Source organism: Scyliorhinus canicula, chromosome 7 (assembly GCF_902713615.1).
Source record: "Scyliorhinus canicula chromosome 7, sScyCan1.1, whole genome shotgun sequence".
Classification (NCBI taxonomy): Eukaryota; Metazoa; Chordata; class Chondrichthyes; order Carcharhiniformes; family Scyliorhinidae; genus Scyliorhinus; species Scyliorhinus canicula.
In genome coordinates, this window is record NC_052152.1 from 166,688,291 (window position 1) to 166,760,379 (window position 72,089).

At 46.6% G+C, this 72,089-nt stretch overlaps 1 protein-coding gene across 1 annotated transcript; it reads right to left on the minus strand.

Moving 5' to 3' along the window:
* Positions 1 to 306: 306 nt before the first annotated feature.
* On the minus strand, positions 307 to 39,090 carry ttpal (tocopherol (alpha) transfer protein-like). The gene is made up of 5 exons (XM_038803211.1): positions 38,630 to 39,090; positions 26,576 to 27,053; positions 23,234 to 23,427; positions 11,166 to 11,276; positions 307 to 2,116 (listed from the first exon to the last, which is right to left on the minus strand). Exons 2-5 carry the CDS (start codon positions 27,042 to 27,044, stop codon positions 1,838 to 1,840), a joined length of 1,053 nt encoding a protein of 350 aa, XP_038659139.1. The 5' UTR covers positions 27,045 to 27,053; positions 38,630 to 39,090; the 3' UTR covers positions 307 to 1,837.
* Between the last annotated feature and the right edge of the window lie 32,999 nt (positions 39,091 to 72,089).

The following is a 72,089-nucleotide window of genomic DNA, read 5'->3' on the forward strand; positions in this document are numbered from 1 at the left end:
AAAAAAATTGGGTATTCTAAATGTACAAAAAAACAATCAGATGTTTATGATGGTGACAATATTATTGGAACTGGTGCTTATATCTCAAATTTTTACAAATGGTACACAGCAGAGGCTGGTTTAGCACACTGGGCTAAATCGCTGGCTTTTAAAGCAGACCAAGGCAGGCCAGCAGCACGGTTCAATTCCCGTACCAGCCTCCCTGAACAGGCGCTGGAATGTGGCGACTAGGGGCTTTTCACAGTAACTTCATTGAAGCCTACTTGTGACAATAAGCGATTTTCATTCCATTTTTCATTTTTTTCATTAGGTATTAAAAACGGTGTATTGACCAGATATGGTGTTACACAAGTCATCCTTTGATCCTGCTCCTTTTCTTCAGTCAGTGGTGCTCTTTAAATAAAAGGGGAGAGACAGAGGTGCACCATTTTGACCCAGTTGATATCCTGTCATACTTCACTGCATATACGCTAATATCATACAATGCATTATATTCTAACATGCTCTTGTCTGTAACATTTGCCAAATTGTACAAGCTGCGCTTTGTATGTGTTTTCTTTGAGTAATATGGATCAAATTATTTCTGCAATATGTTTCTGCAAATTCAGGGGAACAAACTAAAGCACTTCTGTTACAGTACCATATAAATGAACAGAGGTATGTGAATATGACTTTATTTTTTATTAATCTCATTCCTTATTAATCCAATTCAGTGTATAAAAACGTATACTGCCTGTACGATATATTGCTAAAGCCTGGTGTTGAAATATTCAACCAGCTCTGGACACCTTCAGGTTGGACTGGACAATACTAAATATACTGGACAATCAAATCAGGATGAATGTACGGAACTCTACCTTTTATTGTTTTATTGAACAATCCTGTCCTAATATCTTTGATACAAGAGAAAGCTCTCTTCGCATTATTTCATCTTCAGAGCAGTTTATAAAAAAAGCAGGTGGATTACACACTGCTGAATTTTTCATTTTAATCTAATCCTGAAAGACTTTAATTAAATAAAACTTTTGGGTTATTGCAGATGGGATATAATAACTTTTTTTCAGTTAAACTCTTTATATACTGTTTGCATTATACTCCAGATGGTCAGCTGTTAATAAATACTTTTCTTTTCTTCATCTCTTTGAGGCCCACTGCAACATTACGGTATCAAATTGTGTAGTTACTTTGCAAATGCTTCAAGAATTATAACATTTCCTTTGGCTCTGTTATCCTCTAATACTTAGCAGTTTCAGGTGGTGACCATTGCAGATACTGGACGATGGAAATTATGTGACTATATATCAATATTCGAAAGATTTAAGTTGAGACTGGTATTTTCAGTTAAAAATCTGGCCTCAATCTCCATAAGGTTGAGACACGTGTGTAGCTTCCAACCAAATGTTCCTGTTTGAGGCATCATCAATACAAGGCCAGTAGCATGGCAGCAGACAGATTAACACTGCTCAAATTTGTGCATTTTGGTCGATCTAACAGCTGAGATTTTCTACAAACAAGTTATCAAAACATGTTGAGATGTCTGCCACCATCAAGAAGTTTTACAACACCAGGTTAAAGTCCAACAGGTTTGTTTTGAATCACTAGCTTTCGGAGCACTGCTCCTTCCTCAGGTGAATGAATGATTTAAAATTGCGGCCATAGATCAAAATTATAATATGTTAAATTTCCATAAATTGGAAAGCTCAAGTCAGACATTTCTGACAGCATTATTTTAGACACTGAAGGGACTGTAAAGTACTTTAAGTGACCGCACCGTCATTTTGAACAAACACCCCAGCACCAAAACAAAATTCTTCAGAAGTGTCAAACAAGAATCTTATTAATAGCAGTAGTACAGTGGTGATCTCACGCCTCTAAAGGAATCATCGCATTGTTGGCCTGATTGATCGTTCGCTCCCACTGCATACTGTGCAAGTGAATTTTCCATCGGTGAATGCGTCTGACAAAATTCTGTTACAAATTCATCCTCAAATGCGAGCAAAGATTCGGCCCAGTCCGTCGTGTTGAGCTTTCCCATCGTACCTCCATACTCTTGAGGAAGGGTATTTGGTGGAATATCCTTGTGAAGTGAGCTAAGATCCGAACCATGAAGAACAAACTTAAAAAAAAAACGGGAAAAGACATTCAGAACTTTAATGCAAATAAAAATTGCTGGAACATCAAAAGATTAAGTGTGGTGACTTAACCACAAAAAGATTGTCGAAACATGTATTTAATAAAGTTAATAAATAAAGCAAATCTTCTTTAATATATAAAAGTAACAAAGTTTAAAATACAGTACGGATTCAAAAACTCAAGAGCAACTAGCTAAACATTGAAATAACTAACAGAATCGAATTTAAACTAACGGTAGTTAAATACAAATATACAAAGTTAACAACAATTAATGACATCATAGCACTTACCGATAACATCACCAAAGGATTTAAATAAGAAGGTGCATAATAATAACTCTATAATACTTCTCACCCATTAAATTTTAATCCCCCTTAAAGACAGAAGTACAATGAAATGAATGCCTTAATTATACGTCAGTCTTTCAGAAGCTTTGGGACTACGCTGTGGTCTATGCAGTACCACTTGTGACTCCGTCAACTCTGGTGATGCTTGACTTAGTTCAACTAAACTTGTCGGCACAGGAGTAGGTTGAGTATCTGTGCATGAGTGTCCCTCTGCTGAAGTAGAGTCCACTGGAAGTCCTGGTATGACAGGAATGACTTGTTGAATTTCCATAGCCACATTTCCTTCTATTCTGTTATCTGGAAACTTTGCTATCTCCAAGTCACGGAGTACATGACATGATATGATCTTGGCACCTGTGAACAACTTTCCCATTATTCAACTTCACTACCAAAGATACTGGATCACTTCAGTTAAGAATAACTCCAGGTAGCCAACGCTGATTACTGCCAAAATTTCTGATAAAAACACTATCATGCAGGTTAAAATGTCTCTTCTTAGCATGATAATCATGTCTCTCTTTCCGCTTTTCTTGTCTCCTTCACACTTTAGTTTTGACATCTCGATGTAGCAGATTCAGGTGAGACTTCGGTCTTGTACCATCAATAATTCAGCTGGTGAGAGTTCTGTAGTTGTTTGTGGTGTGATACGATATTGAATAAGAACCTCAAGAGCTTGGCCAAAAAGTATCACCTGCCATCCTCTTCAATCCTCTCTTCACTGTCTGAGCAGCTAGTTCTGCCAAAGCATTTGAAGCTGTATAAAAAGGCATAGTACGCACATGGCATATTCCGATCCTTTGCATAAACATTTGGAACTTCTTGCTTGTAAATGTTGCATCAAAAATGCGAGAACCGGTAATCTATGAGTTGCACAGACTTGCCGTATCTTCTCTATGGTACTGGGAACTGTAATGTTGCTCATGGTGTATGCTTCTAACGATGATGTCTAAAAACATGTGACCCATGAAAGGACCTGCAAAATCCAATGCATTCTCGACCAATGACGATCAGGCCACCTGCCAAGGATAAAATGGTGCTAGTGGCACCATCTTCTGGTTAGACTGACATGCGGAACAGGATTTCACTTTGTTCTCCAAATCCTGGGCCATACCTGGCTAGATGCTTCACTCGAGAGAAACCTGGATGAGCCTCATGAATTTCATCCATTACTTGTGAACGACCAGGGAGTGAAATAACTACGCTCGACCCACACAGTATGCAACCATTCTGCACACAACACGTCTTTGTGCCTCATACATATGGCCTCAACCCACCATTTTTTATGATAGATGGCCATCCCTACATCAGAAATCTTTTTTTGGAAAATATTTTTATTCAATAAATTTTCCATTTTACAACATACACAAAATAAACAATCAACTTTATACCATTTTTATGAAAATATCCCCACCAACCAGTCCCATATTTCCCTCTTTTATTCAACCCCCCATTCTGCCCTCCCCCCAATTGCTGACGACCACCCATTCTTAAAGAAGGAAATAAACAGCCTCCACCTTGAATAGAACTCCTCCTTGGACCCCCGAATGGAGTACTTGATTTTTTTCCAGGTTCAGAAGCTCTGATAGATCCCCCAACCAAATCTTTGCTTTAGGTGGCTCCGATGCCCACCACCCAAGAGGAAACTTCGTCTGGGCCGTCAGAAAGGCAAGGGCCAAGACATCAGCCTTCTTCCCCTCCTGCAGCCCTGGCTCATCCGATACCTCAAAGATAGCCACCCACAGGCACGGCACCACCGTTACCTCCAAAATCTCTGACATCATTTCAAAAAAGGAAGCCCAGAACTTGACCAACTTAGGCCAGGAACAAAACATATGTGAGTGATTCACCGGCCCTCTTGAGCAACAGTCACATCTATCCTCCACCCCCGGAAAGAACGGACTCATGCACGTCCTAGTCATGTGCGCTCTGTCCGCCACTTTAAACTGAATCAAACTCAAGTCTTGCACATAAGGAGGTATAATTTACCATGTGCAAAGCGGCACTCCACATCCCCCTCAAATGTGTAATCCAACTCTTCTTCCCATTTTCTCTTTATCTCCTCCAGCGAAGCTCTCTCCATCAACTTCCCATAGATAGCAGAAATTCTCCCTTCCCCCATCTCATCCAAAGACACTACCTTATCCATCAGAGAAGGGGGTGGCAACTAAGGAAACATAGACAGTTCCTTCCAAAAGAAGTGCTGAACCAGCTGATATCTGGATGCCCCACCCCACCGGAAACTGAACTGCTCCACAGTTCAAGCCTTGCAAAACTATCCTCCACTAACAAGTCCCTAAACCCACCCATTCCCAAACCCTGTAAGACAAATCCGCTGGAATAAATCTGTGCTTCCCATATATTGGTGCCATTAGCAACTTAGATTCCAGCTTAAAATGTTATCTAAATTGGTTCCTTACTCTCAGAAAAGCTGTAACCACTGGACTCATGGTGTACCTGGCTGGTGGGAACGGAAGAGGAGCAGTCACAAGTGTCCTCAAACTTGAACTTATATAGGAAGCCTCCTCTATCCGTCCCTAGCCAACCCCTCATCCATAACCCATTTCGGTATTGTCTCAATATTCGCCGCCCAGTAGTAATTCATCAGGTTATAAAAGGCCAACCCTCATGATTGTCTATCTGTCTGTAAAAACTCCCTCCAAACCCGAGGGGTCTTACCTGCCTAAAAGGTTGAAACCAGCTTGTTAATCCTACAAAAAAAAGACATAGGCAGATAGATGGGAAGACTCTGAAATACAAAAAGAACCTTGGCAGGACATTCATTTTCACCGTCGGGACCCTCCCTGCCAAGGATAACAAGAGAACTTTCCATCATTTCAAATCCGTCTTCATCCCTCTACCAGATTGGCCAGATTAGAACTGTGCAGCACATTAGCGAGAGGGTTTGTGATATACAACAGCAAGTCGTCCACATAAAGAGACACCCGATGCTCCATAGCTCCCCTCTCTATATCCTTCCACCTGGCCGACGACCTCAGTACATTAGAAACCAAACGACTGTACTTGAACAAGCCATTATGCATGTTGATGGTCACATACTACTTCGAATCTTCCTCTAGCGAGAGTTGTGCTTGGTGTGGTGATATGCATATGGCAATTCAATTATCGTTACTAGTTTATTATGTTACTTATCCTGGTTATCTTTATCACGCAGTTGTTTCATAATAAATTATTTAAACTGGATGTTTTGTAGTTCACCATTCACTTTGGCTAGTCTACACAACATGACATCTGGCTCACGTCTAGTTTAGAAAGTGTCTTGCCTCCTGCAAAGGTTGAAAACAGGTCTGCCCTTGGCAACGGTTAAGCATCCAGCTTTGAAACCTGATTAATGGTAAGCTTGTAATCTCTACAAACGCGCACAGTACCATCACCTTTAAGAACGTGAACAATTGTAGCTGCCCAATGTGAAAACCGGATGGGTTCAATGACTCCTCGCCTTTGCAGCTGCTCCAACTCCTCCACTTTGCCTTTCACGGTCACTGTCCTTGGTTTGAAAAAGTGAGGAGTAGCTGAAGGATATCTGAACAATTTAACGGCTATGCCCCACAATGTACCCAGTTCATCTTTGAAAACCTCAGGATATTTCTGAATGCATCCTCTGTCACTTATGTGTGTTTTATCTCCTTTGAATTTTCCTGAGTCAGTCATGCCCCAGTAGACTAGGCCCATGTCCTTCCACTACTAGGAGCCATGCTTTTGCTTCTTGGCAATTATATGCAATGTCTACCTCTAATGCTCCAAGCAATGGTCTAGTCTCACCAGTGTACGTACGAAGATTGATTCCTGCCCGAGTAAGGGCTGGTTCCTCCTTAGAGCTCCAAATCGTCCTGAAGGACTCAATGATTAGCGGTGTAGAGGCCTCTGTGTCCACTTCTACATTGATTTTCTGTCCATCAACCTCCAGTGTAGCATAAATATGCTCTGCATGCCCCTCACTTATCAAACATGCCATAATAGTGCCCCTCTGCTGGTCTGAGCTTTCCAGCGATGCACCTTGTACTGAGCCTGCCTTGAATTTGAATTTCCCTGCTTAGCCTTCGACTTCTCTTAGCACCCGGCACTTATTCGCTAAATGTCCCTTCTTGTTGCACTGGTGACAAACAGCATCCGTAAACCTACAGTTATTCGATCCGCCACACCTAAAACACTCCACTCTTTAACCTTTTTACTTGCAACTTCTTCCTTTACTTGATGCAGGGCACCTGCCTTTGGCCTTCAGAATATCTTTTGCATTATTGGCAACCTTTTCCATGTCCTGAGAAATTTCTAGATTCTTCTGAAAAGCAATTGTGACTTCTCAAAAGACCACTGAATGCTATCCTCATTAATGCCGCAAACTAGTCTGTACCCAAGCATGTCTTCCAAAACCACCCCAAATTCATAATGTTTAGAGTTGGCACAATTCAACAACAAATCTAGCGACAGACTGTCCCATCTTCAAAAATTCACTATGGAATTCGAAACGTACAATTATTGAGGGTTTAGGATTGTGGCGAGTCTGACGAGTATAACCAAATCCACAAATGAAATGTCCCCCAGTTTCCACAGTAAAGCTATGTTTCTCGCTGGCTTGTAAGTTTTCGCTCCACACACACTCAAGAACTGAGCGCTTTCCAGCCTCATCAGCGATCCCAATTGCCATATATTCAGTCCACTTCTCGTTCTCCTCCAGAAACTCACTGATAGAACCAAACATAGCTAAATATTACTAACTTGTCTTCCATTGGTAAACTTAATAAAAATTCATTTTGAATCTGCTGAAACTCAAATTTCTTTTATTCACGTCACCAAAAAGATGCAGTGACTTAAAATATATTGCCAAATTAAATACTACCTTTTAAAATGACGGGACTTCCTCCACTAAGTGTACTCTTTTGCTTATTTGATCATCCTAGGGAGACTTTTGCCCTCATTCTCAGCATAACTGGCCCATTAAAAAAAAAATGATTAGTGAACAGGCCAGCCAAGAAATTACTCAAGTTACCATAAACAATAATTAAATAGCGCAGTGGAATCTGCTCAAATGAAAAAGCTAATTTGTTTACTCTGATTATTTTACTTTTCCCATTACAGCATTTAGGCAGACCTAGACCTAATCAGAGACTGGAGCATGTGGCCGAGACAGAATAGAGCTCTGGAGCCAAAACTCATATTCTAGCTAATGTAAATGATGGGTTTGGTACGTTTCGGTGTAGCCCATTTGGCGTAGCTGATTCGGCGTGGCCGATTCGGCATCAGGGAAATAATTGGACTATTTGGCGCAGCCGTTTAGGCGCCAGGACATTTCGACGTCATCAGCATCTCTATATTTAAAATATTTAAACTGTCTTTAAAATTTTGCAAATACTGTATTATAAAAAACAATTAATTAAAAAGCTATTTAATCTTAGAAATTACTTCTTCATTTCGGAATTATGAGCAATACCCCTCAGGAATTCAATAGGATCTAATGATTCAACTTCCAATATGACTTTTTTGATCCGTTCATCAGCATCTCTATATTTTTTTAGCTTTTTGGGGGGCGGATATCCAGCTGTCAACTTTTCGAGAAATGCATCACGTCCTTTCTGAACTTTCCGTAAGGCATCAATAAATTTCCAGATTGAAGGATGATGCATTCCTAGCTCATATTGCAAACGTCGATTGGCAGCTTCGGCGTGATTGTTGGTGCGATCTTCATTATTTAGAGTTCGCTCATAAAGGTTCCATACCTCGGGAGCGAAAAGAGGGGTCATCCTTGCATTTCGACGCCTATTCAGTCGTCCAATATAAGTATCCTCAAACCAATGGAACAAGACTATTAGTTCATCAGGAAGAACTGCTGCTAATGTATCCATGTATTCATCCATCTTTTCTAATGGAACAATGGCGAGTGCTATAATCATTTTAGCCCATAACGCAAAGTCAGAATCGGTTTTATAGCGATTAGATAAACCCCATGAAATAAGGTGTCTGCATGTTTTGGGCTAGATGGAAAAAGCATCCCTTAATGCGAACGGTGGGAAATGCATCTTGCAGAGCATGAATGGCAGCTTGTTCAAAGTCACAAATTATAGAAGTCGGTCTCAAATTAGCCAAACATTCATTTACCACAACGGTTGGTGGCTCGAGAGTTTCAACACTTCTTTGTTTAACAGTTGTTTTTATCTTTTCAACCTCTATTTTTGCGGCAGATGCTTCATGGGTGTGTTCATTCAACTGGCGAATAACTTTTCCATCCTTCATATGCAATCTCACTTTACATCGATCTTTCTGTTCACATCGCCAAAACTTTAATTCAGGATCACCTTTGCTCGTTGCGTCAAAAATAAAAAGGTATCCATCGTGTATCACTTTGTTTCTTCCACGTTTTGATAAAATATTTGCTTCCATTTGGAATAAAAGGGTTTAGACGACTGAAAAATATTAAGCTGCAACGAAGGAAATCACTGAAGGAAGCTGCACTGAAGCTTATAATTGGACTATTTGGACTCATATGAGAGCTAATTGGACTATTTGGCAATTAGAACTATTACGACTAGAATAGCTCATTTGAATGAGAGAGAGAGAGAGAGAAGCTGCACTGAAGAAAATCACTGAAGGAAGCTGCACTGAAGCTTATAATTGGACAATTTGGCAATTAGAATAGCTCATTTGAACGAGAGAGAGAGAGCTAATTAGAACTGGACTATTTGGCAGAAAACGACTATAACGACTAATTTGATGCCAAAACGTCCCTCCGCCGAAAAATTCCTCCGTCGAATCGGCTACGCCAAATGGGCCACGCCGAATCAGCCACGCCGAACTGGCCACGCCGAAACGTCCCATTCCCGTAAATGATCTGCAAGTCTTTCGAAAATAATTGGAGGAGCAATCTCTTCATTGATTCAGAAAATTTATTTTCGAGTTCAAGTGGGATTCACCATACTTGTTAGCTGGTACTACGATAACCTAAGCTGATAATCTTACAATCACTGACCTATTGACCAGGAATTCTCTTATTCTTCCAAAAGGACTAATAAATCAATTATAAATGCTAAACAATGGAATGCAGGATATGAGCTCCATGCTCATATCAACTTCTCCACTTAACCAGGATATAAAATGAATTGGAGGGCAGAATTTTCCCACAATTTGTCGGAGTATCAGGCTATGACTGAAAACTGGCACGTATCTCTCTAGATACACGGCCGAGTTTTCAAAACACATCTTGAGCCATTATGACAAATAAAATTTGTGGCGTGGTTTACGCTGTGTCTGGCAGGGCAGTGCCTGAAAGTGCCAGCAAGGTCGGTGCCACACGGAGGGGGGCATCTTTAAAGGGCGTCCCAATTAGAGTTGACGTTCAACTTCCCCCATTCCCCCTCCCCACCACGAAGGTATCGGGCACTCTCCCTAACACCCTGCCGCACACTTATCGGGAAATTCTCCCCTCAATGCTTGTTCTCCCCTCCTCTGAATGCAAGGTCTCCACCTCAATGTCCCCTCTTGACGGCCATGTCACTTCCTACAAAGGCCTCTTTCTCTCTCCCCCACCACACATAACAGACACCAACCCCCCCCCCCCAACTGGGATCCCCAAAGGGCCCACCCTGGCATCGCCCAAGTCACAGGATGGCAGTGCCAATGTGTGCAACGGGCAGGGAAGGGGGCAGTGCTCAGGTATGCCTCTCTCCCCCTCGGGGCTATACTCATTTTCATGCCCCCAACGTGATCACGTCGATTGTTTCCCGTCTTGGTAAGGCTCTTGTGAGCCTCGCTGATGTAACATCACATCAGTGAGATTTGACTATTCAGTGAGGGGGAAATTATGTGGTGTGTAGGCCCTTTGATAATATGGAAATATGTCACCGTAAGGGGCAAAGGAAATCAGGAAACGAGGTCTCGCTGGCGAGAATTCTGTTCCCCGACTCTCATGAGATTATGTGCCCGCCTCGCCGTTCTCGCTGACGCCGAACACGGGTGTAAAATTGCCCCCAGAATGTCTGTCAATGTTAGTGCAGATGAGACAAATCAAAGAAAGATCTGGAAAAATGGATGAAATAGTTCAACGTGGTTCAAAGGGCTGATAATTAGCTTGGAAATCATTCCACCACTTCCCCTGCTATCACCCAAAGGGGTGTGAAGATATGCCAGCAACAACAACATCTTACAATTTAGTTGAAAGCAAATTTGATATTCTACAGTTTACCTCCTTTACTGGAGATGAAGATGAATTTAGTTACTGCTTTAAAATCTCAGAGTCTGATATGCATGTCCTCTGCCTTCCCTCACCCCAAGCAGTTTAGAAGAACAATATAGTATGGGAAAAAATCCATTGGATTATTGTAAGGCAACACTACCCCTCGTTGCATTATCCAGAAGTCAGAAAATCTAGTAAAATATAACAAGTCTGGATCCAGTGCCATCTTGATTTACAAAATGCCAGAAATATGTTTCAAAATTTAGTGGATAAAATGCACAACAATGTACCACACTGTATATCTGATGAGTTTAAAATGTAATATGGGAGGTTTGGAGTAAAGATCTAACAGCCATTTAAAAGCAGCAGTACAACTAAAAGCTTCTTAATGACAGAAACACTCAGCATTCAACAGCTGTACAAGTAACAATTCCATATTCATATATTGAGGAGTGTGTTCAATTGAGCAACTGTACAGCACAAAATATATATGAAGTACATACCCTTTCCGTCATCTTCTCCTTTAGAAAAGGTTTAATGATAGCAAAAATACCCTTAAAGATAATGGGTTCATTGATGACATTGACCGTTTTTATTCTCATCGGAAATCCATCCTGTGAAGAAAATGAATTTTTGAAGTAGGGCAGTACCAGAATTGAATAAAGCAGACATAATATACGCTAGATAACAAAAACAGGAAATGAAAGTTATTTCTCCAGTAGTGACTCAAATATCACATTCAACACCAAATGCGCAACCTAAAAATATCCCATAGCACCAGATGGCCTTCCACGGAGTTCACATATAATAAACATTTAGCATTTATTTTTATTTTTTTGAACTTGTTTTTAAAAGTTAGAGTACCCAATTAGTTTTTTTTCCAATAAAGGGAAAATTATGCGTGGCCAATCTACCTAACTTGCACATCATTTTGGGTTGTGGGGGTGAAACCCACGCAGACACGGGGAGAATATGCAAACTCCACACAGACAGTGACCCGGGGCCAGGATCGAACCTGGGTTTTCAGTGGCGTAGGCAGCAGTGCTAACCACTGTGCCACTGTGCTGCCCAACATTTAACATTTAAGTATATATTTGTACTTTCCATCTACATTTCCTGCTTGTTCATGCTCATCTGCTGTGCTGCCTATCTATTATAATGAATAAGAAGGCATATTGGATGTTGATTTATATTTATTTAAAAAAAAAATATTTTTATTCTCCTTCTTTTTCACATTTTCTCCCGAATTTACTCCCACCAACAATAAACAATAATCAACAACAGATATGTCAATCCCCATAATAATAACAACGATCCCATCCTCCCACCAGCCCCCAAACATCAGCCCACATGTTTACATAAACAAATGACAAAAAGGAATCCGGGATTACCCATAGTCACCCTTAATACACACGGCCCCCCTCCCCCCAACCCTCCCACCCATCCCCCCCAACTAATGTTCAATGTTATCCAGTTCTTGAAAGTGCATAATGAATAATGCCCATGACTTGTAGAACCCCTCCGAGCCTCCCCTCAGTTTGAACTTAACCATCTCAAGGGTCAAGTATTCCAACAGGTCCCCCCGCCACGCCAGGGCACACGGTGGAGAGGCTGCTCTCCATCCCAGCAGGATCCACCTTCGGGCGATCAACGAGGCGAAGGCTACGATATCTGCCTCCGCACCCGTTTCCAACCCTGGCTGGTCTGACACCCCAAATATGGCTTATGGCCTCACGGGGACCCGGGTCCAGTTTGAAGTTTTTTATAGCCAGAGAAAAATCAATTGAAATCAATGTCTTTTGTGATTGGAATATTATTATTGTTTATTAAATAATTATCAGGGATTATCGAAAAGCAGTTAATTCAGATCAATAACAGGAAGATTTTGCAATCGTTATCTTCCTCCAGAGCAATTGCAGTATTCAAAACCAATGAGCTGTGGTTCCCATGGAAATGATTGCTGCGTGATTATCAGTGGGAGAAAAATGTAAAAACTGCAACCTGTTTTCCTCTACCTGGTTTGCTTTTATTCACATTGGGCCAAAGCTCTGTTAATCAAAAACAGATTAATGAGATGACAACATGCTTTCCAGACAATGAAATGAACAGACTATTCAGATACCTACTGCGGGGTCAATGGATTTGCTAAAAAGCGTCGCCAACACTTGAAACTCTAATTGATTAATTTCAGCCAACAGAACCATGAGAAAACAATATCAAAAATTGAAAAGTCACACTATAGCAAGCGATTGCTCAAATGGGCTATCTCTCACTTCCTCACTCAATTCATTCAGCCCTCAAGTCTCATTCATTGGCCGCCACATTCCAACCAAGGTCCCCGGACACGACTGTTGCCCAAACAGCAGACTCCGACAGGACCTCCTTAGCTTGGCTCCAGCAAAACTGAAACAGCAGCAGAAAAATTGTACAATTTGCAATCCCTATTCAAAACCTGTATTGGACTTTGAGTCTTGTTTCAGTGTATCACTTTGTAAATGTGCCTTGCCTGCTGTCCCCGCAGCTGCAGCTCTCCTTTGTGTCTGACCACAGGACTTTTGCATGTTGTCAAGAGATAGATTTAAGTGATCAATATTTGTATTGTTAAATATTAGAAATAAGGTATGGATTTATGTGTGTTTAATTTAGTGTTTTTGTGTAGGAAGGGATACAACTCTAGTTAGATTCATGTTAGACAAAGGTGCTGCATATATGGGGGATTTCCATGGTTTCAGTTCAAACTGCTCTTCTATTGTGCTGAGAAAGCATTTATGACAGGAAAAGTAAATACCAGCTTTGGGAAAGAATGATATGTTGTTTAGCAACCAGGGGTCACTTTTAGGGAGAGGACCTTTTGAGCTTTAGTGTTCAACTATAGATCAAGGAGATAGGAAGCTAGAGATGGAACAGCTCTGCTAGAACTGGGAAAGCCATACAATAGAGTAAGGTGCACCAAAGCAAGCACCAGAGATGCTACAGGATGGTTAGTTCTAGGAACCAGGAAATGGAAAAGAAGCTCCAGGCATATTGAAGTGAAAAGGAGCAAAGAGAAACTGCCATTGGAACAGGGTCACTGAAGTAAACGTTAGACCTGGGAAGAGAAGAGCTGATGAAGTTGATGAAGGCAAAAAGCCATATATCAGAAGCAATCGTAAGGTTTGGTGTCCTTACTTCCAGTTTTTGAAACATACTCTGTTGGGAACTGAGTACCTTGGGTTTTGTGTAGAAATTTGGATGCATGTTGCAATTCATGACAAAGGAATACTGACAGGAGCACTGGAAGACCTGAAAGCAGATCCTTGCTAAAACAGCTGAGAGAAAGCCTTTTTTGAAAGGATAGTTGGAAAACCTGGAGGCAGATCTTTGATGAAAACAGTTGATGGAAAGCATTGGTCGAAAGAAAATTTTAAAGTGTGCCATTTTGAGGGTGGAGTTTGGAAACACCTGTGGCAATTATCTGAGGGGAAATTCACTGAAGATCGATTGAGTGGATTCTGCCACTTGCTTTCTGCTATAACCCACATGGGTCTTATGGGGTAGAGATGATTAACTACCCCAATCTTGCAGAATACGAGCTCGCCCGATAAGGGGCGGGGCAAGGGGGGGGGGGGATCCTTAACAATAACTGGCTTTGTATAAATAGAGTTGGCCAGTAAGGCACCGAGTTGAGAAGACCGAGCAGTAGTAATACCAACTGGAATTGTATCAATATTAACTTCCTTCCTGTCTACACTGCTTCCAGGTCAAGTGTTGGCAGGACACATGAACCAGTATTTCTTATTATTCAAGAAAATTGCAATTCATCGCTTTACAATTGATGCAAACTCTTAAAAGTCTTTTTCAAAATTTCTGAAGAACAATTGCGGATTTACATAGAATTTACAGTGCAGAAGGAGGCCATTCGGCCCATCGAGTGTGCACCGGCTCCTGGAAAGAGCACCCTACCCAAGAATTCATAGAATCCTAGAATTGACAGTGCAGAAGGCGGCCATTCAGCTCTTGGAAAGAGCACTCTACTTAAGCCCGCGCCTCCACCATACCCCCATAACCTAGTAACCCCAGCTCACCTTTTTGGACACTAAGCACAATTTAGAGTTTAGAACAGTACATCACAGAACAGGCCCTTCGGCCCTCGATGTTGTGCCGAGCAATGATCACCCTTGAATTTATCAAGGTCAATCCACCTAACCTGCACATCTTTAGACTGAGAGGAAACCGGACCACCTGGAGGAAATCCATACAGACACGGGGGGTTGTGCAGACTCCGCACAGACAGTGACCCAAGCCGGGAATCGAACCTGGGACCCTGGAGCTGTGAAGCAACTGTGCTACCGTGCTGCCACAGATTAGACAGATATTTTGAAGAAATTACAAATTTTCCTACCTTGAGGGTCAAAGGTCATCATAATTGACAGCTTGCATTTAACAGCTTAATTAAGAGAGTCTGTTAAATTTGTATGTTGTAACACATTTTAAAGCTGTGTTAATCGAATAATTGAGCCAGAAGTCATTTGAAGCATGATAAAAATACAAGTACTGCAGCTAAACAGACAGAAATGGCATCATGAGAGGGCAAGCATGTAGTGTGGAAAATGTGTAATTATGTGGGCAATCCCGAGTCTACAGTAGATCTCTGATGAATACAATTACATGAAATATCTGATAGCTTTGTTGCCTGGGTAGAATAATGCAGAGCTCAAGGACCAGCTGATTACATTCTGCACCTCAGGGTTAGAATTTAACTAATAGGAGTTAGTCACTTCAAAGGTTGTCAGCTAAGGTACGGCGATGAAGCGGAGGGAAGAGATTGAGTGAACAGATGCAGGAAAGAGAAGGATGACTGTGATACGCCAGCATGACAAATTCCTGGTGGTCCTCACTTGTCCAGAAGTTTACGCAGTGCTTGATACTAAACAAGACCGACTTGCATTCATGTAGTGTTTTCCACAACCACGGACGTCTCAAAGCCAATTAATTACTTTTGTAATGTAGTCACTGTTGTCATGCAGGATATGTGACAGCCAATTTGCGCACAGCACGCTCCCAGCAACAGCAAAGTGATAATGACCTTTTAATTGTTTTTGAGATGTTGATTGAAGGATAAATATTGTCCAGAACATTGAGGATAACTCCCCTGGTTTTCTTTAAAATAGTGCCACGGTATCTTTCACATCTTACTAAGAAGGCAGATACAGCCTTGGCTTAATGTCACACCCGAAAGATGGCACCTCTAACGGTTCAGCATTCTCTCAGTACTGCACTGAGCTGTCAGCCTTGGTTTTTGTGCTCAAGCCGTGGAGTGGGACTTGACTCAGAATCTTGTTTCACACAGGTGAACATGCGACCAACTGAGTAATGGGTGACACTATAATGTGGACAAATACTGACAGAGGGGAGGATAATCAGTAGCAGCACCTCACCTCAGCATCATGGAGTGAAGGGTTACCTATGAAAACAAAAGTGAGCAATAGGCATGCGGTATTTGTGGTAAATAGGTTTGGATCGAGCTTTGGTCTGGATTTTACAGTGGGGTATACTGCTCGCATCCCCCCTCACTCCCCCCCCCCCCCCCCCCCCCCCCCCCCACCACCCCGCAGCATCCCCAATCAAAAGTTAGTTATAAACCGACCAACACGTAGAAAGTCCATCCCGCGACAACAACTAGGTAAGTGTGGAACTTCCACCACTCACTGTCAATGGGCGATCCCCGACCCCAGAAACAGTGTGGTGGCTGCTGCGTCCAGGGGTGAGCAGAGCGAAAGAACAGCCTCCGTGCACCAGCACAATGCAAAAGCATTGAAAACAAAGCACAAAACAGCCCTCACCCATTACACCCCATCCCCCACCACACACTCCCACGCCCCATTCATGTCAACCAGGTTACCTTATGTCCCCAAACAACCCAAAGCCCCTGTTCTTGAAAATACAGAAAAATGTGTCATTTGAAACATGGAAGTCTGGCAATATCTGGTTTGAGAGGGTACAGGGAAAGATCCCACAAAAGTTTCATAGCAGCTTCAAAGAGCAGGGTTGTAAAATGCAGATTCTTGCTCACAAGCAGGCTAATCAAACACACCAGTCTCATGTGGTAAGCTAAAACAATGGCTCACACCTTCATGGAATGTAACTATCTCAGGAAGCATCTGAAAAAGCATGGATGAGAGTTTCAATTGCATTAAGTGATGAATGTTTAAAACAGGCAAGTCTTTCAAGTCATAACCAAGTTAAATTTTAGCATACAGCTAAAAGCAAAGTTTCACACCTTAATTGAAATAAACTCTCTTAGTAAACAGCTGGAAAGGATGGAAGATGCCCAGTCGAATTTGGTGTCAATTTTAAAGTGTAAAATTCTATGAACATCAAACAATTAAAAGAAAATTGGAGACGACCTGGCTACGAGAAACATCATTTAAGTCAAAATCAAAGGCAAAGTTATGAGCTGGGGACAATTGGAAAATTAAACGATTTGAAATCACAGAATTAAAAGTAACACCTATTGAAACCAAAGCATTGTTTAATCAGATCTGAGAGGAGACGATATGCCCAAAATGAATAATTAGTTGTAGTAAGATGTTTACATCAAAGATAATTTTAAACTATCAAAGTGAAACAAGCCCATTTACAATAAAGTCGTTAAAACTTAATAACTCTCAGAAAGAGAATATAAACCCAGGGAGCAGAAACAGAGGACAGAGGACAAGAGGAACCAGCAACAGGAGAGAAGGGGAGGAGAACTCACAGAGAGAGAGAGAGAGAGAGAGAGAGCTCGGTCATGGGAAAGACAAGGCAAGCAGCCGAGTTTAAACAGCTATACATCTAAGGAAGGCTAGAATTTAAACAGGAGTCAGAGTCAGCTTAGAGATAGCTAGCAGAGCCAGCTCTCACAGCTCGGTGCATGGGAAGAACAGGACACAGCAACCGAGTTCACCAGCGAATACAACTCAAGAAGACCAGATTTTAAGAAGATCGATTGCCAAGGTGGGCCTGAAGCAGCCAGAAGCAAGATCTTTTTTCCTTTCTGTAAAGAAAGTGTTTCAGCTTTTAAAAGAAAAAATATAATAATAAAAATAACTTAACCTGAAAAAGTGGTTATTAGCTTACTTCACTTCCTTAATAACGCAGGACCCAGGACATCGATGCTATTAAGGGGTAAGTAGGTAAAATTCTTCGGTGAAGGTATGGGTTATACCGGGGGATAACTTGAAAAGATAGTTTGACCTGAATAGCACTCACAGAAGCCTGCACTGGAGTCAGGGAGTGAGAATCCCTGTTCACCATTTAGAATATCGACCTTTTTTTGGTATAGGGGGAATTCTAAGAATAGTGGTGAGTTTTAACTTCACCCCTCATACCCTCCATGTTAACTTATGCCTCTCTACCCACTCCTGTGGCCCTTTGTAGCTCCTATGCCAACTTAGTGCCAAAGAGGGAGACGGGGAAGTATTTTTTACTTAATTTCAAAAGCTAAAGTGACCAGCGGAGAGTTGGACCCTACTATTGCAATGCAAACTAACAGGAAATTCCCATGAAGTTTATTTCTTATCATCCAGTGAGAAATTGTCAAACTATGAGACGACCAAAAAGGCTATCGTGAGTGAATATGAGCTGGTACCAGAAATATACTGCCAATAATTCTGACTGCTCTGAAAATGGTCTGAACACGCTTATATAAAGTTCAAAAGGGTTAAAAAAAAAAACTTCCTTTTGAGTGTTGGATGGGTGCTTAAGATGGAGTCCAACACTGAAAGCTTCAGAAAGGTGTTTCTCCTCGAGTTCAAAAGCTCTCTCCCGCTTTCCATAAAAATACACATGGAAGAGTAAAGAGTCTTGAAAACCAGACAAGCAGCTATCATAGCAGATGATTATGAGTTAACACACAGAACCTGAACTCAAAATATATTATGATCTGGTATTTTTTACAGGTGAGGAAGAGATAGGAGGGAAGCAGATGAAGCCAAAGCAGGCTTGGGAGAAAAGGGCAGTAATGGAATTCAATCCCCAACTTTTAAAAGAAGGAACCAAGATGGAAAAGCTTAGGAGCCCACCCAGTGTGCTTTTAGTGTGGAAAACCTGGTTACCTAATAAAGAACTTGGCATGCCAGAAAATCAACCAGGGATGTTGTAATCAAGACAGTATTGATGTCCATGAAGATCGCAAGCCTGTATATAATGTGGTCAAAGGCTAGAGTACCTACTCGGGTTTTCTATGTAAAGGAAAGGTGATCCCTGCTTTTTCTAAAAAGGCCAGAAAAGAACATTTTTCTCCAAACATAGGTTATTTACAATCTCAGCTTGTGGCAGGAGTTGCTGATTTTCCAACCAAATATAGAGTGAATACCATCGTGCTGGTTAAGGGACTCACTGGTGAATATGTAGACGTCCCTTTAATTAAAATGGACCTGCAGGGAGAACTAGATACAGGACTTGTACTTGGCTATGACCACACTTGGGTCCCAAGCTTGCCCATACATGGGTAGACTTAGCTGGTGGGAAGGTAGAACCCACAAAGTGTTCTGGGTAGTCCATAGCGACTGGGAGACTGAGGAGAATAAGCCAAATCCTGCACAGATACAGAGGGCTGAGGAAGTTTCAAAGGTCTCAATCGGGGAAATAGAGGTCATAAGACTGAAGAGATTGAAGGAAAACAACAGAGCCAGGTTGGAGCAGGTCGAATTTAACTGAGTCATGTTAGAGCCCGCAAGATCCCGTACCAGCCTCCCCGAACAGGCGCAGGAATGTAGACATTTGAAGCCTACTTGTGACAATAAGTGATTTTAATTTTAATTTCAAGATTTAAGGAAGCCAGGGGAAAGCCTGAGAGGGTTAAAGTGGCCAAAATAGAGCCAGAGGAAAACCAAGGTGTTGGAACAGGAGCAGCAGCTGAAGGAAATGCAGCAGAAGCATGGTTAGCAGATTCATTCTTTCAATATTTAAATAGAGATAAAGGAAGTTTCCAAACAAATAATCAGAACGTAAGGATGATGCCTCACCTAGTTAAAGAGCCACAGGGGAATGCAGCAGAAGCTGGGTAACCACCTGAGGGTAGAAGGGACCCAGAGGATACGAGACAGATTGGGGAAGAACCCATTCCCGAGGTAAAAGAAAAAGGGAAGGTAACACACCATAAAACAAGTGCCACATGTGGAAACCACAAGGGAAATGAAATACCAACTGAAATCAGTGTAGAATTACCTACTGATGAATCAAATGGCTGTCGAAATTCCAAATCCCACCAAGCCCAGCTTTAGAACCCCCTGAAGTCTAAGTGCAGGACGGGAACCCAGACGCCCCACAAGGACTCAAGAGCAATTTATCCCCAATTATCAACTTAGAAATAAGATTTATCAATGCACCAGGAATGGAACTGTTCAACCCACAAGTTGTGGACACTGCAACTATGGGTCAGGAACCTCACAGCTGGCACAACCATAAGGTAAAAGAAATTTGCACAGTAGAAACCTTCGATCTCAGCAACCAATGAAATGTGATTTCTTTCAAAGCCCCAGAGTTCAAATTGACCTCCTGTTAAATCCATAGCCAATCAAAGATGGAGAGAACTACCACCAGGTGTTAGTGATCGCCCAGGCACACTAGAAGACACCTAATAGGGATTTAGAAGGAAAAGGTCAGTCGGCACAGGTTCTGAAACAAAACTTTCCTTAAACCTAACTCCCAACACCAAAAGGGATTTAGTTATAATTGTGTTTCCGAAGTTGTTTTTATTATTATGGGGCAATTTAGCACGGCCAGTCCACCTGGCCTGCACATCTTTGGGTTGTGGGGGTGAGTCCCATGCAGATAGGGGGAGACTGTGTTAACCACACGGGCAGTGACCCGGGGACGAGATCGGTGCTTCAGAAGATTTGAACTTAAACAGAGCAAAGCTGTAACAGCTTATAAGTGAGAGCTTGGCGATTAATGTGTGTGTGTTTCTTTTATTACAACTTTATGATGAAATGTTCCTGTAAGTCACATTTCATTCCGTGTGATTTGGAGGTGTCATGAAAACATGCTTTATGCCGAATTATCATTTTTAATCCACTATCTTGAAAACCAAGTTGAACTTTTAAAAACAGAGATGTTTTAAAACACAGGCTAAACGTGTGATTTGACCTCACAAGAAAGGTGGCTACCCAAATTTAGATCAATTGTATTCTCAACATTGCAACCCACTGAGATGAGACATAGCACCTACAAAGACCGATCAAGGGCAACAACATTAGGAGGATATGAGTGAGCCAAGTATATTGTTCCCATGAACAAAGCATCAAGGGAATCACCTTAGATATTCAACAGGAGGTTCCTAGACATGCCACAACCATGTTAGAATCACTGGGTTACGGGGAGCATGGTGGCGCAGTGCTTAGCATTGCTGCCTCACGGCGCCGAGGCCCCATGTTCAAACCCGGCTCTGGGTCACTGTCCGTGTGGAGTTTGCACATTCTTCCCGTGTTTGCGTGGGTTTCGCCTTGTAGCCACCTGGGTTGGCCACTTCCTCACACAAAATGGAAGAACGCAAAGGTTACAGGGAAAAATGGACAGTTGCAAAGAGACAAGCAGTTTGCAGAATCCCCTGTGTATTCTAGCTGCTAAAGAAACCAGACAGCATTGTAACTAACGAGCTGCGCATATTAAGTGAGCGATTCCCGATGATTCCCAGGCACAATGGACACAACAATTAGAAGAGATTGAAACATTCTATAGAAGGTCAGACATCCCGGCGCCAGTGGAGTCTGAAACAAAGGACACAAATAAGGTGGAAAGAATCGCCCAGTGATCGAGGAACAGCCCCGTTATTGGGGAAATTCAAATCAATCGATTGGGAAGAGACCCAATCGATTGCAAGTTTATAGAGGGTCCACCCAGAAGGGCGCGAAGCCCCTGGGACCTATAAAAGTCAGGTTCCAGGACTGATTCTTTCTTCTTGACCAGCCGGCCCTCCCAGCAGAACACCTTTGCATTAGAAGACCTTGAGAAGGAGAGGCCTGGTCAGCAGCCGCCATCAAGTAAGTGTCACACAATGCACGCTACGATAGTAGACACTCCTGACCCCTTTAGTCCACACCAACTGGAAGCCTGCGGATCGAGGACAAAGCAAGAGGCCATTGTTCCCTGATCCGGCAGTTCCCTTATTCCAGATAAGTATTGGCCTGTTAGTGGTAGGCATAGCCTAGTCCTTTAGTGTTATATGCATGAGTAGTAAATAACTGTGTAATAATAAACGTGTCGTGTTTGAACTTACTAACTGGTGTATTGAGTCATTGGTCTGAACTTCAACTTGAATCTTGTGGCGGTATCATAAGGATACCTGGCGACTCTAGAGCTAAGGAATAAACCAGAGCCAATTGAGTGTAAAGCACACTCACCCAGAACGAGCAACAGCCCCCACAACCCAAAGATGTGCAGGGTAGGTGGATTGGCCACGCTAATTTGCGCCTTGATTGGACAAAATGAATTGGGTACTCTAAATTTATTTTAAAAAGAATCACTGGGTGACATGTAACAGGAGAGTCACCAAGCTACAGACTGTGTACCCCTTTTATTTCTCTGGACTCTAAGCTGACGTATCTATCCTTCCCCACTCTATAATCTATTGGTGTGTATGTGTGAACTGAGTGTTTGCGTGTGTTTGTTTGCGGAAGTATTTTATTATTTAACTTCGATCAGTTTAAGTATAATAAAGCAAGATATGCAAGAGAAGTTTTTTAGATGTGCGAGGGAGTTCTTTTTTTACACAGAGGGTAGTGGGTGCCTGGAACTCGCTGCTGGAGGGGGTGGTGGAGGCAAGTATGATAGAGACATTTAAGGGGTGTATTGACAAATACATGATGGGAATAGAGGGATAAGGGCCCTGGAAGTGTAGAATGTTTTAGGTTAGGCCAGGGCAGCATGGTAACACAATGGCTAGCTCTATGGCTTCACAGCGGCAGGGTCCTAGGTTCGATTCCCCACTGGGTCACTGTGCGGACCCTGCATGTTCTCCCCGTGTTTGCATGGGTTTCCTCCGGGTGCTCCGGTTTCCACCCACAGTCCAAAGATGTGCAGGTTAGGTGGATTGGCCATGCTAAATTGCCCTTAGTGACCAAAAAGGTTAGGAGGGATTATAGGGTACAGGGATAGGGTGGAAGTGAGGGCTTAAGTGGGTCGGTGTAGACTCGATGGGCTGAATGGCCTCCTTTTGCACTGTATGTTTTATGTTCTATGTAGACGGGCAGCTTGGTTGGCGCAGGCTTAGAGGGCCTGTGCTGTACTCTTCTTTGTTCTATGCTCTTCGTTCAAACCTCCTTCTTTGTTAAACTCCAGAAAACTTATCCGATTGGTTCTTTAATGATCAGAGTGTGTAAACAGTTAAATTGTCACTGATTTGGCAACAAAACCTGTTGCGTTCAAACAAGGAGGGGGGGGGGGGGGAGCCATTTGATCCTTTCTCACCTGATTATAACAATGCCATATTGACAGAGAAAGAGGAACAGTATGAAATCCATAAATTAGGCACGTTAGAGTCAATGGTATCTCTGCCTAAAACCCTGAAAAAACTTTAAATTTTACTTTATATTATATACTTTATATTTACCTGTAGAATTCCAATGACCTTTTTGGCCATGAATGGACCAAGCTGTGCAGCTTGGGCCAGGGTAACGCCACTGTAGTCTGCAAGGATGACAATTCCATTCACCTGATTCTCTTCTGCCCGAACAAGCTTCTCCAATGTTATATAAATGGCACGAATGTTTTCTGTGATAGGATAATCACCAATCCTCCATTTCCCTAGAATATAAGTTACATGTTTAAGTGCCTTTGCAAAGCACAATGACTCACAATTAAAATACAACACGCTTTGATCATCCCATACACAATCAGAGAAACCTAAGGCCTTGAATATTTCTTTCATCATCCACATGGACAGTATAGGAAAAATGTCCAAAAAACTGTCACAATTAAATCCTGATTTTAAATGTCATTAAATAGACAATTCATATATCTCCAGTACAATGATTGGTAATTATTCATTTGAATGCCCGCGAGGAAAAGCTCAGGAGAAAATCTTCAGTTCTTAAAGTGTGTTACAGAATTCCTTAAAAGATCTAAAGAGATAAATTCATAAGATTTAGGAGCAGAATTAGGCCGTTTGGCCCATTGAGTCTGTTCCGCCATTCGACCATGGCTGATCTTATTCTGGCCTTAACTCCATATATATATAGATGTATATGAAGTGTATTCTCTACATGTTATTTTACTGTGGCCAGCTCTCACACACCACCTTCTCCGCAGGCAGCTCTTCAATCCGAAATTATTGCACATCCCAATGAAGTGATGAAATAAAACATCTTGTTAGTTTTATTAATGAAACAGGAAGAATCCTCACTGGTGTATGGGGATTACTGGCAGGCCCCGGTTTAATTCCAGGCGTACAGCAAATACTTCATGACAGTTTTGAGTCAAATATTGGGGACTGTGCACAATGGGAAGTGCAAACAGAAACACAGGACCAAAATGTAAGCTAACAACAAGGACAGAAGTACAACAGCAAAGTGAGCAGAAATAGACATTGTAGAGCAGACAATAAATTGAGAAAACGAAAAAGGGTATAGGGAATCACGCTTCTTTGTATAATATTTTTTTAAAGTTGCTTATATGCATATGAATTTATGAACTAAGTGCAAGAGCAGACCATTCAGCCCCTCAAGCCTACTCCGCCATTCAATAAGATCATGGCTGATCTGATTGTTGTCTCAACTCTACTTTCCTTCTTACCTCCTATACCCTTTGATCCCCTTGTCAAACAAGAATCGATCTGACTAAGCCTTCATAATATTCAATATAGTACAGGCTGAGGTAGATGGATTCTCAGCCTCCACCACTCTCTGGGGAAGAGAGTTTCACAGACTCATGATGCTCTAAAAGAAAATGTTTCTTCTCATCTCCATCTTAAATGGGAGACTTTAAAAAAAAACTGTGTCCCCCTTCTTCTAATCTCTCCCATGAGGGAAACATCCTTCTGGCAACCACATTTTCAAGTCACCTCAGGCTCTTATTTTTCTCAATAAGATCGCCTCTCATTCTTCTAAACTCCAATTGATACAGGCCTGACCTAGCCAACATTTCCTTGTAGGACAACTCCCTCATCCCAGGAATTAGTCAAGTGAACCCTCTCTGAACTGCTTCAAATGCAATTACATCCTTTCTTAAATAAGGAGACCAAAATTGTACAAAGTATCCCAGAAGTGGTCTCATCAATACTCTATACAATGGTAGCAAAACATCCCCACTTTTATATTCCATTCCCCTTGCAATGAACATCAACATTCCACTTGCCTTCCTAACCGCTTGCTGTACCTGTATACTAACCTTCTGTTTTTCATGGACTAGGGCACCCAGATCCCTCTGTATTTCAGAGTTCTGCAATCTCTCCCCATTTAAATAATATGTTGCTTTTTATTCCTCCTGCCAAAATTGACAAGTTCACATTTTCCCACATTATACTCCATCTGCCAATTTTGTTCCGGCACTCAACCAGTCTACATTCTCTTAAAAACGTACTTTCCGACCTACTGGGCTAAACAGCTGGCTTTTAATCAGACCAAGGCATGCCAGCAGATGTGCAGGTTATGTGGATTGGCCATGCTAATTGGGTTCAATTCATGTACCAGCCTCCCCGAACAGGCGCCGGAATGTGGCGACTAGGGGCTTTTCACAGTAACTTCATTTGAAGCCTACTTGTGACAATAAGCGATTTTCATTTCATTTCATCTTTGTGTCATTAGCAAAGTTAATTAATATAGATTGTAATTAGTTATGTTCATTGTTCCCAATGGAAGTGCTTCAATAAAACATTTGGTTCTTTCATTCTGAAGTGGTTAGGGCACTACAATCGTCAGTAATGCCGTAGCAATAACAGATAACAGTGACCTTATTACACCTGTCTATGTACATTACTGCCTCAGAAAGTAAGTCAAAAGAACCATACCCTGTCAGGAAGAGGCACACAGCCCTCCTACAATAAAGATGATAGAGTCCTCCTCTGCTTTTAATTACTGTTTTCAAGTAAAGAATAAACAGACAAGACAACGTAGAATTATATCAGCTAATTGTCAGCAATACAGCTTTGGATTCTGTCACCATTGAATGCTACCGAAGGTATACTGCTGATCTGTGGTTAATAATCCTATAAATCTAATTATGTAAAAGCTTCATCGGCTGTTAAGTGTCACTCAGCACTATTCTGGTTCAGCACAATTATCTTTCAATTATAGGACTGGAATTCAAAAAAAAATAATAGTGACAATGAAGCTGTTCTTGATTGCCATAAAAATCATTAGAGAAGGGTCTAGTCTGGCTTGCATGTGACTCCAGACCCATAGAAATATAGTTGACTCTCAACTATCCTCTGAGATGAGGCCCAGCACATGGGCAACAAATACTGGCTTTGGCTGTCATGCCCACATCCCATGAAAAAATAAATTAAATTATGTGGGGGCACGGCAGTTAGCATGGCTACCTCACAGCACCAGGGACCTGGGTTCAGTTCCGACCTTTACTGTCTGTTTGGAGTTTGTACGTTCTCCTCTTGTCTGTGTGGGTTTCCTCTGGGTGCTCCCAAGGTCCACAGATGTGCAGGTTATGTGGATTGGCCATGCTAAATTGCCCCTTAGTGTCCAAAGGTTAGGTTGGTTATTGGGATAGGTGGGGCGGGGAGTGAGGTGCTCTTTCAGAGGGTTGGTGCAGACTGGATGGGTCAAATGGCACTGCAGGGATTCTATTACTCCAACCAAGTAGCTCTTTAGAAATCTTGCCATTGCACAGCCTGGATATTTTAATTTATTTTAAGATTTAAGAATTACATGGTTTTCAATTAAGCACGCTCACTTTGCTTTAAGTTTTTCAAATACGCTTTTGCTCAATTCTGTTCATTTACCTGGTCGTATTACCAAAATACACCGACCGTATGGATCAGGATAAGGGAGAACAGTAAGAAATCCAGAGTCTAGCACATGTTTTATTGCAGATGGTTTCAAATTTGTAAACACCTCGGGCCAGGTCCTTTGGCTTGCATGATAATTCATTAAAAGCTTCAACGCCCTGTCATAATCAAACTTGCGGGCTCTGAGAAAGCGTAACAAAAAGGCATCATCCATGCGGGTTTTTAGATTTGGTGCTTCCTTCAAAATCATATCTCGGAGAGCTTGCACATCGCGGAGCCTCCATTCAGGCTTCTCCTGAAGCTCTTCCTGTGCTTTAGCGATCAGATGTGGGCTCAAGGTGCACACGTATGGCTGCGTTTTGGGGGAGGCTTGTAATTGAAGGTCTATTGGCATTGAAGGGGCATCACCATCACAGGGGGCATTCTCTTCTGCTATCAATGACTTGTGAGATTCTGTCTCCATTATGAAATGCTGAAGGAAAAAAACAGCAGACATTCAGAATAGTTATGTTTTCGATATAGAGTACCTCAATATACATTGGAGCAGCACGATGTATTAATCAATAGAAGTAAACTCCTCACCAGCTACCATTATTGTGGAATAATTACATTTTGTGTAATTATTTCAATTTCTATCAAGGTTTTCCACAACTGGTTTTCATGGGTATAGTAGCTTGCAAAACCTGGGGCGCGATTCTCCGAAATTGAGACAAAGTCCCAACGCCGGAGTGAAAACCGGAGTGTTTCACTCCGGCGTCGGAGCCCGCTCCCAGCCGCCTATTCTCCCGGGGGACTAGAAACGGTGTCGCATATTTTACGCGCACTGGGCCTTGGCGTCGCGTAAATCACGCGGCCGGCGTCGAGTAAATGAAGTCACCCGCGCATGCGGGGTTTCCGTCCTCCCCAAGGCCGCCCCGCAAGAAGATGGCGGATGGATCTTGTGGGGCGGCGGAGGAAAGGAGGTCCTCCTTTAGAGAGGTCAGCCCACCCTGGTGGGCCCAGATCGCGGGCCAGACCCCATCGGAGGCCACCCCCCGGTGCAGGAACCCCCCCCCCCCCACCAGCGTTCCCGCGCAGTTACCGCCGGCAGCGACCAGGTGTGGCGGGAACCTGTCATGTTGGGGCATCCGTTCAGCTCATCCGGGCCAGAGAATCGCCGCTTGCTTTTTGCAAACGGCAAGCGCCGATTCTCCGAGCGGCCAGCCATGATTCTCGCCGCGCTGGTTGGGGGGGGGGGGGGGTGGGAGAATCGCTATGCAGGTGCCGTGGCGGCGTGGCGGGACTCACGCGGCGCCCCGGTGATTCTCCCACCCGGCGGGATCTGATTTGTTTGTCAAATGGGTACAAGAGGACCTATCTTGGACACCACTGTGTCTAGGTCTTTCACTTTCCGTGTAACAATTCTTCCCCCTTGTAACAATTCTTCCCCCTTAACACAGGCACCTGGCTCAAAATAACAGCCAATATCTAAAGTTCTGGTGCGGGATTCTCCCCTATCCGGTGGGGCGGGGGGGCCCGGCGGGATGGAGTGGCGTCAACCACTCCGGCGTCGGGCCGCCCCAAAAGGTGCGGAATCCGCACCTTTAGGGGCCAAGCCCTCACCTTTAGGGGGCTAGGCCCGCACCGCAGTGGTTTGAGTCCTGCCAGCTGGCGGGAAAGTCCTTTGGCGCCATGCCAGCCGGGGCCAAAGGGACTCTGCCGGCCGGCGGAAGTCCGCGCATGCACGGGAGCGTCAGCGGCTGCTGCCGTCATCCCCATGCATACGCAGGCGGGGGTCACCTTCGTGTCGGCCATCGCGGAGGGTGACACGGCCGACGTGGAGGGGAAAGAGTGCCCCCACAGCACAGGCCCGCCCTCGGATTGGTGGGCCCTGATCGTGGGCCAGGCCACCGTGGGGGCACCCCCCGGGGCCAGATCGCCCCCCCCCCCCACCCCAGGACCCTGGAGCCCGCCTGCGCCGCCTGGTCCCGCCGGTAAGGGAGGTGGTTTAATTCATGCTGGCGGGACCGGCATTACAGCAGCGGTAATTATTCCAAGTCCTTGCGATTGCTGTGATTTTGCCAGAAGTGCAACCATTCACCATGTGGGTGAATGAGCTTCCTCTAGTGGCAACTTCTGAATTTTTGTCTTGAACTGTGGATGAAGGAGCTTCCTCTGGTAGCAAACTTCTGAATTTCTGGATTGAACTGCCGATATCTGACTTTTTTTAAAATTTAGAGTGCCCAATTTTTTTCTTTCCAATTAAGGGCAATTTAGCGTGGCCAATCCACCTACCCTGCATGTCTTTGGGTTGTGAGAGTGAGACTCAAGCAGACATGGGGAGAACGTGCAAACTCCACATGGACAGTGACCCAGGGTCGGGATTGAGCCCGTGTCGTCAGCGCTTTGAGGCAGCAGTGCTGCTGATAGCTGACTGATAAACTCTCCATTATTATCACATGCAAAAGCCTTGATAAACTTGCTTGATTTCTTTGAGGACGCAACCAGCAAGGTGGATAGTGAGGAATCTGTGGATGTGGTGTATCTAGACTTCCAGAAAGCCTTTAACAAGGTGATCCAGAAGGTGAGATCATAGGAGATTGGGGTAGAGTACCAGATTGGTTTGAGGATTGGCTGACTGACAGAAAGCATATGGTCAGGACAAATGGGTCTTTCTCTGGCTGGTGAACTGTAACTAGCGGGGTGCCACAGGGACCTACTCGGACCTCAACTGTTTACAATCTATATAAATGATCTGCAAGCATAACATAGTAAAATTTGCGTATGACACTGAAGTAAGTGGAAAAGCAGGCAGTGAAGAGGAGATAAAGATTTTACCAACAGATATAGATAGGGTAGGAGATTGGGCCAAAATTTGGCAGATGGAGTTCAATACGGATAAGTGTGAGGTTACTCATTTCGGCCTCTTAGAAATGCAAATTATTATCTAAATGGAAAGCGGATTCAAAATGCGTCTGGGCAGAGGGATCTGGCTTTTTTTGTTCATGAATTGCAGAAAGTTGGTATGCTGGTACAGCATGTAATTAAAAAGGCAAATGGAAAGTTAGCGTTTATTGCAAAAGGACTGAAGTATAAAAGTAGAGAGGTTTTGTCGCAATTGTATAGGGTGTTGGTGAGACCACATCTGGAGTATTGTGTCCTATTTTGGTCTCCTTAATTGTGGAAGAATGTGGTGGCATTGGAGGCAGTTCAGAGGAAGTTCACAAGATTGATTCCAGGGATGAAAGGGTTGACATATGAGGGGAGATGAAACAGTTTGGACTTTCTGATTTTTTGGACTCGCTGGATTTTTGAAAAATGAGAGGGGATCTGATTGAGGTATATAAAATACCAAAAGGGATTGATAAAGTAAACGAAAACCAAATGTCCCCCCTTGTGGGGCAATCTAGAATGAGAGGTCACAGATATTATTTCAGAGGCAGTAGATTTAGAACTGAGATGAGGTAGAACTACTTCTTGCAGAGGGTGGTGAAATTGTGGAACTCGCGTCCCCATATTGCGGTGGAGTCCGAGGCATTAAATGGCTTCAAGGAGATATATTTCTGATGAAAAAAAACAGTCAAATGGAGATGGGGAACAGGTGGGGAGGTGGATTTGAGACCAGGAAAAGACCAGGAAAATATTATCATTGACCAGAAACTGAATTGGACTAGTCATGTAAATACTGTGATTGCAACAGCATGTCTGAGGCAGGTAATACCCCACCTCCTGACTCCCTAAAACCTGTCCACCATCTACAAGCCACAAGTCAGGAATCTGATGGAAATCTCTCCATTTGCCTGGATGAGTGCAGATCCTATAACATTCAAGAAACCCAACACCATCCAGGACAAAGCAGGCACTTGATTGGCACCTCATACGCACAATAAAAATTCACTCACTCTTCCACTGATACACAATGGAAACGGTGTGTACCATCTACGTGGGCGGCATGGTAGCACAGTGGTTAGCACTGTTGCTTCACAGCGCCAGGGACCCGGGTTCTATTCCTGACTTGGGTCACTGCCTGTGCGGAGTCTGCACGTTCTACCCCTGTCTGCGTTGGTTTCCTCCGGGTGCTCCGGTTTCCTCTCACAAGTCCCGAAAGACGTGTTTGTCAGATGAATTGGACATTCTAAATTCTCTCTCAGTGTACCTGAACAGATGCCGTATTGTGGCGACGAGGGTATTTTCACAGTAACTCCATTGCAATGTAATGTAAGCCTATTTGTGACACTAATAAAGATTATTATTATAAGATGCAATGCAGCAACTCAGCAAGGCTCCTTCGACAGCACCTTCCAAACCAAGGTCACCGACCTGGAAGGAAAAGATCAGTAGATGCACGGGAATACCATGACCTGGCTTGTTGCTCTCCAAACCACAAACCATCCTGAAACAACATTGCCACCGTCGCTGGGTCAAAATCCTGGAACACCCTTCCGAACATCACTGCGGATGTTCCTACAGGAACTGCAGTGATTTAGGAAGGCAGCTCACCAGTACCGTCTCAAGGGCAATTAGGAATGGGGAACAATGACCCCACATCCCAGCAGCTCCTACATTCTGTAAAAGAGAAAAGAAATATTCTAATCCATGTGAAACTATTACCTTTCAGGGTTTATACATTTTGAAAGGCTGTAAATGTGCTTAACAATGCAGATCTGATACTTTCTGTACATTAGAAAGTATCTTCTCTAAAATGCTAGTGTTTGAAGCATACCAACAAACATCTAGAGAACAAAAGATGGGCAGCACGGTAGCATGGTGGTTAGCATAAATGCTTCACAGCTCCAGGGTCCCAGGTTCGATTCCCGGCTGGGTCACTGTCTGTGCGGAGTCTGCACGTCCTCCCCGTGTGTGCGTGGGTTTCCTCCGGGTGCTCCGGTTTCCGCCCACAGTCCAAAAGATGTGCGGGTTAGGTGGATTGGCCATGCTAAATTGCCCGTAGTGTCCTAAAAAGTAAGGTTTGGGGGGGGGGGGGGGGGGGATTGTTGGGTTACGGGTATAGGGTGGATACGTGGGTTTGAGTAGGATGATCATTGCTCGGCACAACATCGAGCTGTGCTGTACTGTTCTATGTTCTATGTTCTATGTGCATCTGAAGCAGACATACAATCTGCATTTCTCTTCTGGAACAAAACAAATAAGTGGACTAAATGAAACCTTTGCTAGTCCTTCTGCAGCCTGGTCTTGTTAGGGGCTGGTTTAGCACAGTGGGCTAAACAGTTGGCTTGTAATGCAGAACAATGCCTCGAGCATAGGTTCAATTCCTGCACCGGCCTCGCTGAACAGGTGCCGGAATGTGGTGAGTAGGGACTTTTCACAATAACTTCATTAAAGACTACTTGTGACAATAAGCGATTACATATTTTATACACCTCAAAACGTACAGCAGCAGATGTGACTGATTTATGATCGCATCTGCAACTCTGTCTAAGCTAAAGATGGTGTCCTTACTTAACTCTACAAAAGGTTTGTCTGACATCAAAAGGTACATAAGCTAATAATTTCCTTCAACTTAGAGTCAATGAATCCCCAGCCAGTGTTTCCTTTCCTGTCTGCAGGTAAAAGTCCCTGTCACAACCCCATCAACCTCAGGAAGAGTCAAAAGGTGTGGGACGCTGGTTACTGGTTGGCCCTGAGCTCAGCGTCCTCACCACTACTGCGCTATTACCAAGGTCTCTTTCTTCCAACTCCACTTTCGCTGTTGCCTGAGCCCCACATCATGGACTGCATTTTACAGGCCACCTGTGGGCAGGTAAATAGGCAGATGGACCTTTTCACCACCCCCCACCCTGTCCAAAATACCCCACTATCCCTCTCTGGGGCCTATCACTGCCACTTCCTTGGTCTACTGTCATATAAGAGTACCTTTAAGAAATGGTTAAGAAATGTACCTTTAAGAAATGGGTGTTTACCAGTGATGTCAGAGTTTGGGTGGAGCTGGGCTGTCTATCAGCTTTTTACTTTTGTTTTAGGCTGTTTGCTGCAGGGTGTGTTTTAGTTTTGTATTTCAGTGTTGGAGCTGAAGCCAGACAAAGCAGGTGTACTGTTGATCTCTCTGCCATCAAAAGACTATCTCTTGATCATTTGGTGATTCAGAATTATAAATTATTTCAGTAATGAATGTAAACCGGATGTGCTTCTGTTAAACGGTGTTTCTTTTGTCTTCTAGATGTTGTTTGGGAAGTTATTAAGGATTACTTAGTGTAGTATTCTTTGGGGGTTGTATTTAAATTAATGGGTGCCAAGATGTTCCTTGTATGTTTTAAAAAGGTTAACTTGTTCATAGAATAAATATTGTTTTGCTTGGAAAAATACTTTTCCATTTCTGCTGTACCACGTCTGTAGAGTGGGCCATGTGCTCCCCATACCACAATCTATTAAAAGTTGTGGGTCAGGTGAACTCCAGGATACACTTTGGGGTTCTCTAAACCCTGGCCCATAACACTACCAAGAGTGACCACTGCTCTTGCTTGGTGCTGCCCATGTGCAGATCTGCAGTATGAGTTGGGATGTTCTCTCACATTGCCAAAGCTGAAAGATTTAAGTGGGGTGAGCCGGGGAACATGGAGATGGGCTCATCTCTGAAATTTGCATCGAAATGTAGGGAGCCCACCCTCGGTGTAAATTCCAGCCTCGTGTCTGCGTCTCCTGCCAGTTCAGCTTCTAGAATCATCTATTTGGCAGTCTCCCTGCCTCAATCCTCAAATCATCTGAAATCCCGTATCCCCGTTCTGTTCACCCCTATCTTTCTGAAATTTCAGTAGCCTTGAATCCAGAAGAGTTGACTTCAAAATGCTCCCACTCACTTCAGCTTTTTCCATAATCTTTCTCAACCTTGGTGAACTTCTCCTGTTTCCGCACTGTTTCTTTGCTCTTCTACCACCTTGTTTCCTTCCATGGTGTGTTGCCATTCAGCCACTATATTTTTGTCCTCTGGTATTTCCTGCTTCCATCCACCTTATCACCTATTTCCATAAATCATCTTAAAACCCTTCCGCTCTGCCATCTTTGTTCTCCAATTCGTATCCTACTTTTTTTTCTTTTTTTGCCTGGTTGGTGTCTATGCTGTTTTGTAAAAAAGGAAAGACTTGCATTTATATAGTGCCTTTCAAAACTTAGGACATCCCAACGTTCTTTGCAGTTAGGGATTTCTGAGGTGTAATCACGGATGTAACATAGGAAATGCAGCAGCCAAAATGTGCACAGCTAGCAAACCTCTGCAAACCGCAATGATCATGACCATATGAATGAACTGTTGATTGAGGGATGAATATTAGTCCGGACACTGGGCATAACTCCACTGTTCTTTAAAAGAGAGCAATGGGATCTTTCACATGTACCTGAGAAAGCACTCAGGGCCTTGATTTAATGTCTCATGTGAAAAACCACACCTGCTCAGTACTGCAAGCTGGACTATCAGCCTTGACACTTTTATTTTGGGGTGTGGGTGCGGGGGGGGGGGGGGGGGGGGAGGGGGGGAGGGGGGGGGGGGGGTTGTCCACCCAGAAAAGCGAATTGAAGCTTCTTCCTGTATGCAAGGAAATTATATAAAAGTGTGTAATGACGTAGGCCGGGCCTTTAAGATTGGCCAATTAGAATACGCGGTCCCTGATTAGTGGCCCAATCAGGGAACCCCTTTCTGTGTATATAACAGGGAGTGTAAGATCCTCTGCACTCCCGGTGTAGACGGCAGACTGAATGGTCATGGTTGTTCAGCTGTTGGGTTTGTAAATATAAGGAATTCTGGTGATGGGACTTCTGCCTCCGTGGACTTATTACAGTGGCGATGAGGAAAATGGAATGACTCGAAGAAACCTGCTCGTCAGCAGTTGTCACATATTGAGGGTAAGCCGCTGACAGGTAAAATGCCTTAATTCAGAAAGTTGACCCTTCAGTGGAAGACTGGGCCCAATATGTAGAGCAGATGAAGTACTTCTTTAGAGCTAATGATATAATTCCGGATGAAAAGCAACGGGTCATTCTCACTTTTCCGGAGGCACCGGACACGAAAACCTTCCAGGAATTGACGGACTTAGTAAAAGAGTACGATGACCCTCAGCCACCTCTGACCCTGCGACGGTACCGGTTTTACTCAGCATTCCAAGACACTGGGGAGTCAGTTGCAAACTTTTTAACAAGATTAAGGCTTGCGAATTTGGCCTCATGCTAAAAGAGATAGAACATAGAGTGCAGAAGGAGGCCATTCGGCCCATCGAGTCTGCACCGACCTACTTAAACCCGCACTTCCACCCTATCCCCGTAACCCAATAACCCCTCCTTTTAAAAAAATAAATTTAGAGTACCCAATTCACTTTTTCCAATTAAGGGGCAATTTAGCGTGGCCAATCCACCTATGTGCACATCTTTGGGTTGTGGGGGTGAAACCCATGCAAACACGGGGAGAATGTGCAAACTTCACACGAACAGTGACCCAGAGCGAGGATCAAACCTGGGACTTCAGCGCCATGAGGCAGCAGGGCTAACCCATTGCGCCACGTGCTGCCCTCCAATAACCTCTCTTAACCTTTTTGGTCACTAAGGGCAATTTATCATGGCCAATTCACCTAACCTGCATGCCTTTGGACTGTGGGAGGAAACCGGAGCACCGGGAGGAAACCCATGCTGACATGGGGAGAGCATGCAGACTCCGCACAGACAGTGACCCAGTGGGGAATCGAACTTGGGACCCTGGCGCTGTGAGGCCACAGTGCTATCCCACTTGTGCTACCGTGCTGCCCACAGAGATGCTCCGAGACTGTTTGGTATGTGGAATAAATAACTTAGCAATACAGAAATGTCTGTTGACAGGGGCCGAGCTGGATTGCAAACAAGCATTGCAGCTGGCTTTGTCCTGAGAAAAAGCAGCAAGTGGAGAGCATGAGTTACAGGATACTCCGATGGAGGTAGACGCCCATACCAGTGAAACTGAGTTAAAGGACTACTGCTGGGGGATAGGCAACTGCATAGCCAACCTCAGGAATGACTCAGATAATAAGTTTAGCAGGCCCACTTGCAGAAGCCCTCCCAAGCAAGGGAAAATTAGGTCCAGACAGAAGGCAGCCCCTGCAGCATTTCGCCTGGCAAAATATTGTAGTTGTTGCCAGAGATAGGAGCTAGAAAGGAGAAATATAAGCCCAACACCTTCATCTTGGAGAAGGTCTCGTAGACTGGGGTACAGGAGAATGCATACCCTAGAAGCCCCACCTACCTCCGATGAGGAACAACTACCATTGCAAAACTCCGCACCTCGTTCGCAACTCATGGTATCCCGGAGCTGTTAGTTTCGGATAATGGATCAGTTTTCACCAGCCAGGACTTCAGAAGATTTATGAAGTCGAATGGCATTCGGCACATAAGGACGGCACCATACCATCCGGCATCAAATAGTTTGGCGGAGAGAGCCATCCAGACCTTAAAGTTGGGTTGAAGAAACAGCCAGCAACATCATTGGACACCTAACAGTCGCGCTGGCTATTTGACTACAGAACAACCTCACACGCCACAATGGGAATAGCACCGGTGGAGCTACTCATGGGCAGACGGGTCCGGACCCGGCTGAGTCTACTATTCCCGAATTTAAGCGGCAGAATAGAGAGACACCAAGAGGCCCAATGCAGAGGCCAAGACAACACTCGCCAAGAAAGACAGTTCAACACGGGTGAAAATGTATGGGTCAGAAATTATGTGAATGACCCCATATGGGTAGCAGGAACAGTCAAGGCCAGTACAGGACCTGTGTCGTATGAGATACATGTGGGAAAACATGTAATAAAGAAACACCTGGACCAGGTGTGGGCCTCATATTTGTTTCCTCCTCCGGAGCTGACTCAGACCAGCCTACCAAGGACCGTGGAGAGTCCTCCCCGACAAACTATTCAGGCCCCTCCGACACCACTGGTGAGGACACAGGACTCGGATATGGACACCGTGGATGATGCCACAGCTGTACCTCTGCCACCGGAGGCGCTCGCATCAGAAAAGACGGGCGGCTTGCCATTATACTGTCATGTGAGAGTACCTTTAAGAAATGGGTGTTTATAAATGGGTATGTATATAAATATCTGTAGTGAGAGGACCTTAAAGAACTGGGTGTTTATTACTGCAGTGATGTCAGTGAGTGGGTGGAGCAGGGTGTCTATCAGCTTTTTACTTTCGTTTTTGGCTGTATGCTGCAGGGTGTGTTTTAGTTCCATTTTCAGTGTTGGAGCTGAAGCCAGACCAAGCAGGTGTACTGCTGTTCTCTCTGCCATCAAAAGGCTATCTCTTGCTCATTTGCTGAATTATAAATGTTCTCAGTAGTGAATGTAAACCTAATGTGATTCTGTTAAAAGGTGTTTCTTTTGTCTTCTGTATGTTGTTTGGGAAGTTATTAGTTATTACTTAGTGTTGTATTCTTTGGGTGTTGTATTTGAATTGATGGTTGCTAAGATGTTCACTGTATGTTTTAAAAAGGTTAACTTGAGTTCATAGAATAAACATATTTTTGCTTTAAAAAATACTTTTCCATTTCTGCTGTACCACACCTGTAGAGTGGGCCGTGTGCTCCCCATACATAGGGGCAGGTTTAGCACAGGGCTAAAGCGCTGGTTTTCAAAACAGACCAAGGCAGGCATGGTTCGATTCCCGTTCCGGCCTCCCCGAACAGGCGCTGGAATGTGGCGACTAGGAGCTTTTCACGGTAACTTAATTTGATGCCTACTTGTGACAATAAGCGATTTTCATACCACAATTTATTAAAAGTTGTGAGTCAGGTGAACTCCAGGATACACTTTGGGGTTCTCTAAACCCTGGCCCATAACAATGCACCCCCCCCCACCCCACCCCCCACCCCCCACCATGTCGGAGGCCGAAGTGGAGGAGCCGGACCCGGTGCAAAAACAAAGCAGGAGACCCATGAGTCACGAGGATCATGGGGGCTCCTTGGACTTGGGGGGGGGGGGGGGGGGGGAGGGTAGGGGAGAGGTGTAATGACTTAGGCCGTGCCTTTGATATTGCCAATTAGAATACACATTCCCTGATTAGTGGCCCAATCAGGGAACCCTGTCTGTGTATATAACAGGGTGTGTCAGATCCTCTGCATTCCTGGTGTAGACAGCAGACTGAATGGTCATGGTTGTTCAGCTGTTGGTTTTGTAAATAAAAGGAATTCTGGTGACGGGACTTCTGCCTCTGTGGACTTATACAAAGTGCAAACAGTTAGAGAACCTCTGTTTGCTCCTACATTCTTAAGGAGGGGTCAATTTTGGGGTCAATTACTAGGGGGCATAGGTTTAGAGGAGATGTACGAGGCAAGTTTTTTTACAGAGGGTATGGGTGCCTGGAACTCGCTGCCGGAGGAGGTGGTGGAAGCAGGGACGATAGTGACGTTTAAGGGGCATCTTGACAAATACATGAATAGGATGGGAATAGAGGGATACGGACCCCGGAAGTATAGATTTTAGTTTAGACGGGCATCGGCGCAGGCTTGGAGGGCCGAAGGGCCTGATCCTGTGGTGTACTTTTCTTTGTTCTTCGAGGGTAGGAAGTACATTGAAATAGAACCCGACTTGACTAATCTATGGAATGGGCAGCACTTGAGTGTCTGTTTGGGGTGTAAATCTGAGACTTTGAATATCTGGGCCTCTTGACATCCCTGGCATTGCTCATAGCCTTTGGAAAGGTGAGGGGGTTATATATTCGGCGAGCAAGTCCCAATCAGGCAAGTTTTGAGACTCGGACAGACTGAGAGGGGTCAGCAGTTTGCCAATTAATCAATACATTGCGTACAATGAATCAGGCCACAACCAGGAAGTGAGTTCAGAGGCTTGAGGCATATTGCATCACTGGTGCTGGGATGCAGGAAGCCTGCACACAGGGCATTTAACAATAAAACACCAAGTTAGCTGAATGATACAGATTCAGTCCTGCTGTTATATTCGGGGGCTGGGAAGAGGGCACAAGATGTTAACAACGTAACAAAGGTGACCCCCCCCCAACGCTTGGAGAGCCGGTCTCCCTATTTACAGTGCCCGCTTGCGGAAGGGGAAATAGCTACAAGTGAAGGACAAGCGCGTCACTAACCTGCCCGGTCCGCGGTGCCGGGGATGAAGGTCAGCAGGAACTGTCCAAAGACCGGGCCGGAGCAGGAAGGCTTTAAGACGGGAAGAGGGGCTGCACTGGTCGCGCTTCACCTCCAGCCGCAGCTCCGCGGGCACCGGCGCCGCCAACAGCTCATCAGGAGACAGACATTAACCAGCCCGAGCAGCCCAGATTGAGAAAGCAGCTCACTTAGTGGGCGTCAAACCCTCAGCACACAAACCTAATAATGAGCGCGTGAGGACGTAAAATATATCGGTCCAGCCAGACAGGACTGTCACTGACTTGTCCGCTCTGGAAATGTCCTCTGGAAACACCGGGGACGAGCTTCATCATTCCAAAGGATGAAGGCCATTTGAAACAGGAGAAGCTGGGTTTGCCTTTAGATTGAAATGCTTCAAAGGGCTACATTCTAAACCGAAACCAAACTGTCACACCTAACAGCTGTCCCCCCGCCCCCCAGATTGTATCCCATCGGTCGATATATTTGCTCTTGTAGCTTTAAAATGGATTATGTTAATATGTGACATATTTTCACAAGTGTGATTGGCAGGAAAGTGCTGACCAGTGAGGTGTTACCATCAAAGTGCCAAGGAGCTAGATTTGACATTCTACTTCCATGTTGGCCCTGTTTGTGTTGGGTGCCACAATCTAGTTAAGTGGAACTGAGAGGCAACAATTGCCCGGAAATAATAAACAGATTACAGCTGTTTTATCTGGAAAGGAGAAGGCTGAAGGTAACCCAGCTTCGCTGGGATAGATGTAGAGGACATGTTTCTATTTGGGGAGGATCAGAAACTAGACACAGTTCTGCAGAAGGATCATTTACATCTGAAACATTAACTCTTTCTGTTCTCAGATGCTACCAGACCTGCTGCGGTTAACCAGAATTTTCTGTTTTTACACAGATTTATTGGTGACCATCTTGCAGCTAATAAAGAATTCAGGTGACATGGAGTCATCGAGGCGAAGAGCAGGGATGCATTTAAAAGGAGGGAGAGACATATTGATTTTAAAATTCTCATCCTTGTTTTCACATCCCTCCATGGTTTTGCCACTCATGGGGTGGCACAGTGGTTAGCACTGCTGCTTCACAGCTCCAGGGATCTGGGTTCAATTGTGGAGTTTGCACTTTATCCCCGTATCTGCATGGGTTTCCTCCCACAGACTAAAGATGTGCCGGGTGGGTGGGTTGGCCATGATAAATTGCCCCTCAGTGTCCAAAACGGTAGGAAGGGTTACTGTATTATGGGGATAGAGTGGAGGCTTCGACTTAGGTAGTGTGGTTTTTCAAAGGGATGATGCAGATTTGATGGGCTGAATGGCACTGTAGGGTCTCTGTAAAGTGTAAGGTCGCCATCGGCTGTTTTCCCCTTTGAGGGCGGATAGCTGACTGATGGTGATTTAACCTGAGGATCACCACACCTCCATTGAGGGGAAAAATTGAGAAGGCAGGGCCTGTCATCTCCTTCAGCCTCACAACCCTCTGAAGGTGTCTGTGCTTCTCTAATTCCGCCCACTTGAACAGTACCGATTTTAATTGTTCCATCGTTGGTGTCCATAAAATATATTCAATGACCGAGATGCTATGTTCTGGAATTCCCTCTCTAAACCTCTCCATCTTTGATTTGCTACTTTAAAAGTTGCATCTTTGACCAAACCTTTTTGTCATCTAAACTAATATACCCTCCATGGCTTGGTGCCCTATTGTGTTCTTTAATATTCCTGTGAGACGCTTGGTTATACTTTATTAAAGCTGCTATATAAATAGAAGTTGTTAGAAAAATTGTTTGGGCTCGATGGAGTGATATGGGAAGAGATCGGTGCAGAATAGGCACAGAAACAGGCTGCAGTTAGTTTTTTTTGTGATTTCACTTTTACCTGCCGTATTCTCTTTGCTTGTCAGTGGGTGTTCAATATATCTGGGGCTTTCCTTCTGAAGTTCCCTCAAAAGGCATTGAAATTTGTTGGCTGTGATGTTTATAAAGGCTGCCATAGGAGCAATTTCATTAATATTATATAGAATTTACAGCACAGAAACAGATCATAGAATGTACAGTGCAGAAGGAGGCCATTCAGCTCATTGAGTTTGCACCAGCCCTTGGAAAGAGCACCCTACTTCAGCCTGCACCACTGCCCTAGCCCCGTAACCCCACCTAACCTTTTTTATTTTTCCCCCATGGGGCAATTTCGCATGGCCAATCCACCTAACCTGCACATCTTTGAACTGTAAGAGGAAACCGGAGCTCCCGGAGAAAATCCACACAGACGCGGGGAGAAAGTGCAAACTCCACACAGCCAGTCACCCGAGGCTGGAATTGAACCCAGGACCCTGGAGGTGTGAGGCAGCAGTGCTAACCACTGTGCCATCGTGCCGTTCCATTTGGATGCAATAGTAAAGGAGGGAGGGTGACATTGATTTCAGATGCTGTCTTTTGGATGCGACATTAATGTGACGCCCTGTCTGTCTATTTAGTGGATATTAAAGGAATTTGAAGACTACATTTCTTGGTTCAAGAAATGTAGGACCTACTTACTGATGCACGATCAATTGCATAAAAGACTCCGATTGGTACAACTGTGGCTTTATTGCAGTCAGATGCATGGCCGCCTACTGCAGCTGGTGAAATGGCAGCTCAGAGGAGGACACGCATATTTATACGGCTCCTTGTAGGCGGAGCCAGCTGGCAGGGGCTACTGGCGAACGTGTAGTGCGGGTTCTACCTTACATCCCCTAATACAAGTGCACACAGTGGTTCACCACATTCACCCCCTGTTACAAATGAGTCCGGCGGGGGTGGTGTGGAACTATATACAATGTTGCAAGTTATTTACAATGGGGAGGGAAAAAAATGTCCATTTTGACTGTCCGGTGCCCGTCAGAGGTTCAGTCTATCCAGTTCTTTGACGATTCGCTTGGAGCAACGTAACGGTGGCGGCGATGGAGGTGCTGGTGTCGCGACGTCGGTGCTGGCGGTGTTGGTGCTGGCCAGTAGTTGGATGACCCCGGGAACGTGCCGAAATCTTCATCGTCCTCTTGCGTGGGTAGGGGAAGGAGAGATGGACCTGGTGGGGTTGGTGTTGGTAGCGCCGGGGGAGGGGAGGGTGGCACGTGGGTGGGGAAGTGTGTTGGATTGGAACCTGATGGAGCCAGGTCCCTGAGGGAGACAGTATCTTGGCGGCTGTCGGGTAACTCCACGTAGGCATACTGGGGGTTGGCGTGGAGCAAGTGTACCCTATCGACCAAGGGGTCTGCCTTGTGGAGTCGGACGTGCATACAGAGAAGGACCGGTCCTGGAGCTGCGAGCCAAGTCGTGTTTGCTTTCTGCACATAGTTTTCTTTTAGGAGTGCCATCGCTTCCGCGTAATTCAGGGGCGTCCTGGATCAACGGGAACACGCTGGAGCTCAACCTGGAGTACAAGACCTGTATCTTCTGAGCTTCCGTCGGCGCGGGGGTCGCAGCTTTGATATAAGCCTCAAAACAAGCTAGCCAGTGATTAAAGTCCTTTCTGGCGTCGGGCGAGTGTGGATCAAGCTGCAGGCGATCTGGTTTGATTCTGATATCCATTTCGTAGAAAATCTGACTGCAATAAATTGATGCATGATCAATTGCACAAAAGACTCAGATTGGTACAACTGTGGCTTTATAGTAGTCAGATGCGTGGCCTCCTACTGCAGCTGACAAAATGGCAGCTCAGAGGAGGACATGCATATTTATACGGCTCCTTGTGGGCTGAGCCAGTCGGCAGGGGCTACCGGCGAACCTGTAGTGCAGGTCCTACCTTACATCCCCTAATACAGGTGCACACAGTGGTTCACCACACTTACATTGTTATAGGCGCTGATTGGGTGCCTTTAATTTAAGGTGAGAAATGGTGTCCTTGCTGCTCCTGACTTTGTCAGACACTGAATGCCGTATTATTGAGGATGTTGTGTGTAAGAGGAAAATAATGAATATGGTTTGTTGCAACAATTTATTAAGGCAGATAATGAATATGGTTGATTAATGCATCTTTATAGGGATTAAATAAATACATCAAAAAGGGACTAGTGAATCTATGTAATGTACTAAAGGGACATTTAGAGGGATAGAGGGATTTAAAACTATATAATTGTATGAGGAAAGGTTTAGTAAAATTCCACATTCAGGGCACAAGACATCATCCAGCTAACATTTTGATGATGCCAGGACACAAAGGCACTGCTCGTTGGATGCTTATGTGTTTAAACAGCCAGCTAGTGTCAATAAACCTCAGGGGTGGGATTCTCCATCCCGCCAGACCCGTTTCCTGGCGCGGTGCCCCCCCGCCGGCAGTGGGATCCTCCGTCTTGGCAGCCGCCCAGTGGGGTTTCCTATTGTGGCCACACCCACGGGAAATTCTACAGCCGCAAGTGAGTTGTCAGCGAAGCGGAGGATCCCGCCGTTGGTGAATCCAGCCCCAGATGTCTTCAGGGCCCATATCAATAGCTTGAAAGATCTGACATAGCAGAAGCTATCCGTGCAAGGCCAAACCTGTTGGCAAGGCCTCTGGGCCAAGATTCTCCGTTTGGGAGACTAAATGTTGTCGCCGGGATTGAATAGCGTGTGATTCACATTCCCGTTGGAGGCGCTATTCGATAAGCGAGTCAGGACATGCAAATGGGCCAGCACTCTGCCCACATGAATTGAGATCAATTCCCATTGCCGTTGGCCTCTGGTTCGCCAAGGCCAGAATTAACGCTAGAGAGCCTGACGAGCTGGTGCTGCTTATAAGCTACTCACCACACATTCTCATTCCAGCCAAGAAGATGGCTCCAGGATACCTGCCCCCTGCTTTCTGGAAAGTGATCCAGACAAGATGCTGGCGCTCTCGAAGAGAAAAGGGACACCCTCTTCCCCAGGTTGGGCTGCAGACTGAAGCCAGCTGTTGGAACAGGGCCTGGGTACACCCACTGTGGTATTAGGAAGGGAGTTCCTGGATGTTGACCCAGCGACAGTGAAAGACTGGTGATGCAGTTCCAAGTCAGGATGATGAGTGACGTGGAGGGGAACTTTCAGGTCACTGACAATTCTAACTTGGAAATATATCATAGACTGATTGGCGAAGTTGAGACTGTTTAGCTTGGAGAAGAAAGGTCCAAGAGGAGATTTCATAGAACTGTTCAGAAATCATGAGGAGTCTGGACAGAGTAGATAGGGAGAAACTGCTCCCACTGGTAAAAGTATCAAGAACCAGAAGGTGCAAATTTAATCTCTGAAGGAGAGTCATACAGACTTGGAACTGGCACAGTGGTTAGCACTGCTGCCTCACAGTGCCAAGGACCTGGGTTCAATTCCAGCCATGGGTGACTGTCTGTGTGGAGTTTGTATGTTCTTCCCATGTCTGTGGGTTTCCTCTGCGTGCTCTGGTTTCCTCCCATATTCTCTGTCGGCCGACACCGGAATTGGGAAAGAGGGCAGAGAATTCGCTGTCAAGTGTAAATCGAAGTTGGCGCCAGGCAGCAAATGGAACGCCATGCTCTGGTCCCTCGACAGCAGTATGAATGTGTTCTACGGCGCATGCCAGTATGGGCATGTAAATTGTACAGTAAAGCCCATTGGCGTATCATTAACGGGCCCAACATGGCATTTTCTGGGCCTTCTGTGATGCTCCGCCTCCACCAGGAGGAATTACCAATCGCGAGGTTCACTTGTGGTATTTCAAATCGGGACACGGGTGCCGTAGCTACTGAGGAGGCGGAAGGGGGTACAAATAGTGTCCAACATCACTATAGTGTGCTGACAGTTGTGCCGCTGGCTGAAGGGGGTGTCTGCCAGAGCCGGAGGTAATTGCGGGGAGCAGCTAGGAGGTGGGCTGTGAGGTCAGTGTGGCCGGGCATGGACCACCATTGCAGCAGCCGGCAAGGCAGCCATGCGGCTGCGCACACCGCTGACTGCCCACTGGGATGTTAGCTCCACCTAGGTTAGCTCTTAGGTACCCTCTGGCCCTAGCCGACCCATCAATGGGATGGGCGTGCTCCAGCCCAACCAGTGCCATCATCCTGTTGGGAGGGTTGGCTTGCATTGGAATTGCATGAGTTCTATGTGATACCAGTGCTAGCCCATTAATGGGACCTTAATCACTCCAGGACTGGCATCGCTTTCGTCCAGGTAGAACACTTGCAATTCAGTCCTGGTATCAGCACGGAGAATTCGCCCCAATGTATGCAAATAAAATTACAGGGAGCATAGAAACAAGAAAGAGAGAATTCCAGTCCAGTTAACCTGACATCAGTAGTGGGGAAATGCATCGAGCCTAATAGAAAAGATGTGATAACAGAACATTTGGAAAGTGTTAATGGGACTGAACAAAGCCAACATGAGTTTAGGAAAGGCAAATCAGATGGCTTAGAAAATCTACTGGGGTTTTTTGAAGATGTATTTAGTAGAATAGGTAAGGGAGAGCCAGTGGATGTGGTGTATTTCTACTTTCAGACGGCTTTTGATAAAATCCCCGATAAGAGGTGAGTGGGCAAAATTAAAGCACATGGTCTCAGCGGTATTGGCATGGATTGAGAATTGGTTGACAGACAGGAAACAGATTCTCAGTTTCTGAGACTAAGTGCGAAAAATCTGTAGCATTTTGCGTGGAAAAAATCGGCGCCAGTGAGGAGCTAGCAGCCACGCCACATAAAACTCCAAGCCTTCACTAAATAAATGGCCAGCGAATGGCCGGGTCCATGGTCGCGCATGCACACAGCGACGACCTGCAGCGGTCGCGCCGGCCATGCGCGGACCCGACCTGCTAGATAGTGCCCCCCCCGGACAACCCCTCGGCACCCCCTGGCTACCCCCCACCAGGAAGCCCTCCCGGCCAGCAGCACAGCCCCCGCCCAACTGTGGGGTGGCACTGGACTCAGTCCGCAGCAGCCACGCCGGGTTCCCGCACAGCTGAGACCACAAGTTAACCGTGCCGTCGGGAAATCGAGTAGGCGAGTGGGAAAACCAATGGCAGATGCAGTATAATTTGGATAAGAGTGAGGTTATTCATTTTAGAAGCAAAAACAGGAAGACAGATTACTACCTGAATGGTTGTAAATTGGGAGAAGGGAGTGTTCAACGGGACCTGGGTGTCCTTGTGAACCATTCGCTGAAGGTAAGCATGCAGGTGCAGCAGGTGGTAAAGAAGGCTAATGGTATGTTGGCCTTCATTGCAAGAGGTTTCGAGTATAGAAGGAGGGATGTGTTGCTGTAATTGTACAGGGCCTTGGTGAGGCCACACTTGGAGTACTGTGTGCAGTTTTGGTCTCCTCTGAGGAAGGGTGTTCTTGCTCTCGAGGGAGTGCAGCGAAGGTTTACCAGGCTGATTCCAGGGTTGGCGGGACTGTCATATGAGGAGAGATTGACTAGGTTAAGATTGTTTTCAGGACAGCACAGTGGCGCAGTGCTGTCTCATGGCACCGAGGTCCCAGGTTCGTTTCTGGCTCTGGGTGACTGTCCGTGTGGAGTTTGCACATTCTCCCCGTGTTTGCATGGGTTTCACCCCCACAACACAAAGATGTGCAGGATAGTGGTTTGGCCATGCTAAATTGCACCTTAATTGGAAAAAATGAATTGGGTGCTCTAAATTTTCCCAAAAAAGGATTGTTTTTGCTGGAGTCCAGACAAATGAGGGGGGGGGGGGGGGGGATCTCATAGGAACTTATAAAATTCTTACAAGTCTAGATAGGATGGATGCAAGGAGTTTGTTCCCGATGATGTGTGTCCAGAATCAGGGGTCACAGTCTGAGGATTCGGGATAGAATGATGTTGAACATTGTACAGTCATCAGCAAATATCCCCACTTCTGACTTTATGATGGAAGGAAGGTCATTGATGAAGCAGCTGAAGATGGTTAGGCCTCAGACACTATCCTGAGTGATGTCCTGCAGTGATGTCCTGGAACTAAGATGATTGACCTACAGCCAGCACAACCATCTTCCTTTGTGCCAGGTATGACTCCAACAGCACTGTTGTACTGCAACTGTTACATGTACTATACCATTTCAAGGTGCCTCACCACAACTTACTCTATGGTGTTTAGGGATGGGCAAAATTCTGCCCTTGTCAACCACACTAATTTTCCGCAAAGAAAGCAAGTCTGAATTAGCTATTGCTAGCTCCCAAAATGCAATTCACAATGGACAACATTTTGTCCGCAAGAAGCTTCCGTAAAACAAAAATTTACTGCGTGAACTGAAATATATCCAAGTTTTCTGATGATACAAAGCTGGGTGGGAATGTAAGGTGTGAGGACATGGAGGGGCTGCAATGAGATAAAACAGATTAAGTGAATAGGCAACGAGGTGGCAGAAGAAGTATAACCCTTCATCGGGAACATCCTGCATCCACCCTGTCTAGACCTGTAAGAATTTTATCAGTTTCAAAGAGATCCCCCCCTCATTCGTCTGAACTCCAGTGAAAAAACCCTAACTGGATTGGATTGGATTGGATTTGTTTATTGTCACGTGTACCGAGGTACAGTGAAAAGTATTTTTCTGCAAGCAGCTCAACAGATCATTCAGTACATGGGAAGAAAAGGGAATTAAACAGAATTCAAGAAAATACATGAGAATACATAATAGGGCACCACAATATATACAATGTACTACATAAGCATTGGCATCGGATGAAGCAGACATGGGTGTAGTGTTAATGAGGTCAGTCCATAAGAGGGTCATTTAGGAGTCTGGTGACAGTGGGGAAGAAGCTGTTTTTGAGTCTGCTCGTCCATGTTCTCAGACTTCTGAATCTCCTGCCCGATGGAAGAAGTTGGAAAAGTGAGTAAGCCGGGTGGGAGGGATCCTTGATTATGCTGCCTGCTTTCCCCCGGCAGCGGGAGGTGTAGATGGAATCAATGGATGGGAGGCAGGTTCGTGTGATGGACTGGGCGGTATTCACGACTCTCTGAAGTTCCTTGCGGTCCTGGGCCGAGCAGTTGCCATACCAGGCTGTGATGCAGCCCGATAGGATGCTCTCTATAGTGCATCTGTAAAAGTTGGTAAGGGTTAATGTGGACATGCCGAATTTCCTTAGTTTCCTGAGGAAGTAAAGGCGCTGTTGTGTTTTCTTGGTGATTGACTGAGTCAATCTCTCTTCATTTGACAGTCCCGACATCCCCGGAATCAATCCTCATCCCCCGAAACCTTCCTCAGAAAAAGAGACTGAAACTGCAGTGGTCAGAATGGAAAAAAACACAACTTTAAAAAAAAACTTAAAACTTGTAACTGTTAATGTTCAGAGAGATTTGGGTGTGCTTGTGGAAGGAATACATTAAGTTAGCACGCAGGTACAGCAACCAATTAGGAAGGCAAGTGACTTGTTGGTCTTTTTGCAAGGGAATTGGAGTATATGAAAAGTATCGGGGAGGGCGGTCAGGTGACACATTGAGGCCGTCCCAACGGTGTGCGGCATGCACTGCGATGATGCCGTTTAGGAGGTGGTGGAGCATATGAAACCTGCATCGAACAGGTGCCGCCCCGATTTTAGCATCAAAAGTGATTCTCCACCTGATCGCCGATTACAAAATTGACGCTGGGAAATGGAGATGCCGCCCCATGTTTTCCCATTGGAAGGAGATTGCTAATGATTTACATTCCCCCCCCTGGGTGCGCAAATTGGAAAGCATTTCAGTATCTCTTGCCATTCAAGTTTATGCATGGCAAGGAATATGAGGGATTCCCGAGGGAATTCTATCGGGACGCCATTTTGAGTGGGCAGCCCGATAACTATGTTCCATGGCCGGCCACCCCTCCCTGCGCCACAAATCATACCCCCCTCCCCTCCCCCGTTCCACAAAGCAGTCCCCACCCCCAGATTGACTGGGTGCCCCCCCTGGAGTGACTCTTAAGTGCTGAAAAACCAACATTTGCAAACATCAACCACGTCAAAGAGATGTAAGTGCTTGAAACACTTTTGTCTGAAGTAGGAGATGCTAGGGAAGGGTTAGTGAAAATGCAGTGAATTTTCACTCTACTGCCTGGACTGCTCTGCAACACTCGGGTAGGGGTCTCTGACCGTGATCGCTATTGGTGGGGAGGAGAGGGAGTCTCTCTGGGAGTTTCTGATGGAGGATCTCTGCTGAGTGGGACTGATGGGGGGCTGGGAGTGTCAGTAGTGGTTGGGTCAATACCCACAGCACGCATACATGAAGGTGGCCCGACCCCCCCCACCCTCACCATGTTGGGGAGGGTGGATGCTCCTACTCGTGGCAGAGAGGGAGGGGGCCTTTTGATGTACTTTGCAGGGCACCATAGCATTGCATTGACCCCTTTTACCCACTGAGGGTCCACTGTGTCACGCCGGCGCTTGTGAAAACTCGCACACATCCTGCCAGGAGGATCTCCCGCTGTGGGGGTCGGGGCAAACCAGGGTGGTCGGGTAGGGATGCGGTGGAGACTCGGCCTTCCAGCTTCATTAATTAGATCAGGCATTTTCATAGTGGGGATCGCGGACGGGTGTCAGAAGGGTCGCACAGCCAGCCATTGCAGCGTTTCCGATCGCGGGAATTCACACGCAACAACTGTAGCAGCCGCAGCAGCTGGCTTTTAACAATGCCAGCTGCAAGCTGCTTTAAACATGGCTGGCTGTGACCAGCTAAACAAATACAGCCGCACTGTTCACATGTGCCCACTCATCAGTGCGCATGCGGCCCGGAAGTGTTGGGACCTGAACCAGGGGTCATAGTGCACTCGCGGCGGCTGACTGCGTGGTGATCATCGATGCTGAAGAAGGCGAAGATCGCGATCTGTTTTGCACCTGTTGGAACCAACAATTCTACGGACACGTGCTTGTAGGATTAGAATAGCGGTTTTAATATACTCACAACAGAGCCAGCCTGTTAGCCATTGAACTTTCAGTGAAATGGCTGGCTGACCATGTGGCACTGATCTTTATACAGCAGCTCCAGGGGGGAAGAGTCCTGGGCGGAGTCAAGGGGAAAGCCCAGTACAATTCTCGAGCATTCCCAGAGCTACTCCCCCCGGTGGTCAGGTAGTGCAACTGCACTTACAATATAGACACATGTATATACAGATTATAATCCGGTGTGAATCACATTCACCACATTCACCCCCTGTGAAAAAAATGGAGTCCAGTGGGGGTGGTGGTTCACAGATTTAGTCAGTCTGGTGGATGAATTGTTCTTTTCGATCTGCGGAGCACCGGGGTTGCAGCCTCTTGCGGTGGCTGGGTGGGTGTTGAGAGCTGGGGTAAGATGGCAGACTCCGGGGCGGGTCTCATCCGAACTTTATACACCTCTGGCTGACCGGAGACTGGGAGCGCTGGGGGGGCGGGCTAGTTCTGGTGAGCTTGCGGAATCGGGGGCACGAGGGGGCGGCAGCATAGGGAACGGGGTAAGGGGTTCCTCAGCGGGGGTGGGGGGGGGGGCTGGATCCAGCGGGTGCCAGGTCCCGAAGGGATATTGTGTCCTGGCGACCCTCCGGGAACTCCACAAATGCGTACTGGGGGTTGGAATGGAGGAGGCACACCTTTTCAACTAGGGGGTCAGTTTGTGCTCCCTGACGTGCTTCCTCAGGAGGACCGGGCCTGGTGTCCTCAGCCACGCCGGAAGTGAGACTCCCGTGGTAGTGCCCCTAGAGAAAACGAAGAGTCGCTCGTGAGGGGTTTGATTTGTAGCTGTACAGAGGAGGGATCTGATTGCGTGGAGCGCGTCTGGGAGGATTTCTTGCCATTGGGAGACTTGGAGTTTTCTAGACCGGAGGGTCAGTAGGACGGTCTTCCAGACCGTCGCGTTCTCCCTCTCCACCTGTCCATTCCCCCTGGGGTTGTAGCTGGTAGTCCTGCTCGAGGCGATGCCCTTGTCGAGCAGGTACTGACGCAGCTCGTCGCTCATAAAGGATGAACCCCGGTCGCTGTGCACGAAGCTGGGGAAACCGAACAGGGTGAAGACACTATGCAGGGCCCTAATGACTGTGTGAGAGGTCATATCAGGGCATGGAATGGCAAAAGGGAATCGGGAGAACTCGTCGATGATGTTGAGGAAATAAATGTTCTTGTTAGTGGAGGGGAGTGGCCCTTTGAAATCAATCGCGAGGCGTTCAAAGGGCCTAGAAGCCTTGGCCAGGTGGGCCCTGTCTGGTCTACAGAAGGTTTGTTTGCACTCTGCACAGATCGGGCAGTCCCTGGTGACCGCTTTTACCTCCTCGTTGGAGAAAGGCAGGTTTCGGGCTCTGATGTAGAGGGCGAGCCGGGTAACCCCTGGATGGTAGAGGTCAACGTGGATGGCTTTCAGACGGCTGATCTGCGCGCTGGCGCATGTCCCGCGGGATAGGGCATCCGAGGGCGAGTTGTCAAACATAAAGGCAACCAATCGTTGGTCGGTGATGAGGGTGAACCTCCTACCTGCGAGGTAGTGCCTCCAGTGACGAACAGCCTCCACGATGGCTTCCTTCTCGACTGAGGAGTGTCGGAGTTCTGAAGCGGATAGGGTACAGGAGAAAAATGCAATGGGCCTCCCTGCCTGATTTAAAGTGGCTGCTAGAGCTACCTCTGAGGCGTCGCTTTCAACCTGAAAGGGAGTGGATTCATCCACCGCCCGCATGGCCACTTTGGCGATGTCCTCCTTGATGCAGCTGAAGGCCTGGTGCGCCTCAGCTGACAGGGGAAATCGTGTGGCCTTAAAGAGTGGGCGGGCTTTGTCCTCATATTGAGGGACCCACTGGGCGTAGTAGGAGAAGAACCCCAAACACCGTTTGAGGGCCTTGGGGCAATGAGGGAGGGGGAGTTCTAAGAGGGGGTGCATGCGCTCCGGGTCTGGGCCCAGGACTCCGTTCTCCATGACGTAGCCGAGGATGGCCAGTCTGTTTGTGCGGAAAACGCATTTCTCCTTGTTATAAGTGAGATTTAATTTCTGTGCCGTTTGGAGAAAACGGTGGAGGTTGGCGTTGTGGTCCTGCTGGTCATAGCCGCAGATGGTAACATTGTCCAGATACGGAAACGTGGCCCGCAGCCCGTACTGGTCTACCATTCGGCCCATTGCTTGTTGGAACACCGAAACCCCATTAGTGACGCCGAAAGGAACCCGGAGGAAATGGAAGAGGCGGCCATCGGCCTCGAACGCCGTGTAGTGGCGGTCCTCCGGGTGGATTGGGAGCTGGTGGTATGCAGACTTCAGATCCACCGTGGAAAATAGCCGATATTGGGCGATCTGATTAACCATGTCTGCAATTTTGGGGAGGGGATATGCGTCTAGGAGCTTAAAGCGGTTTATGGTCTGGCTATAGTCGACGACCATGCAAAATTTTTCCCCGGTCTTGACGACCACCACCTGAGTTCTCCAGGGACTATTACTGGCCTCTATGATCCCCTCACTGAGCAACCTTCGGACCTCCTATCGGATAAAGACCCTATCCTGTAGGCTGTATCGCCTGCTGCGAGTAGCTACTGGTTTGCAACCTGGAGTGAGATTGGCGAAGAGAGGAGGGGGGAGATGCGCAGCGTGGCTAGGCTGCAGATAGTGAGTGGGGGCAGGGGCCCTCCGAAGCTGAGGGTGAGGCTCTTGAGGTTGGACTGGAAATCCAGGCCTAATAAGAGTGGCGCGCAGAGGTTGGGCAGGACATAAAGTTTAAATTTTGAATAACTAGCGCCTCGAATTGTGAGCGTAGCAACGGTGCATCCTTGGATTTGGACTGAGTGGGAGCCCGAAGCGAGGGCGATAGTTTGGCTCACCGGAAAATAGAAAGCGAACAGCGTTTTACCAGCTCTGGACGTATAAAGCTCTTGGTGCTCCCGGAGTCAAAGAGGCATGGCGTGCTGTACCCGTTGATCTGGACCTCTGCCATCGAACTTCGTAGGTTCTTGGGGCGGGATTGATCCAGGGTGACTGCGCTGAGTTGCGGGTAGTCAGCGGCTCGATCAGCTGTGCTGGAGTGGCCCCGTGATGACTGCCCTCTGAGATCGTAGTCGTCGAGGTGAGTTTCAGAGTTTGAAGGGGATGGATCCCAAGATGGCCGCCCCCATGAGTCGCACATGGCCGACCGCATGGAGGAGGATTGCCAAGATGGCTGCCCCCATGAGTCGCACATGGCCGGCTGCATGGAGGAGGATTGCCAAGATGGCCGCCCCCATGAGTCGCACATGTCGGGTGGGGGCGGAGTCGGCATACAGGCTGCAGCATTTCGGGGCCTGCAGGCCTGTGAATTCAGGGAACGAGTGCTTTGAGCCATGGGAGGGTTAGAGGCTGGGGCGGAACAAGTGCTTTGAGCCATGGGAGAGTTAGAGGCTGGGGCTTTCTTCGCCAGACACACTCTGGCATAGTGTCCTTTTCGCCCGCAGCTGCTGCATGTCGCGTTACGGGCCAGGCAGTGCTGCCGCGGGTGCTGGCTTTGGCCACAGAAATGGCAGGCTGGAGTAGCCGAGTAGCTGGCTGGAGCAGCTGAGTAGCTGGCTGGGGCAGCAGAGTAACTGGCTTTGGCAGCGCGGTAGCTGGGGGGCCGTGCTGCACAGGCTTGGGGGGACTGTTGGTCGGGGGTCCACGATGAGGTCGCTGGGTCCGCGGGAAACGAGGTGAGGCTGCAGAAGGAAACTTCCATAGTGGTAGCAACCTCCACAGTAGTGTCTAAGTCCTGGGCCCCCTTTTCTAGCAGTCTTTGGCGCACATAGTTAGACCTAAGGCCCACCACGAAAATGTTCCGCACAGCAAGCTCCCTATGTTCAGCCGTGGTAACGGCTTGATAATTACAGTAATTGGAAAGATTGTTCAATTCCCTTACAAACTCGGCTAGCGTTTCTGTAGGCCGCTGACGGCGAGTCGTAAACACGTGGCGTGCATAAACCTCATTAATGGGCCTAACGTACATTTTGTCCAATATAGCCAGTGCTGCGGTGTAAGAACCGGCCAGATTCAGGTGTGTGGAGATTCTGTGGCTTACCCTCGCGTGCAGTAGGCTGAGTTTTTGTTCCTCCATTGTTCCAGCGGTGCTGGCTTCTGTCAGGTAGGCTTTAAAACATCTCAGCCAGTGGGAAAAAATTTCCTTAGCCTCTGCATCCTGTGGGTCGAGTTCTAGGTGTCCAGGCATGAGGGCTGCTTCCATGATTTCTTCGACTGTTTCCTGAGTATATTAAATTGTTGGAACCAACAATTCTACGGACACGTGCTTGTAGGATTAGAATAGCGGTTTTAATATACTAACAACTGAGCCAGCCTGTTAGCCATTAAACTTTCGGTGAACTGGCCGGCTGACCATGTGGCATTGATCTTTATACAGCAGCTCCGGGGGGAGGAGTCCTAGGCAGAGCCAAGGGAGATGCCCAGTACAATTCTCGAGCTACTCCCCCTGGTGGTCAGGTAGTGCAACTGCACTTACAATATAGACACATGTATACAGATTATAATCCGGTGTGAATCACATTCACCACAGCACCCCTAAACATTACTCAAATGATCTGGAGAGAGTATACATTCCTCATGGTTTGATCATGGATAGAACCGAACGTTTGGCAAGGGTTATAATGTACTGAAAGGGTGGCTGTAAGGTTTTTGCTGACCTTTTAGACTACATTAAAGCATTGAATTGGAACAATGACCAGTCAATCCCTATGACGGTGGACTTCATCGGCTTGAAGAGTTACTGTAATGATCAGTCAACAGGGGAGCTACTCGGGGTTTACGAACTGAGGTACGAAATCCACGCTTTCGTTCTCGAGAAATTGTCCTCTCTGGCTGATTTGTTTGCTGATGAAACTTGGATGCTAACTATGTCTTACCTTGCAGACATCTTTTCAATTCTAAATGAACTGAACCTCAAATTGCAAAGGAAGGATGATGATTGCTTTCGGTACTGTGAAGAAATCGCAGCTTTCCAAAAGTCATTGAAAGTTCAAAAATTGCACGTGGAAAGCCAAATTACTACATGTTTCCCACACTGTTACGACACATCGAAGAAAACAGCATTAGTAAGGAAACTGTAAATGGACTGGCAAGCCTGACTCTAAATGAAACTGATTCTGCACCTCAGCTTTGACAGCACATTAAAAACACGGCACAAGTCAATGACACTGTGGGTATTCTGGAGTAACATCTCCGAGGAGTATCCGGAGCTGAGTAAAACCAAGCATTTTGTTGCTTTTGTCCTGCACAACGACCTACATGAGCGAGGTTCGATTTTCCGTCCTCACAAAGGTGAAGACGGCAGAAAGGAACCGGCTGAATCCTGCACCCGATATGTGCATAGCCCTCTCCTACTATGAACCTGATTGGAGTGAGATTGTGAGGACCAAGCGGGCTCACCTGTCGCATTAAAGGTAAGAGAAAATGGTGGGTCGTGGAGGTCGGATGTCGTGGGTCCCCAAGGTTGGCTGGTTGGTAAAAATGGGTCCCCAGAAAAAAGTTTGGAAATCACTGAATTAGATGGTGCAGAGCGTGTAACATCCCACCACTGCTGCTGGGGAATCCATATATTGGAATGGGTTTGCCACCCTGCGCGATCACGTTTGTCAGCGGCGCTCCATTCTCTGCCCAATCAGGAAATCCGATACTGACGTCGGGCAATGAAGAATCCACCCCCATATCATGTTTTACTACTTGTAGAAACAGACGCAATCGACGCTTGTTAATTGTGTTGCATGCTTTATGTACTAAACTCAGAACAATGCTAGACAGTACATTATATTACAACAACAGCTAATATTTATATAGCTGTTGACATAGAGAAATGTGATCAAAAATGGCCATCTGAGTCAAAAAAGGAGCTATAAATTGGGCTGATTTGCCAATTAAGTGTTTTTGAAAGAGGTTGGTGAAGAGACCAATCCATCTGAGGGAGGGAATTGCAGAGCGTGACACCAGGTCAGCTGTGGGAGGATCTCCATTGGTGGGGTGAAGAGAGGTTAAACTTTTAAAAAATAAATTTAGAGTACCCAATTCATTTTTCCAATTAAGGAGCAGTTTAGTGTGGCCAATCCACCTACCCTGCACATCTTTGGGTTGTGGGGGCGAAACCCACGCAAACACGGGGAGAATGTGCAAACTTCACACAGACAATGACCCAGAGCCGGGATTAAAACTTGGACCTTCGCGCCGTGAGGCAGTAGGGCTAACCCACTGCGCCACCGTGCTGCCCTAAGAGAGGTTAAACTTTTGCGTACAATGTAAGATGTGTGGTTGATGTTTGCTTTGCGCTGGTGGAACTATGTGCAACATTAATTCAATTTATTTCAATTTTCAAAAAAATAATCAATACATTGTGAGAACACTTGGCTGTGCCTCTATGTAAATCATTAAAGTTATTGGAGGGGATTGTCAGCTATAACAATTGAGATGATTATCCTGAAGGAGGTGCTCGGAGACCATTCTGTCCTTTTCTTGTTCTGAATTATTTAAAGAGACTAAAGGCAGCATCATCTGAAAAGTAACAGAATAAATGATCTTGTAACGTTATTGAAGAAATAAAAGTAGAAAGTATGCTTTTGGGGTATTTTCTGAGCTGGCCACCAGGTAAACACCTGAAAAACAAAATCTGTGCCAAAACTGCAGCAACGCAATAAAGCACGTTTCGTGTACCTTGTATCCTGGGCGTTCTCACTGGTCTCCAACAGGGAGCGGCCCTTAAATCACATTTTGTTTATGAGGGTGAAGTAGCAGAATAACATGACAGTTTTCACATTTATGTTCCTCCAGCAGATGGAACATGTTGACCATATATGGGGCTGGTTTAGCTATGGGGCTGGTTTAGCTCACTGAGCTAAATCGCTGGCTTTTAAAGCAGACCAAGAAGGCTAGCAGCACGGTTCGATTCCCGTACCAGCCTCCCCGGACAGGTGCTGGAATGTGGCGACTAGGGGCTTTTCACAGTAACTTCATTGAAGCCTACTCGTGCCAATAAGCGATTTTCATTTTTTCATTTTTCATATTGAACTTATAAAACCCCAGAAAACTCGGCTTCAGTTGTGTCAAACTGGTAAAGCAAAGGAAACAACTCTTTTATGACGTGTGGTGGCCAGTGGTATTGAAATAATTGTGTGTGTGTGTGTGGTGTGTGTGTGTGTGTGTGTGGAGAGTGAATCATATATGGAGAACCCTTGAAATCCTGATCCAGGTTTCAGATTGTACCTTCACAAGTTTAACTGTGATGATGTGGTGTATCCTAAATTAGCTGCTTTGGCCTCAGTGGCTAACACTTTTGACAATTCTCACCTGATTTTCCGGATGGCGTGTGAGTTCATGTCACATTATACAATTGTGATCTTTGAGCAAACCTGTCATCACTTAGTTTCTGATAATCTTGATACACCAACCACGTCGGAACTGACCTCAACAGCCTATCTATCTACAGGGGTGTATCCATTTTTAATTGTGATCCTGCGCAGCAGGACTTTGGCACTGTTCATAGAATCATGGAATCCCTTCAGTGCAAAAGGAGGCTATTGGGCCCATCTAGGCTGCACAGACCCTCTGAAAGAGCACCCTACCTACGATCAATCCCCACCCTATCCCCATAACTTCACTTAGGGGCAATTTAGCATGTCCAATCTACCTAACCTGGATGCCATTGAACTGTGGGAGGAAGCTGGAGCATCCGGTGGAAACCCGGGTCTCTAGTGCTGTGAGGTAGCAGTGCTAACCACTGTGACACCATGCCGCCCCATTGTATATGACAATCTTCTGTCAACAATGGATGGAACTTTCTGGCTGTTCACACGGTAGGATCTTCCGGCCCCGCCGATGGCGCACCCCCGCCATGGGTTTCACAGCGGCGAGGGGAGCATTCAGCGCAAAATCCCATTGACAATGTGGGACCAGAAGATCCCGCTGCCGGCCAATGACGGGCTGCCACGGAACACGCAGCTGTTTGGGAGGAAAACTCCACCCAATGTTTGTAATCAAGGACCATTTGAAGTATTTACAACAAAAACACATTTTACCGCTAGCAAAAAATCCATCGCTTGATGACTACAAGTCATTTCCACATGTACCCATCAGATAACTTCAGCAAAATGTAACCAACAAGATTATCCAAGCATTATACCTAATGAAACTTGATTTGATGATTATGGTTCAGCTGCCCTGGTTATTGATGGTGTTTCACAGTATTGGGCAGAAATACTTTGAAAGACGGGGTGAGTAAACACACAAAGAAAAAATATATTGATGCGAAGTCGCAGTGTGAAAAGGCTCCATCTTCAGTTTAATAGAGGTATAAGTAGGATGGTGTACAAACTGTGTAACACTCAGACTCACTTTGAGTATAGATCCTAACATTTTTGAAAAACTTTTTTGCGAGGGTTTTGTAACACATTTGCAGCACAAGATCGCCAAGATGAGGAGTGATATATTTCTCTACAATGCCTCGGAATATTTGTCGGAAGAGAAAGAAAATATAAAAGTTATGTACTCTAAAAAGTATTTGCAAATCCACTGCTTAAAGTTATTTCTTTTTCTAATGATATTACTATTGCTGCCCCTGTCACAATGTAAGATGAGCTTTATTCACTAATAATGCATTGAGAGTTATGCTAGAAAGTTTCAAGGGTAATGTTATCGAGAGACCTACTTCTGAAGAGCAGTGAGAAGTTCATTTTATATCACTATTTTGAAAGAATAAATATTATGCGTTTATTACAGTTAATAGGTTATTTATTATATATTGGCACTGTGAGCCAATCTAATAGATCATACACTAAACAGTGATCTGATGCACAAGCATTTAGTGAGCCCTAATAAATTTACCAACCTGCAATTAATAACTTGCGAATATCTGCTAGGTATTGAACAATCTGGGGTGGAGAACATTTCAACATGCCCATGGAGGATGAATCATGTGAATTGATTCAATTCTGGTGAGATTTAACAGCCTTGTTATACCTCGTGAGGTCTCACGAGATTGCGTGAGGTGTCAAGTATAGTCAGGCTCACTTGCATATGTTTGTCCTCGAGTTACCCCAGGCGCAGCGTCTAATACCTGCGCTTAGCACTGGTCTCCACTAATGTGGACCAGGCATAATGGCACTCCGTGCGCGCACGGGGGATGGGGGGGGGGGGGGGGGGGACTCCTGGGTGGTTGAGTTCTGGACACGGTTTTACACTGGCAACCCTGATGCCACCCAGGCACTGTGGCACTGCCAACCCCCTAGGTACCACCTTGGCACTGCCAGGGTGCCCAGATGACAAGAAGCTGGCAGTGGCATTGCCAGGGTGCTGTGCTGGCAGTGCCAAGATGCCTGGGTGGCATCTTGCCTGTGCTGGGGATTGGGACTGGGGGTGCCCAGCCCTTATGAAATAGGGTACGGGGGTGTTGAGGCCCCTCTCATTGGTAAGTTAGGCATTGGGGGGGTCCAGAGTTGTGGTTTGGGGGGAGGGGGGGTGGGTGTTAAGAGATTGGGGCACCATTTTAAATCTCTTCTTGCACTGGCGAACAGAAAATGGGACTAAGTGCGGCCTCGGTGGGGCATTCCTCGCTGAGGAATGAAGCAGCGTCCCATTTAATAGCGGGGTCGTTCTCAGCACCTCCAGTGCTAGGAAACACCCAGCTAAACGTGCTCGACAGAGGACTCTTTCTTTTCCATTCAGTCACTCCCCGAGTGTCTATGTGTAAAATTATTTCTTTACTCTCATTATTTTTCCTTCACTAATGGACAACAAGAAACCTCGATAAAAGCAAATCCTGATTTTGGGCTGGATTTAGTCAGTTTGATGGGGGCCCCGCCTTCCAGTTGGAGAACTGGCTACAACACCCCATAACCTCCAACAGAGTGGCCCGACAGCATTAAGTTAAGTGGCCACCAAGCGGTCTTCCCTGGATTCAGGACCCTGGCAGTGGAAGCCTTGCCTGCTGAGACCTGTCAGCCAATTAGAGACTGGCAGTTCCCCATTGCTTACTAGCACTTAGCATCATCGCGAGACACTCAGGCTAAATGTGAGTGTTGGTGGGATTGGGGTTGTGGGGTGGGATGGAGGGAGGGGCTTGCAGAGGTGGTCAGAGACAACGGCAGGGAGGGTGGCTTCCAGCATCCCCCCCCCCTCCCCACCCCACCCATTCCGGTGCCAGGTCCCTTGATTGGCAACTGAGTGCCTGATAACGATTGGATTGGATTTCTTTATTGTCACATGTACCAAGGTACAGTGAAAAGTATTGTTCTGTGCACAGTTCAGACAGACCATTCCATATATGAAAAGAAAATACATAGGGCAAACATAAAATACGCAATGTAAATACATGGACATAGGTATCGGGTGAACCACACCGGATTGTAGTAGCACAGTGGTTAGCAATGTTGCTTCACAGCTCCAGGATCCCAGGTTCGATTCCCGGCTTGGGTCACTGTCTGTGTGGAGACTGCAAGTTCTCCCCACGTCTGCGTGGGTTTCTTCTGGGTGCTTCGGTTTCCTCCCACAGTCCAAAGATGTGCAGGTTAGGTGGATTGGCCATGCTAAATTGCCAAAATGGTTAGGTGGAGGGATAGGGTAGATGTGTGGACTTATGTAGGGTGCTCTTTCCAAGGGCCGGTGCAGACTCGATGGGCTGAATAACCTCCTTCTGCACTGTAAATTCTATGATTCTTTAAGATGTGTGAAGAGATCGGATCAGTCTGTAAGAGGATCATTTAGGAGTCTGGTAACAGCGGGGAAGAAGCTGTTTTTGAATCTGTTGGTGCATGTTCTCAGACTTTTGTATATCCTGCCCGATGGAAGAAGATTGAAGAGTGAATAAACCGGGTGAGAGAGTCTTTTAGTATGTTTCCCGCTTTCTCAAGGCAGCGGGAGGTGTAGAGAGAGTCAATGGATGGGAGGCGGGTTCGTGTTTAGGACTGGGCGGTATTCACGACTCTCTGTAGTTTCTTACGGTCTTGGGCTGAGCAGCTGCCATACCTGGCTGATGTAACCAGATAGGATGCTGTAAAAATTGGTAAGAGTCAATGTGGATGTGCCAAATTTCTTTTGTTTCCTGAGGAAGTGTAGGTGCTGTCGTGTTTTCTTGGTGGTAGTGTCGACGTGGGTGGACCAGGACAGATTGTTGGTGATGTGCACGCCTAGGAATTTGAAGGTGTCAACTATCTCCACCTCAGCTCCATTGATGCAGACAGAGGTGTGTATGATACTTTGCTACCTGAAGTCAATGACCAGCTTTTTAGTTTCGCTGACATTGAGGGAGAGATTATTGTTGTTACACCACTCCACTAGGTTCTCTATCTCCCTCCTGAGTTCTAACTCATCATTGTTCAAGATCCGACCCACTACGGTCGTGTCGTCAGCAAACATGTAGATGGAGTTGGAGCCAAATTTTGCCACAAAGTCGTGTGTGTTTAGGGAGTATAGTAGGGACTAAGTACGCAGCCTTGCGGGGCCTGGTACTGAGGAGGAGGAGGTGTTGTTGTTTATCCTTACTGATTGTGGTCTATGGGTCAGAACGTTGAGGATCCAGTTGCAGAGTGAGGAGCCAAGTCCTAGGTTTTGGAGCTTAAATATGAGCTTGGTTGGGATTTAGGTGTTGAAGGCGGAGCTGCAGTCAATAAATAGGAGTCTGAGTCCTTGTTGCCGAGATGCTCCAGGGATGAGTCTAGGGCCAGGGAGGTGTCATCTGCTGTGAACAGGTTCTGGCGGTATGTGAATTACGGTGGATCTAGGAATCTTGGGAGTATGGAGTTGATCTGCACTCATGACCAGCCTCTCGATGCACTTTGGGACTTCCTCAGGGAACACGTTGGCAAATCAGTCAAGACTTGTTGGGAAAACTTCAGAATAGGAAAGCTGTGTGACTCTTAATTAATTCCTGAGCCAACACTGAATCAATGAGCCTAATGGACACATCCCTGCTCGCTGGTACTGTTATGTTGGCCCCTTACTTCTCTCTTAATTGAGCGAGGTATGCTGCGACTGGGGGACTGATGCCTATCCTGAAATTTAGTGGATGCAGCCACCATGGTTTCCACCGTAACTGTTTGCATTAAGTCACAGAATCACAGAATACTATGGTGCAGAAGAGGCTCTTCAGCCCATCAAGTCTGCACCGATGCATGAAGGGCCCTGACCTGTTCACCTAATCCCACTTGCCAGCACTTGGCCCATAGCCTTGAATGTTATGGCGCGCCAAGTACTCATCCCACCTCTACCACTCTCCCAGGCAGCGCATTCCAGACTGTCACCACTCTCTGGGTTAAACGTTTTTCCTCAAATACCCCTCATAACTGACCCTTCTACTAATGGAAACAGCTGCTTCTATCCACCTTGTCCATGTCCCTCATAATCTTGTACACCTCAATCAGGTCACCCCTCAGTCTTCTCTGCTGCAGAGAAAACAACCCAAGCCTATCCAACTTTTTTTAACTTAAATGTTCCATCCCAGGCAACATCCTGGCGAATCTTCTCTGCACCCCGTCCAGTGCACTTATATCCTTCCTTTAATGTGGAAAGACCATGCCCTTTATTTTCACTCAGGACCTTTGGACGGACGCTTCCCCACATGTCCCAGAACAGTAATCTTATACCATAATGAGCTTAAACATAATTTGGACAACCAATTCACAAGCTTATTAAGAAACTTTGCTTCAACATCTCCCTTCATCTGGCTGACCTGCTGAACTTCCTGGATTCTGGAACAAACTCCCTCACTCTCCTTACCTCACAATCGCCATTCAGTAATTTTGCTCACCCCATGAACGTGTTTTTGCCTTCCCTAGGAAGTCTCATCTCAGTCCCAAATGGCCTACCTCGTAACCTGAGACTGTGACCCCCAGTTCTCGAATCCCCAGACAGAGGAAACAACATCCTTGTATCCAGTCTGTCCAGCCCTGTCCGAATTTTATGTATCAATTAGATCCCCTCTCATTCTTCTAGATTCCAGTGAATACAAGCCCAGGCGACGTAATCTCGCCTCATACAACAATCCTGTCATCCCAGGAATCAGTCTGGGGAACCTTCGCTGCACTCCCTCTAAGGCAAGTATATCCCTTCTTAGATAAGGAGACCAAAACTGCACTCAGTACTCCGGTCGCGTTGTATTTGACATGGGAGGTAACTATGAGCGACTGCAAAGCAATGTGAAGCCAGACTCCTGGTGGAAACAGAACAGGTAGTGAAAGATTATGCAGGTTATGCACAAAAATAACATCCACTCATGATGCTGCTTTGCTGGGAGCTTGCAATAATAAAATCAAAGCAACCCTGCACAATCTCTAGATTGAGATGGCAGACTGAGACAATATTATGAAGCAAAATAACTCTGGGAATATTTTCAGTGTCAATAATCACACTACCACATCTAATGCCTTTAAAAGCAGAGCTGTGTAGCAGTTTGATTGGAAGCAATAATCCAGCACAGGCATGTAGAGCTGAATGGCCTCTTTCTGTTCTGTAATACTGTTATGATTCAATTTATTATGGAAAGTGCTGTTCAATTTGTAAACTTTGCCTTCAAGGATCGATACACGCTGGCACATAAAATATCCGCCTCAGCAATGTGACGTCTCCCTTTACTTTATCAAAGATTTTATGGTTATTTGCGTGTGGGTGTTTACAACAGTAATTGTCCTACACCCAACCCTTTTTATTTGATACAGTAATCTAAAATGATTATACTCTTTCACAATCAAATATTGCTTTTCAACTAGATTTTGATATCCAGGAAACGTGTTCATTACTTGTACCATTTTAGTCATGGTGAGCTCCTTATAATCTTGGTCTCACATATTTTGGCCCAACTGCAACGATAAATGGAGAATTTGCTTCACCAACTGAATCTAAAATTTCAAACACAATTTGTTCTCGAACTGTGGGCAATGTAACCTTTCCTAGCTGCCCTGAGAACATTTGTAATGTAACATGGGACCGGAGTCTCTTGTAGACCAGACCAGGTAGACGTCCATGACACCATCAGTCAAACTTTCACAATAAAATGATGTGGCGCTAACAATTATACTCAAAGCCGAGAGACTAGTACAATAGAGGCTTTATTGCTGTACGATGTTGTCCCTCCATCTGCAACAGTAGACTAAGGGTCTGAGCAGCTCTCATACATTTATACATAAGCTCCCTATGGGCGGAGCTAGCCGGAAGGGGCTGACCGGAGAAACCTGTATTACAGGTACAGGCATACATCCCCCTGCTGCAATACACATAACTACAGTGGTTATCTCACCACATTCACCCCCTGTAAAAAATGAGTCCGGCGGGGGTGACATGTAACTCTAATACAAAGGATGCTATTTACAAGAGGGTCCAACAAGGAAAATCAAGAGTCCATCCGGTTAGCAGGTTACAGGTTGAGCCGAATCGGTGGTCGGACGTTCCGCTGTGATCGGCGTAGCTGTGGTGGTGACGTCGGCACAGGCGGTGATGGCCCCGATGGTGCAGGTGCTAGCGGTGTTGGTGCTGGCTGCTGGCGGGATGACTCCGAGAGCAAGCCGAAATCTTCCGTGTCCTCCAGGGTGGGCAGGGGGATGAGGGATGGACCTGATGGGGATGAATAGGGGGGCGCTGGGGTTGGCGCAGGAAGGGGTGTGGGCATGGGATCGGCACCTGAGGGAGCCAGGTCCCGGAGCGAGACTGTGTCCTGGCGGCCGTCGGGGAACTCCACGTAGGCATACTGAGGGTTGGCGTGGAGAAGGCGTACTTTGTCCACCAGGGGTTCCGCCTTGTGGTGCCGTACATGCCTACGGAGAAGGACTGGGCCCGGAGTCGTGAGCCAAGTCGGGAGCGACACTCCGGATGTGGAGTTCCTAGGGAAGGCAAAAACACGTTCATGGGGTGTACTGTTAGTTGCGGTGCACAGTAGTGATCGAATGGAATGGAGCGCGTCAGGGAGGACCTGCTGCCAGCGAGCGGCTGGGAGGTTTCTGGACCGTAGGGCCAGCTGGACGGCCCTCCATACCGTCCCGTTCTCCCTCTCTACCTGCCCGTTACCCCGGGGGTTGTAGCTGGTCGTCCTGCTGGAGGCGATACCCCTGCTGAGCAGGAATTGACGCAGCTCATCGCTCATGAATGAGGATCCCCTGTCGCTGTGGATGTAGTCGGGGAAACCGAACAGAGCGAATATGGAGTCGAGGGCCTTGATGACGGTGGCAGACGTCATATCATGGCATGGGATGGCGAATGGGAACCTGGAGAATTCATCGACCACACTAAGGATATATGTGTTGCGGTCGGTGGACGGGAGGGGCCCTTTGAAATCCACGCTGAGGCGTTCAAAGGGGCGGGACTCTTTCACCAGGCGCGCGTGGTCTGGCCGGTAGAAGTGCGGCTTGCACTCCGCACAGATCTGGCAGTCTCTGGTGACTGTCCGTACTTCCTCGACGGAGTAGGGCATTTGCGGGCTTTGATCAGATGGTAGAAGCGAGTGACCCACAGATGGCAAAGGCTGTCGTGCAAGGCACGGAGCTGGTTCACTTGTGCACTGGCACATGTACCTCGGGAGAGGGCGTCTGGGGGCTCGTTGAGCTTGCCGGGGCGATACAAGATCTCGTAGTTAAAGGTGGAGAGCTCGATTCTCCACCGCAAGATTTTGTCATTCTTGATCTTGCCCCGCTGCGTGTTGTTGAACATGAAGGCTACCGACCGTTGGTCAGTGAGGAGAGTGAATCTCCTGCCGGCCAGGTAATGCCTCCAGTGCCGCACCGCTTCAACGATTGCCTGGGCTTCCTTTTCGACAGAGGAATGCCGAATTTCGGAGGCGTGGAGGGTGCGTGAAAAGAATGCCACGGGTCTGCCGGCCTGATTCAGCGTGGCGGCAAGGGCGACATCTGAAGCGTCGCTCTCTACTTGGAAAGGCAGAGTCTCGTCTACGGCGTGCATCCCCGCCCTGGCTATGTCAGATCGAATGCAGGCGAAGGCCTGTTGTGCCTCGGCCGAGGGGGGAAAATGTGTGGACTGGATAAGTGGCCGGGCCTTGTCTGCGTATTGCGGGACCCACTGGGCGTAATAAGAGAAAAACCCAAGGCAGCGTTTGAGGGCCTTGGGGCAGTGGGGAATTGGGAGCTCCATGAGGGGGCGCATGCGGTCGGGATCGGGTCCCAGTAGTCTGTTTTGGACTACGTAGCCAAGGATGGCTAAGCGGTCTGTGCGGAACACGCATTTCTCCTTGTTGTACGTGAGATTAAGGAGAGATGCGGTGTGGAGGAATTTATAAAGGTTGGCATCATGGTCCTGCTGGTCATGGCCGCAGATGGTGACATTGTCGAGGTACGGGAAGGTGGCCTGCAATCCGTACCGGTCAACCATTCGGTCCATTTCTCGCTGAAAGACCGAGACCCCATTCGTGACGCCGAAGGGAACCCTCAGAAATTGGTACAGACGACTGTCCGCCTCGAAGGCAGTGTAGGGACGGTCCGATTTACGGATAGGGAGCTGGTGGTAGGCGGATTTCAGGTCAATAGTGGAGAAGACCCGGTACTGTGCAATCTGATTGACCATATCAGAAATGTGGGGGAGGGGGTACGCGTCGAGCTGCGTGTACCGGTTGATGGTCTGACTGTAGTCCACGACCATCCTGTGCTTCTCCCCGGTCTTAACCACTACCACCTGGGCTCTCCAAGGGCTGTTGCTGACCTCGATGATACCCTCCCGAAGCAGCCGCTGGACTTCGGACCTGATGAAGGCCTTGTCCTGGGTGCTGTACCGTCTGCTCCTGGTGGCGACGGGCTTGCAATCCACAGTCAGATTAGCAAAGAGGGAGGGGGGCTCGACCTTGAGGGTCGCGAGGCCGCAAACGGTGAGGGGAGGTAGGGGTCCACCGAATTTGAGGGTGAGGCTCTGGAGATTGCACTGGAAATCCAGGCCTAGTAAGAGTGAAGTGCAGAGGTCGGGGAGAATGTACAGATGGAAACGGTCGAATTCCACACCCTGTACAGTGAGTTTAACCAGGCAGAAACCCCGGATCGGGACAGAGTGGGAACCGGAGGCAAGGGAGATCTGCCGGTCGGCGGGATGGATCGCAAGGGAATAGCGCCTTACCGTGTCCGGGTGGACGAAGCTCTCGGTGCTCCCGGAGTCGATGAGGCAAGAGGTCACATGGCCGTTGACCAGCACCGATGTGGAAGAGGGTGCCAGGTTGCGAGGACGGGACTGGTCGAGCGTAACGGAGGCGAGCAGTGGTTGGTCGGCGGTTGAGTCAGATGAGTCCGACGAGGAGCGATAGCGACCCGTGTCTCGTGATGGCGGCCCCTGGAGACGAGATGGCGGCATCCGCAGTACCTGTGGGTAAAATGGCAGCGTCCATGGAGCGCACGTTATGGGGTCGGAACAAAATGGCGGCGCCCATGGAACGCACATGGCTGTGGTGGATGAAGATGGCGGCGCCCATGGGGCGCACGTGGCGGGGGCGGCAAAAGATGGCGGCGCCCACTGATCGCACGTGGGGTCGGGGGAAGCGGACGGCGGGGCCCATTGAGGGAGCGGCTGAGGCGTGGGGACCGGCGGCGCGATAGCGGCGACCGTCCGGGACTGACACACCGCTGCAAAGTGGCCTTTCTTGCCACAAGCTTTGCAGGTCGCTGTGCGGGCCGGGCAGCGTTGGCGAGGGTGCTTCTGTTGGCCGCAGAAGTAACAGTGGGGACCCCCAGGGGGTGCGGTGCGGCAGGCAGCGCAGGCATAGTGCGCGGGGGCGGCTGCTGGGGGGGCCGTTTGCGGGGTCCACGAGGGGTAGGACGGATGGGCCTGGGGAGCATTTTGCGGGGTCCACGAGGGGTAGGACGGGTGGGCCGAGTGGCTAGCGGAGTAAGTGTGCGCACTACGGGAGGCGGCCGTCATGGAGAGCGCCAGGGCCTTTGCGGCCGCGAGGTCGGGGGCGACCCCTTCCAGCAGTCGTTGCCGGATGGGGTCCGATGCAATGCCTGTAACGAAGGCATCGCGCATGAGTAAATCAGAATGTTCCGTGGCTGTGAGGGCCCGGCAGTCGCAGTCTCGTACCAGAGGTATAAGGGCCCTCCAGAAGTCCTCAATCGACTCACCCGGCTGCTGGACGCGAGTAGAAAGTTGATGCCTCGCAAACAGGGTGTTCGCCGATGGTGCATAGTTCTCCTTGAGCAGTTCCATAGCTGCGGTGTAGTCGGTCGCATCTCGAATGAGCGGAAAGACGCTGGAGCTAAGTCTGGAGTACAGGAGTTGCTTTTTCTGAGCCTCCGTCGGGGGAGGGTCTGCTGAAGGGATGTAGGCCTCGAAGACTGCGAGCCAGTGATCAAAGTCTTTTCTGGCGTGAGGCGAATGCGGATCCAGCTGCAGACGGTCAGGCTTGACTCTGATGTCCATGGTGACTGGGAAATCGTACAGCAATAAATTGTGGCGCTAACAATTATACTCAAAGCCGAGAGACTAGTACAATAGAGGCTTTATTGCTGTACGATGTTGTCCCTCCATCTGCAACAGTAGACTAAGGGTCTGAGCAGCTCTCATACATTTATACATAAGCTCCCTGTGGGCGGAGCTAGCCGGCAGGGGCTGACCGGAGGAACCTGTATTACAGGTACAGGCATACATCCCCCTACTGCAGTACACATAACTACAGTGGTTATCTCACCACAAATGACAACTTTAGTGGTACTTTCCACCCACCCCAGAAACCCACTCACGCAGTGCTGACCCATCAATGGGATGGCCGCGCTCCAGCACAACCAGTGCCATCACCTTGGCCGGGATGAGTGTGGTGAGTGAAGTGTGTTTATGCGGCTACAGCTTGTCAGCCCTGGGTCCACGAATGTCAATCATGGACCCAGGGAATCAGACACTGTTTTTCATTGGAATCAGTTGTGTTCCATGTTGCGCTGGTGCTAACCCCTCCACAGTTGCTGAATCGGGCCAGACGTGGCGCCAGTTTTGCTGTCATAGAAGTCCACGAATCCTGCCCCTGTGTCAACACTTAGTCTCAGGAAAGGTGGATCCCCCACCTCCCCATACCGCCCCTCATTCTTCACATCGCCGACAACTAAGTAAAGTGGAAAATGTGTGAAACTCATTAATTTCCATGGAAGTATCAGAAACACGTAACATTTGTATCACAAACTTTATATTTGAAATGTCTGTTGATGAGGAAAGGAAGAAATTCGGGAACAAAGGAAAGAAAGACTTGCATTGGTAATAGTGCCTTTCATAACAACAGGATATTCTAAAGCACTTTACAGCTAATAAAATAATTTTGAAGTATGGGCACAGTTGTAATGTAGGAAACAAGGCAACCAATTTGTGCTCAGCAAGCTCCCACACAAAGCAATGTGATAGCGACCAGATAATCTGAGTTATTTTGTGATGTTGAATTAGGGATAAATATTCATCGAAACACTGGCGATAACTCCCCTGCTCTTGTTCAAAATAGTGACACGGACTCCTTGACAACTCCCTGACAATGACATACAGAGTCTCGGTTTGCTATTTCATCAGAAAGGCGCACTTCTAACAGTACAATCCATCAATGCAACACTGGAATGACAAGCTTTGATTTTTGTGCTCAGATCCCGCAGTGGGTCTTGAACCCGTAATCTCCTGTTACCTATGAGCCAAGGCTGATGGTTCAAATGGCTGCACAAATAACTAACCAATTTTCTTCCTTTAAAGCGAAATCCTGCAGATCTTGAAAATCTGAAAGAAAAATAGAAGCTGCTGGGGAAAAACTCAACAGGTCTGGCAGCATCTGAGATATTTAAAATCTCCAAAAGTAGTATTGGAATTTTTGACTCCTGAGTTCAGCACCTACTCAGAATACAAATTGCAAATTGTTATGATAGCTTTGGGCTTTAGTCAGCCTGGCAATTACTACCTGCCATATTATAACACCCAGCAGTCTACTCTTGATTATCAGCAAAGTAATGCAATCATTCAGTGCTATCAAGTGGCACATGCTCACCTATTATGTTCAGGAAAGGATCATTTAGTTTGAAATGTTAACTCTGTTTCTCTTCATAGATGCTGACAGACCTGCCGAGTTTATCCAGAATTTTCCAGAATCGACGTCCAACCCGGCAGGTGTCCAGCTCACAATATACCCCTTTGTGCCCCTGCGGGAGACGTTAGTCCATAACCACCGAGAGAGACAGAAAATGGGTGTTGGGATGTCCGAAATAAGGATCCTGACACCTTTCAAAGAGAGGGACATGGAGCTTGCAGGGAAACCTGTAGTGGGTCTGCACAGAGAGAGAGAGAGAGAGAGAGAGAGGGATATCTCCGACAGAGAAAGTGAGGAGCCACTGTGCCCTCATCCAGATGAGCAGTCTCAAGCGCGATAATTATTGTTCAAACCTTAGAACAGGCCATGTATTAAAATAATTTCCCTTGGCCGGCAGGAACATTAACCTCCTCTTCCTCCAAAAATAGTGCCCCCCCTTCCATCCTTGACAACACCACAGAGAAGATCTCTGAGGAGGACATGGGTGATGGGTCACTGCGACCACCCGCACCATCCACGATCCCAACGACAAGAACCTAGGTGGGCAATCTTAGCAGGTAGACTTCTGGGTCACTATCTGGTGAGCACCACACAGTCTCTGATGCACATCAGATGGAGACAGCAGCATTCCAGGGATTGGACAGTCAGAGGTCTGCTAGATACTAGATCACAGCTGTGTCCCAGCAAGGCGCCATGCTTCTGGACACATTCGTCCCTCAGATGCTTGAGATGCAAAAGCAGAACCTGGAATACCATGAGGAATCGAAGGAGATGTTGCCGGCATTGCGTAGCATCCAGGCCAAAACTGCAAGGGTGACGTCCACAGTGGAAAGCCTGGGGCAAGACGTCAAAGCCAAGACAGAGACAGAGAACCGTGCCTGGGGGTTTCAAGACAATGGTGCAGTCACAGAGGACCATTGCTGAGGGGTTAGACACTCCGAGACTGGCAGTGCCAGGTGTCATTGCAGCTTCAGGAGCTCACTCCAGCTGCCTCTCCATCCCATGGGGTAACCCAGGGGCTCACGAGCATCTGGAAGGAGGATGAAGAGTTGGGGCACATCCCGGAGTTTCCACCCAGGAGACCCAGGGAGTGACTAGGCCTTCTCAATCCCCCCCTTTCATGATACCGGCACTTCTCAGGGACAGCGGGCAGAAGAACATGACTCATCAACATCAGCGCCACCCGAAACTCAGCCAGGGTCCTCCAGGTCCAAGCCCTCCAGACGCCAAGCGCATCTCAGGCAACAGGGCATAGAAGGAAGCAGCTTGCCTCCACTTCTGATATGCATTTTGGGAATACATCTGGACATAGAGGGAGGGTTCGCATGATGAAAGAGTTTTAGGGACCCAGGGTGGGCACGTGTGAGGTTAGGCACTGATATTTGTGGGTCAAACTAATTTGTCACAAAAGCACCTTTATAAAACTCTTGTTGTGCACAACCTAAAGGCCTCACCCTCTTTGATCTTCCCCCCACTGGGATAGGTCCATGCCAAACCTGGACACAGCGTTTCTCACAGGCCCTCAATGTAAGGCATTTGCATTGGTAAGGCCTCAAACGGAAAGTAACATACATCATGGTAGGACTCTGCATTATTCGGTGAACCCTAAACCTCAGCCCCTTCCCCTTTTCGAGAGCAACAGTACAAAGGGATGTTGTCCCAATCCTCACTCACACATCAGCCAAGAAGTCAGCGTGCTGGCAGCAGGCCGACAGGGGTCAGACATACGCAATAGCTGATGAGCATCCGAGCACTTGAGGCTATACAAGGACGCAGCTATCATGCACGCTCCCTGGAAAAAGTGCACGGAGGTGCATGACCAATGATCAAAACACCCTCTCACCCTGATGAGCCTGGTACAGGTTGAAATTAATCTGGTCTGATGCTCTGGCATAGAGTTATTACGATCCTGGACCAGACCTCAACAGTTGCTAGGATATCGGACAGAAACCCCAATATTTTATTTAATTTGTAAAACTGTAAGGATAGGGCACTTTGCTGCAGGAGTGATTCCACACACAAATAAGGATATGGTATATTGAAACAAACTTTATCATCAACACATTAGAACTAACTTTAGCATCATAAAGAACATACTTTATAATTGGCAGTAAAACAATTCTTTACAATGAATTGAAACACGGAATCCTAACTGTTATCTTTTATCTCCACTCAAGCAAAACCCATCACAGGTCAAAGTCCACTTTTAAATATAGTTAGCCGACCAAGGAATACTTCCTGTAAGGAGATGCTTGGAAAATGGCTTTAAGAGAGAGATCCGTCAGGAAGCCACCTTGCACGTTCTTGCCTGTGTCAAACTAGCTGTTCTGTTCACAGGCAAAATCTTTTTAATTAAACTGCTTTGTGAGAAACTGCTTGCCTGTTCACAGACAGATCAAAACTGAAAAACAAAATTCAACACCTGACTATTTCAGCCCTTGGCTCCTTCCATCAACTTCATCATCTTACTAAAACTAAACAATGTCTCTAATTGTCTACTCCCCAGGGAACCTTCTTTAAATATACAAAATTCCATTAGCCCTACTTCAGGTAAATGACATACATGGTTGGAATGAATTATGATTTCATTTTTACGATGCTTTAATTGCACCTCTGTAGCTGGTC

Bases quoted from the DNA above. Each gene is read 5' to 3' on its own strand.
- ttpal (XM_038803211.1), bottom strand. From the start codon at position 27,044: ATGGAGACAGAATCTCACAAGTCATTGATAGCAGAAGAGAATGCCCCC. The intron at 23,428-26,575 runs GTAAATGAACAG...CTTATATTCTAG, and splicing joins TATTTTGGTAATACGACCAG to GGAAATGGAGGATTGGTGAT. The intron at 2,117-11,165 runs GTATGTACTTCA...TTTTTTTTTAAG, and splicing joins AGGAGAAGATGACGGAAAGG to TTTGTTCTTCATGGTTCGGA.